This window comes from Passer montanus, unplaced genomic scaffold (genome assembly GCF_014805655.1).
Source record: "Passer montanus isolate IOZ18808 unplaced genomic scaffold, ASM1480565v1 scaffold97, whole genome shotgun sequence".
NCBI classification, from domain to species: domain Eukaryota; kingdom Metazoa; phylum Chordata; class Aves; order Passeriformes; family Passeridae; genus Passer; species Passer montanus.
The window spans coordinates 293,606-365,694 of NW_024375145.1; positions in this window are offsets into that span (position 1 = coordinate 293,606).

Sequence of the window (72,089 nt, forward strand, 5' to 3'; positions counted from 1 at the left end):
GTTGTTTACAAGCTGCACAAGTGGGCACAACAACAATTTGATAATAAGAAATAACTGGATTTTGTAATAATTGGATTTTTTAATTACCTGAAGCTGGTTATGTTTCAACCAAGGTAGTGGCACTTTATAATTGTCAATGAACTGAAGTCTGAAGACCACCAGAGCTTCAGGGAAAAGGTCACTGGAGCAAATAGTAGAGGAAGCTGCTCAAATGAGTGAGAGATGGTGACAGTTTTTGGTGTGACAAAGGCAGAAGGAAGCCAAGAAAGAGAGCATTGCTTTATGAAAAGAAAGCAGAATGACACACGTGCCTGTTGGAAATAACCTCTGAAAAGCAGAGAGGCTCTTTTTGGGCCCACGGGTGCAAACGAAAAACAAAACAAACATACCCCAAAAAATCCCCAAAAAAACCCACCACAAAACCAAAACCAAAACCAAAACAAAAAACCAAATCTCACAGCCAGCCAGCCAAGTCGTGTGTAGTTTCACTGAATCTGAGCACCATGACACCAAACTTAAGCAGCTGAGACACGGGGAGGACATTTCCCCAGCCCTCAAGGTGCTTTTACCTTCCTGGGTTTGACAATCCAAGTGTGAATCAGGGATTACTGAGTATTAGAAGGAAATCTACTTGAGCATGGCAACAGCGCTCGCAATTTCATAAATATTCTAGCCCAGCTTTGGTGGTGAAGAGTGTCTTTTTCAAGTATGTGCACGGCCTGTGAATTGATTATCTCCACCTAATGTTCCTCTTTAGGGCCTCTACTCAGCTGCAGAGTGGAGAGCAGTTGATCAGAATCAAGTATTTTAGAGCAGCTGAAAGCAGACGCCTGTCTGGGAGATCACGTGCATATAGATGTCAAATAAAACAACTAACAGGAATTTACCTGCTTTATCACAGAAATCCTTCCTTGCCCAAGAAGCAGGAAGGCGTTGGCTTTGCTGATTTGTCCAATTTTGAAAGAATTTTTAACAACAGCTTTGTCATCTAGTCCAGAACATACTGATACAGATTACCACATGGGGCTGAGATGACATTTTATTTTCTCCCCTCATCTTTAGCTTTTCTCTTCACATTCAGAGGGCAAAATATAATAATTTTAGAAGTGGACCTATTGTTACACAGCTGCATAATGGGTTGTTTACAAGCTGCACAAGTGGGCACAACAACAATTTGATAATAAGAAATAACTGGATTTTGTAATAATTGGATTTTTTAATTACCTGAAGCTGGTTATGTTTCAACCAAGGTAGTGGCACTTTATAATTGTCAATGAACTGAAGTCTGAAGACCACCACAAAATTCTGAAAATTCAGTCTGACATCATAGTGTTTGATACAAGAGGGGGCAGCCTGTGCACATTACAGGTCAAATTAAAGTATTTTCATAATTTCATCTCAATTTTTGCTATTTTTGAAATGTTAATGTTTGCTGTAAATTTGTTTTCTACAAGAACTTGAGGGGTACCAAAAGGATTTTTTTTCAAAAATCTCACAGGTTATATATAGTAGCCCATTAGGTTTATTCTGTTTCTTTTTTATAAATGTGTTTAGATCATCAAGGATTTTAAAGATCTGTAAATATTTGTTTTGTAAGATTTTTATTTATTTATTTATTTTAATTAAAGAATCACTGCTATGCAATCAGGAAGGCTATTTTGAGGAGGATAAATTAGAATGCATGGTACGGATGGAGACATTGCTGAAGTCTGAGAATATCCAAAACATTGAAAAATCATATAATCCTTAACTACTTGTCATTTTTCTGCATTTTAAGGTAATGAGCTTTAATCTGGAGTTACTTGGTGCAGAACAGTTTTCAACAATGCACTATAATGAACTAAATGTTTTGCTCCACAAATTCTTTTTAAACATTGATGCATGCAATATTGGTAGGCTAATTGCACATTTCTGGGAATTATTTTATTCTTCTGCCTTGAATGCTTCAAGGGTGACTTTGTCACATGGGACAGGAGTTGCACTGGGAGATCCTTGTGAGTCCCTTCCAGCTCCAGAGAGTCTAATGATTAATTCTATCCAACACTGGGGCTAAGCAACCATATTTTATTCTCCGTGTTCAGTGTTTTATCATCAGAGTCTGCAGGGTGTTTATGTATGTATCTTATTTGCATTTCCACCTTTCTTTTCTCCATCTTTCTCCCAGAGAGAATGGATTTTCCACCTTGACTGGACAATGGCAGTATCCTGATGTTTAATATTTATAAAACCTCTGTAGTTAGGGAGATCAGAGGTACAAAGGATTTTCAATATCATAAAATCATAGAACCAAATTACCCCAGAATGGTTTGGGTTGGGAAGGGCCTTAAATCCCATCCAGTGCCACCCCAGCCATGGCAGGGACACCTTCCCCTGTGCCAGGCTGCTCCAGCCCCAGTGTCCAGCCTGGCCTTGGGCACATTTGTGAATGTGTTTATACCAGGGACAGACCTCTGTACCTGGCTCGGATTTTCTGTTTGTTATTTTTGCCTTTTATTAAATCTTTTTTTGTTTCTAACACTGCAGCAGAAGTCATTCTGCTTATTATATGCCCCCAAAGTAATAGCTGTGCTGTCCTTTGGTGTGTTAGGTTTCCTTTCGAGGGCTTATGAGAACTGGCCCAAGAAAAAGAAACCAAACAGCATCACATATTATTATAATGGTAACAGGAAATAGATAATTTGAATGTAAGCAGGAATGTAATACACATATACCATCAATGACTCAAAAACAAAACAAAACTAAACGAAACGAAACAAAACAAAACAAAACAAATCCAACCAATAAAAACCATCAAGAAACCCCTTCAAAAAATTTAAGAACAGAAGAACCAAAACTGCCCTAGTGGTTTCATGTCCACATTAATAAAATTATTTCTGTCTCTTAAGTGCAGTTTCTAGTAAAGATTTGGTGACTAGCTGTGGATAGAATGTGCTGTTGATGCAATCTGATGGACAGCAGATCTGAATTTTAGTCCATAGGATGACAGAATATTTGGGGCTGGGAGAACTGGAGTTTGTGGAAAATATGTGAGCTTATATTAATTACAGAGGTTCTTCTCATAGAATCTTTGTTTATTCTTTAACTTACAAACAGTACTCTTCAGGTCAAACTTCTGACATCTGCAGGCAGACAGCATGATAACCCAGCCAAGATGTTATTTATTTTAGACTTCAGCCTTACATTAATTTTTATGCCAGCAGAGACCTTCAGTAGTAGGCTTCACTGAAGTCACTTCAATCCAATACATAATTCAGGAGAGGTTTTGCAGTTTTATATATGTGTTTACTTATACCTGTATGCTTTCCTTTTATATTTATACGTAGCTTATTCACTGCCAAAATACTTTTGCAAAACTTTATTCTGACGGTGTTTATTTGAAATGGTCAATAAATAATGTGTGAGTAAGTGTATGAAATTATTACACATCCCTGCTACAAAAATACATAAATTAGAATCACATAACAGATTTCAGAAAAATCTATACTGGAATGCAAAACAGTTTATTTTTGACAGGAGACACTTTTAGGCATTTAACACACTCATTTTTACATGTCAGCAAAATAATTCTTGGGGAAAAGAAGTTTTAAAGCAGCTGTCTGTTCTTTTCTTTCTGTAGGATTTCAAGATTTGCTTAATTTATCCAGGGGGAGACTCCAGGTAGACTCCTGATAGTAAGTAGAAGAGAATATGCATTATTCAAAAGATTGACCTATATGCAAATGAACAGAGCATAAACATTTTAATCTGAAAGTGACCTTCCCCTGTGCCAGGCTGCTCCAGCCCCAGTGTCCAGCCTGGCCTTGGGCACATTTGTGAATGTGTTTATACCAGGGACAGACCTCTGTACCTGGCTTGGATTTTCTGTTTGTTATTTTGCCTTTTATTAAATCTTTTTTGTTTCTAACACTGCAGCAGAAGTCATTCTGCTTATTATATGCCCCCAAAGTAATAGCTGTGCTGTCCTTTGGTGTGTTAGGTTTCCTTTCGAGGGCTTATGAGAACTGGCCCAAGAAAAAGAAACCAAACAGCATCACATATTATTATAATGGTAACAGGAAATAGATAATTTGAATGTAAGCAGGAATGTAATACACATATACCATCAATGACTCAAAAACAAAACAAAACTAAACGAAACGAAACAAAACAAAACAAAACAAATCCAACTAATAAAAACCATCAAGAAACCCCTTCAAAAAATTTAAGAACAGAAGAACCAAAACTGCCCTAGTGGTTTCATGTCCACATTAATAAAATTATTTCTGTCTCTTAAGTGCAGTTTCTAGTAAAGATTTGGTGACTAGCTGTGGATAGAATGTGCTGTTGATGCAATCTGATGGACAGCAGATCTGAATTTTAGTCCATAGGATGACAGAATATTTGGGGCTGGGAGAACTGGAGTTTGTGGAAAATATGTGAGCTTATATTAATTACAGAGGTTCTTCTCATAGAATCTTTGTTTATTCTTTAACTTACAAACAGTACTCTTCAGGTCAAACTTCTGACATCTGCAGGCAGACAGCATGATAACCCAGCCAAGATGTTATTTATTTTAGACTTCAGCCTTACATTAATTTTTATGCCAGCAGAGACCTTCAGTAGTAGGCTTCACTGAAGTCACTTCAATCCAATACATAATTCAGGAGAGGTTTTGCAGTTTTATATATGTGTTTACTTATACCTGTATGCTTTCCTTTTATATTTATACGTAGCTTATTCACTGCCAAAATACTTTTGCAAAACTTTATTCTGACGGTGTTTATTTGAAATGGTCAATAAATAATGTGTGAGTAAGTGTATGAAATTATTACACATCCCTGCTACAAAAATACATAAATTAGAATCACATAACAGATTTCAGAAAAATCTATACTGGAATGCAAAACAGTTTATTTTTGACAGGAGACACTTTTAGGCATTTAACACACTCATTTTTACATGTCAGCAAAATAATTCTTGGGGAAAAGAAGTTTTAAAGCAGCTGTCTGTTCTTTTCTTTCTGTAGGATTTCAAGATTTGCTTAATTTATCCAGGGGGAGACTCCAGGTAGACTCCTGATAGTAAGTAGAAGAGAATATGCATTATTCAAAAGATTGACCTATATGCAAATGAACAGAGCATAAACATTTTAATCTGAAAGTGCTTTTGCTTATATCATTGTGAAACCACCAAAACTGCACCTCTGAAGTTCAAAAAATAATATTGGCTTTAATGAATTGGTTCTGAGTGGTGATTTGAGACAACAGAGTCTGATGGATTGAGCTGTGGTCTGAGAGATGCAAACCCTGGGTTCCTACTCTTGGTCCTGGCTTTCTGCCAGAGGAAAATTTTGAGTTAAGGTTTCTTTTTCTTATTAAAACTGTAGATTGCATTATTGCAAAATATTTTTTTAAATTGTGACTAATGCACTTATGTTTAATTTACGTGTGTGAGCGATTACAGCACGTTTGTCTTCATACATGTGTCTGCTTTTGCCACGTAACACATTCATATTTCTGCAAAGAGATATCATTTCCTTGTAAAACAAATTGTATGTTTCCACTGTGAATGTCCTCTGGTGTGTTTTTGCAGATGTAAATTCATAGATTAAGCATTTTTGTGTTCTCAATCAGTGCAGAACCATATATGAATCAACTGTTTCCTTGAATAGTGGGATGAAAATAAGGACAAAAGATGAAATATTGTTTCTATTTAATTAAATATAAAAAAATAAGTGGTCCTCCCCAGAATTTGGCTGGGGCTGCATACAAAGAACCACTTTCCCTCCCCCCTCATTTCTTTAATAATTTCTGAATCTATGAACAGGAAACTATCTCATTTGTCCTCATTTTTGTAGCAACTTTATAGAGGAATTATATTATTTTTCTTAAGTAATTTTAGCATTCTTTCTTAATAGCTTGTGTAGAATTTTCTCTAACAAAGGACATATTTTAAAAGGTGACAAAATGACTTCTTTCTCACCATAACATCTTGAAAAATGCAGGTACTCACGTTGTACAACACTGAGCAGTCTAATATTCTGAAGGTCAGAGGATATATATGTATATATATACACACATATATATATACACACATATCTCCCTTGAACTTCAACAGAAAGTACATCTCTCCCCGTCACTTTCATCTCAATAAATCCCAGCCTACTAAAAAGCCAGAAGGTGATAGGCATCTGCAGAGATTGCCTGATCCCAGACCCTGATGAGTAGAAATACAAAAATAAGGAAATGCAAGAACCTAGAAATTTCAAATTACAGCCTTTGAAAAACATTGACACAGATTAGCAGGTTTAGTTTAGGGGCTATTTTTTCCCCCCTGTAACTATTACCTCCATATTGCTTCTATTGATATATTGAAATATTGCTCATCAAAAATTGCTGCTTTAAGAGGTCCACATTTAAAGCTGAAGAAAAAACATTAGGGACAAGCATCTCTTGTTTTTTTGTTCATTTGTGTGTGTGTTTGCCCTTTTTTTTTTGTTGGTTTGTTTGGGTTTTTGTTTGCTTGTTTGTCTTGGCTTTTTTTTTGTTTTTTTTGTTTTGTTTTTTCGTTCCTTGGGTTTTGGGGTTTTTTTGGTTTGGTGGTTTTTGGGGTTTTTTTGTTTGTTTGTTTTCTTCTGGTTTGGTTTGGTTTGGTTCTCTGGGCCTTTAAATCTCTGAGTGTTCATTTGCTCTGCTCAAGTGAAAGCAGACATTAACCTCTCAGACATTCTTTTTGTGACACATTGCCAGGGAATGTGTTTTTTATGACAGAAATGTAGATCCATACTGAGAAATAAACATGGACTAAAATGTCCCATAGGAAACAAAACTGAGGGGAAAGAGGAAAAGTACTTTCTCTAGGTCTTTTATTATATTCCTGGCAATTTGTCTTTCCTCATGTCTGTTTTTATGTTTTTTAGTCTCTATCATGGAGCCATGGGATGGTTTGGCTTGTAAGACACGTAAAAAAGCTCTTTTTAACATTTCAACCTTCCATAACATAACACAGCAACTCCTTTAAGATATTTTCCGGTAATTTCTTACTTCAATTTGTATACACAAATATGGACACACATTCCTAACCCAGCAAGCCAAATACCAAAAGAATTAAAGGAGAAAATCTCAATATATTGAAGTGCAGTGTTTACCCCAAATTGCAGTTGTTAATTTGCACTGGTTTAAAACCCTTACTCTGATTTTTTACTATTGCATGAGGTCTCAGTTGGTCACAAAATCAGTTTCATTTGGTATTTGATTCAACCTGCATGCCCAATTCAGAATACAGCATACAGCAATTGAAATATTTTGATGCAGAAACACTCCTTCATCTCTTTTTTTTTTTTTTTAAAGCTCTTCCATAGAGATTTTTAAAAAACAGCTCTAGACCACTGTAATTCCCATAAGAACCCTATTTAGGAGCCCATCTGGCCATGCCTGAAGTTTTCTGTGCCTGACATTCCTCCTGGCAATATATACACCACTACCTCTTATACTTAATAAATTATTGGTGTTTAAAGCAGCCATCAGGTTTCTGGTTTTCTGTTGTTGATGAAACACAAGACTGAACAAGCCAACTTGAGTTCCAGATTGCCTACACTTTATGGGATTTTATTGTAATTTTATAAAACTGAACTAAACATCTCTTCATATAAGAAGCAAAATCTGTAGCCTTGCTGCTCAGGGATATTAAATAATGAGTTTCTTATATAAGAAAGTAGAAGATTCAAGACTTAAAATGCCTCCAGAAGCTTCTGCTCTGCTTGCAGACTCGTCCCCCACGCAGCTGCTCTTTAATAAAAAATAATAAATTTTGTAGGCACCTCTTCCTCCAACAAAAATCCCCAATGGAAAAAGAAACAAATATCAACACAATCCTCCCTGCTGCCCGTTGTTGAGGTGAATACTCTCCACCTGGGGTGAAGCTCTCACAGATTTTTTAGCTTACACTGAAATAAACTATGTTTCTCCCTAAAGCTCCAAGCTACCAGCTTGTTCAAGTCTAAATCCCCAGGAAAAAAAAAAAAAAAAAAAAAAAGCTTTAAATTCATTCTGGACATTGCAGCTGCTCCTGTTTAACCCTACACCTAAAGGAAGCCCAGCGTGGTAATTTCTGCAGTTTCTCTCACAGAATTAGGTGTTCCCACTTTTCATTATGACCAGGGATGCCAGGCATGGTAATTGAATTCTATCCCACCTTTTGGTACCCCTAAAAGCTTTGCATCACTGAGGTGTTGGCTATTCCATGAGTAACAAGAGTCAAAAAAAAAAAAACCCACAGCTCATGAGCTGTGTATTTGTCATCCAACAGAAGAAACCCCTGAATACCAATCATACAAAGATAAATCTCTGAATATCAATAATACAAAAAGAATTTTCTGAATATTACAGCTTGGTTGTTTTCTGACACATTCTGTGTAATGACTGTACCTAACTGCAAATGCACCTTTTAAAGATAATTTTTAAAAAGAGATGTATTTTATGTAATTTCTAGAAGCCTAGAGGAACAGCAATTATATAACAGAAAAAGAATTAATTAATTCCTATCACAAAATTCCAACGTGGCTTATTAGAAATCTTGCTGAGGGAGGAATTTGAAGTACTGCAATTTTATTTCACACGGGAATACAAATTTCAGGTGCTTCCTCAAACAGTTGCTACATTCAGAAAGTCCAACTTGTCAAATAAATTTCCTGTGATGTCACATCTTGCCTGTAGTTGTTCAAAATCTGCAGCTGGAGTTCAAGAGAACACATGTGGGAAAGAGGTCATAGAGATGAAGGTTCCACCTCATGGAAAGTTGAATTTTAAGTCTTTGAGAAAATCTGGTGGGAGATTGGAGGTGATCTTTACAAATTCAAAGTAATTAAACTTCTGGAGGCTACTGTCAGACGAGTTTTCCCTCTCCATTCCCATACCACTTACATGCATTACTTTAGTTTGAAAAATAAATCAAAATCAGGATCTGTATGTTTTATCCCGACTTTCTGCCTTTCCCAGCCCAGAGGCTTATGTTCTATTCTTGTGGAAATCAGATCAAAAAGACGGGACAATGAGCATTGAGGATGTTTGTGAATACAGGAAATGCAGTGGTGTCCTGAGGATCCAGAAACTGAACAGGTCCCAAAGCTCTGGGACAGCTACTGCTGTGGAAATGCAGAAATCTGATATAATTCCACACAAAATCCACTGTCTTTCCCCATCTCTTTCCCTGTACTCCTTCCCAGCCTTCAACCATCCTGTTTTCATGTTTCTTTTAAAATGACTTTGTAGCTCTGGAACATGGGTTGGGCAATTATTTTGTCCATTTTGAATTTTATTTATGAAAACTGTGTGAACAGAAAGACAAATTTGTTTGAAAGCCTTGTGCTTTCAACAATAAAAGGTCAACCATTAAAAAAAAAGAAATTACAGTATTTCTATGAAAACACTGACATATCAAGCTCTCCTGATTTAGTTATTCAGATATTCTTGTGTTAGAGATGCAGGACTGGAGGAAGCATGAAAATAAATATTATCAAAAATAAATGTTACTGCCCAAAGTGTAAATATACTCAAGTCATAAATTTTACAATGTTGTATGCCTGTGTATGAGATACCACTAGACATTTCTATGTCTTTTTCTTTTTTTTAAATTTTATTTTTACTGTGTTAAACTTGAAACTTCTATAACAAGGTCTGCCACTTGTCAGTGGTTCCCACGTTCTCATCCATCAGTGAAGGAGCTCTGGGGTGATTTGGGATTTGTTTCTTCAGGCAGCATCAGGGCATTTATTCCACCAGAAGCTGTGGAAAATATTCAGTAAAGGCCACATGAGAAGGTACAGATTCAAACTGGGAGACACTGCTTTAAATTTATTTTTTTTTAAATAAATTGCAGCTTACATGTCTGGAATGATACCTCTTCCATGGCCTACACATATGTACAAAGCAGAACATTGATTATATTGGTGTGGGACAGTAAGAAATCTACAAAAAAGATGAAAAAACAAAGGAAGAAATCTATAATAAAATATTTTACTGGAGCTAGAAATTTGTACATCAGTTTTTAAATTTGTATGTAAATAGGGAGGGAACTAATTTATTCTTCAATTTCAGAAACAGTGAAATTTTTGCAGAGTATTGGTAACATATAGTCATGAGCAATATAAGGAGCAATAGGCTTTAAACAAACCCAAACAAACAGCAAAGCAGTACCTAAAGAGAAATGTTCCTTCTGCTTTCTGCCCTAGTTTTCTGTACAGGAAATTTCTGGTATTTCAGCAGCAGTGCTGAGGCAAGTACTGTTTATCTGCAGTTCTTGATACACACAGCATCTGGCTCTAAAAGGACTTAAAAGAACATTTTCTTAGCTAAGGAACTGATGGGAGAAGAGGATGGATTGCATGTGGGAAAGGGGTGAAAGAGAAGATAAGGGGAAGGGAAGGGAAGGAAGAAGAAGGCAAAGAGGGAAATAACAAATGACTTAATATATGTGATGAAAGGTGAAAATATAGGAAGAAATTCACAGAAGGATCTCAAAGCAGAGGGGTGCAGTGAGGGTGGCACTGCAGGGGAGTCAGCAGATACCTTCCCCTTCCCCATCAGAAAGAATCCACACAATGGCAGCCAGGATACATTCTACTGAATGATCTTCAGCTGTCATAACAAATTATCAACTTTGCCAGATTCCCGACTATGAGTTCTTAACAGTAAGCAGGGAAAAATCCTGCCTTTTTTTTTTTCCAGTGTAGGACTAGATGCTGAAGTGTTTTCAGAGCTTGCTTCAAGATACTCGCCCCAAGGCATCTGGCCATCACATCTGAGAAATTGTCTTTTCCTGCTTTGCACAGTCATGCTGCACAGGTCAGTCTACAGTGCCCTCTGAAAAAAGGTACCTCCTTTCTTCTTACTGTTTATATTAAAAAACCACAAACAAAAATGCAAGCTATTTAGATAATTTTGAGGAGAGGTTTTGAAGAGGAAACTCATTATTAGTTTGATCTCTAATGTTAACAACTGTTGGACGTGTGAAAGATTTTAGCAGAAGGGAGCTGAGTGCCTTGAGAGTTTTCCTAGCAGGGAGTTCACACCATTAGACTTAATTCATCCTATGGATGTATGAATTACATTTTTTTTTACTGCTAGTTGGATAAAAAGGCAATAAAGCTTTCTAAAGTGTTAATGTGTCAGATTGGAATGTGTCTCATCCTATGGATGTGTGAATTACATTTTTTTTACTGCTAGTTGGATAATAAGGCAATAAAGCTTTCTAAAGTGTTAATGTGTCAGATTGGAATGTGTTGAACTGGGTGATGAAGATGAGTTAAAAAGAGATTTTCCAGTAGTGAAGTTGGGCTGCTTGAAACCAGTGGTTTGAAAGCACAGTGAGGTAATGGATCATTAATGATGATGGAATGATTTAACTGAACTGATTGAATAGGGTTTTGTGAAAGATAGTAATATACTCTATAATTTGTACACATTATATTGTTTGAATTTTCAGACAATACTTTCCTTTTTAAAGAGAGGTCCTCATTAATTTTTTAAGATTTTCCTGTTTTCCATCTTTTTGTAAAATATCAAGACAGTACTCACAGCAAACTAGCAAAACATTCCTTTGACTAACTTAGAATTAATTCTAGTCACAAATTTATATTAACCGTGAGTACTGATTGCCATAGTTATAAGCCTAAACTTGTTTTCTAACTTCCTACAATTAGTCAAAATAACAAACATAAAGCAGACTGCATGAATATAATCTCTGTTCAATGCAACTGTCACTTGGTCACTGGAGCAACTATACTTTTGATTTAACAAGTTATTTTATTTTACTTCATTTCACTGTGTTACTCCCTTCAGCAATCATTTTCAACAGAAAAGGAACAACCCTGGAAAGTGCATATATATAAAAATTTATGTATATATCTATATCTATAGCAACATATATATATATATATTACATATATATCTCTATATATATTTTTATATATTATATGTATATCTCATATATATATATATATATATAAACCTGCACAGCAGTTATTTTTAATCCTATTTTTATGCAATTAATTAACATAATTTATGCAATTAATTAGTTTACCCAATTAAGAGGAAATGAAATATTACACTTATAAAGGTATGCCACAGGGAAAAAAACCACCAAACCAGCTTTAAAATGTGCTTTCTTTGATGTTTACCAACTTCTTTCCCCCTCCAGTGCAACTATATTTTCTAGAGAAAAAATAGAGAATAAATAGAGAGCCTTATGTACTCTTTTCTTTAACAGTATTAGGAGATTTGAAGCAGAACTGTCCTGCTGAAGAAATTCAGTCTGGCTCCAGGGGAACTGCCTGAGAGAAAGGGAATGGCTCTGGTGAGCCAGAAACTGTTGTAGTTTTTACAGGAACAAGAGCAACCAACCAACCAAACAGGTGGGGACAGAAGATAGGAAACAAAGCTGTCCCTGAGCCATGAATATCACCAGTGAGGTGTGAGACTCCAATTCTGCAGGAAATTCTATTTGCTTAATTCCCTTGCCATCGTGTCTATCATGTTTTACCAAACACAGGCTGATAACTAGAATAATAAAATAGTACCAACATCTAAAAAAAGCTCACTCAGAAGAGAGGGAATGACTAAGCCCAGGAAACTTAATGTGGTGTTTAAAGCCTCTCATGTGGGTGGAAAAAAACCCCAAGAACGTGGTGGTCCAGACACATAAATTTCAAACATAATGTGGTGTTTAAAGCCTCCCATGTGGGTGGAAAAAACCCCAAGAACGTGGTGGTCCAGACACATAAATTTCAAACATGAAACAGGACTTTAAATGTAATCTCCTTTGAGAAGGGTGTAGAAGTCAAGAGTGTTCATAGTATAACATCTAGGAAATTAGTCCTGAAAACAAACATTGGGATACAGAATCACAGAATCATGGAATGGGTTGGACTGGAAGGGACCTTAAAGCTCAGCTCTGTCAAACAAAGGCAGGAAGAAAGACCCTTAGACATTTAAGCAACAGCGGAAAAGTTACATTTGGAGTGTCAGTGCTGTGAGGATGCTTTTTGCTACGTGGAATATGTGAGGGAAGATATGTACAGCAAATTTAGCAAGTAACATATACACTTAGAGTCCTGAATTTGAGACCTTTGCATCCCAAAGGCTGCTCTGCCTTGGCAGCCATTGGATTGTGCTTTATTTTATCATATTAGAGGAAGGAGGAAAAACTCAACAATCAACAACGTGTACCTCAATCAAAAATATCACTTGTCTATTCCTGTAAAATCAGGGTAAACTGATCTCTTTTACAAAAAAAAACCCCACGAAACAAAAAGAAATAGCTGCCTCTCCTCCCCTTTTGAGTGCAGAAATGAGACTTCTCATGCTTTAGAACTTTCTGAGCAGCCACAAGAAGTCCATGGTGGGTTTCCAAGCCCGGCTTTACCAGAAGTCTTGAAAACATTTCCATCGCTGGGTGGATCAGAACTTGGAGAGTGGAAGAAATCAGACTGCAGATTTGAAAGAAAATCGCCTGTGGATTAATCACAAACAAATGTTGAATATTAGCTTCATGAAAAAAGAAATAACCTAAATTTTCTGATGAAAAAGAGTAAATATGTGTAAGCAATAGCAGAAATACAAATTCCACAGTGTATTTTGCACAGGGAATATCACGGTCACTAGAAATTTTATCAAGAATTAAAAAAAAAAAAAAAATTTCTATTTATTTACTACACAAAATGAAAATTAATATAGGCTTAACTATCAGATTATTCCTCTGACATTTGATGATTCTTTGGCATTCCCAGGCATTTTGAAAGAAAAGTCAGTAATACTAAGCTGTAATATCTGATAATATTAAAAAGTGAAGTAAAAGGACACAGATATAAAACCATAAGGGTCTTACAATAAATTCCAATCTTTAGGGATCACTGAAGCTGTGTGTTTACAAATGGTATGCTATATTAACAATCTGAATTAATTAGATAAAGACCACAAAACTACAAACTTCTGGGGCAATCTGAACATGTTGAAATAAACTAGCCAATCAAAAACGAAGTAACACTATGAAAACAGCAAACATATTTATAATGGCAGCTATAAGTGCAGAAATGGAGACTGGAGTGTTAATAACATAGCTAATAAAAGATAGACATGTTTATCTGAGCACTGATAATGCAGTTTATGATATACTTTTTCTGTTGGGCACAAAGTGTGAAATGCTGTGGGGGAGTTAATAGTATGAAACATGATTAATCAACACACAGCAAGAAAAGCATCTGCTGTATAAAAGAGTGTCCACTAAAACATTATATAAAGTGTGGTAAAAATTAAAATAAACAGAGCTGATAGTGAGATTGCTAGTGTATGGGAAGTTGAATAAAGATGAAGGAAAAGAAGGCTAATGAATATAGATCAAAGCAAAATTGCATATTTATTGATGAAAATAATCTTAGCAAGAAGCCCAAAGCCACTGTGACAGTGAAAACTGATATTTAGCATAACTGACAGTTTAACACTACTTTTCTATTGCTAGGATGTAATCCATGCACCCTACCAGAGAAAATCAATTACCACTAAACCATGTATTTGTGGCTCAGGAAAGGTGCTGCTTAAAAGAAAAATTGAGTAATCTGAATCCCTCTTACTTTATCATCTGTGCATGGCACAGCAGAAATATTCCACTGCACAACTAATCATATAAATAATCCCATTACATCAGCTGTGACTATACATAAGTTACATGTATATTATGGCCTATTTTAAAATATATCTACTCTTTGAAATAGGCTGTATGCATCAGAAATTCTGACAGGAATCAGACAGCCTGTTTCAGTGGTTCTGAGGGATGCAAGCAAATAAACACACAAACACTTGTTTTCATTCATCCTGCAGCTTTTAGTGAAATATTTTATGTACATAAATACATGCAAGCAATTGGTAATATATTTTAAATTTTATTTAACTGAAATCACAGCTTTTTAAAAAATAACTTGTATTTTTAATTTAATCACACCTCTTTTTAAAGTGTTTTTTTTTTAAGCAGGTTTTTTAATGACAGAGTAGTTCCTCTGCTTTCAGCAGGAGGGGATTCCAGAGTGTGCTTCCAAACGTGGAAGCTCAAGATTACACTTGGACAGAGAACAGTGCATGTGAGTTCTCCTCTGGAAATGTCAGGTCTCCCATTGGCAGTTGCTGAAGTCCAGGGAATTCATCAGTACTGAGTTCATCCCTGTGCAATTATCAACCTGATGGATGCCATATTATTTAATGAGAGATAACTTTAAAAGTGAGCTTTCAAAGTACCTTTCTGGAGACTTTCCTGGGAAGACCTGCAAGCCCTTAAACCTGGACAACTCAGCTCAGACTTGGAAGTGCTGCAGAGAAATTTGGTACCCAAAGTCTGGTGAAAACACCTGAGTTCAGCTTCTTGGTGGCTCTGTAATTAAAACAAACAAACAAACAAACTTTCCCAAAAACTTTTCCAAAAGGAGCTAAAGAAATTAAAATGATCATGTCAACCTACCCACCCAGCAGGGAAAATGATGCCAGTCATCACATCCTGGTGGTAGGTTTGAGGTTAGGAATCTCTAAAGCAGAAAGGAGGAGAAAGGTGAAGTTGCATTTACTCAGATATGGTCACATGAATCTCATTTTAAACAAGAGAATAAGAGCAATTCTATAATTCATGGAGGGAAAGGGGGTTTGGGAAGAAAGAAGCTGGCTGCAAACATCAAGAACTCTCCAGAAAGCAAAGGAGAGAGCAGCAGAACAGCTGTGCCTGTGCTCAGAAAGCACCAGGGATGGAAGATGCCACTGACCTGGATTTAAAGAAGCTGAAAAGTCACCAGGGTTAGGTTCACTTACACTTCCTGTAACCCTGCAGATGCAATAAGTTTACATCAAGTAATTAATAACACAGGGATAGAGCTTATGCAGTTGAGATTTATGTTTAGATAAGTAAATTTAGAATGACCCAATCCACACACCAGCACACCCAAAAAGGACAAGGACACAGCTCAGCTGCTGCTCTGCACTTGTGCTTTTTGACTCACCCTCCCAATAAGTTCCTGGGCACAGGAAAGTCCCATCAAATGGTATAAGCTCAGATAGATTTGGGGAGGAAGGAAATTTTAATTTCATGAATGAAACCTGTGCAGTTTGTCCATTCTGGACAGAATAAAAAGCCTTGATCTATTTTATTTATTGGCAAAGGTAGAGCCAGTAAATCCCTCTAAGAGAGAATTAATGTTCTATAAGAGCTGGGTATAATGAACCCAGCTTTCCTAAGGACAGAGCTACTGTTGGTGATTGATTTTCATGTCTACACAGTGGCTAAGAGCTGTTGAAGTTTTACTCTTGGGCTGTGCAATTATAAATTCTCCTTTTCTCTCCTTTCCAGCATTGCATGAGCTCAGCTTTCTTCACATCCAAGGTATTTGCAGTCCATCTCCTCTCATCTCATTCCTATTTCTGTAAATAATAAGAAACATAATAACATGTAAGACCTCTATTATCTGTGAAATTGGGAAGAATCAAAAGTTATTACTGAATGGGAGATGCTGATAAACAGACAGCGATTAATAATTATGAAGAAACCAATCCAAATATGAAAAGTAGAAATAAGAAAATAGGGGAGAATGTGGTATATATTGTTCTTTTGACAATATAATAACAGTATAATCTCTGCTTATCACCTCTCTGAAATCCACGTTGCTAAACTTATTTCACAATAGCTACTTTTTGTTTGCAAGTTATTATAGTTTCCAAATACCTCCAATCTCAATTTGAGAGCCTTAAGTAATTTTAACAGTAATAGAGTCTTGAATATTTCTGAAAAACAGTCAGAAGAATAATTTAAAAACAACAGCGAGGATGAACACTACAGTTAAATCCCATTTGTATGAATTTATTTGAATGCTAAATAACCATCCTTTGTATAAGGATATTTTAAGTACCTTTCAGGCTACATTCAATCATTTTTGCCAGTTACTCTGGAATACTCAAGGATTTGACTTCAGTGGATTTATATTTATTTTTAAATACACATATATATATATATATGAGAAGTGCCCTTCTGACTTTGCAGAAAGGACAAAAAGAGTGAAGGTATATATTTTTCCTAATGATTTTCATGAGCTCTCTAAAAAGTTGTTGAAACATTATTAGACAAGACTTTTAGAATAACATATTTTCCAAGAAAAGATGATCTTTTTTCTTTCTGTTTATTAAGTTGTTATACGGTTCATGCTACCTTTATTTCTAGAAAGTTGCTTTTATTTTAAGCATTATTAGACAAGACTTTTAGAATAATATATTATACATTCTTTCCCAAGCAAAGATGATCATTTTTCTTTCTGTTTATTAAGTTGTTATACGGTTCATGCTACCTTTATGTACTTCATATTAAGACTTCAATAAGTATGAAGGTAGGTCAGAAATAACGACATTTTTGTGCACTGACAGATTTTATTTGTTCATACAAGAACAGTGATGGTACGAAAACATGTGGATCTTCAAAACCACTCCATTTTACAGATTTTTTTTTTCCTTCAGGTGCTCTTTCAGGACTTTGTTCTTACAAGTCCTGTCCCTGTGACAGGAACTTTACCTTGATTTAAAAAAATCAACTTGATTTAAAAAAATTTAACTTGATTTTAAAAAATCAATACCAAGGCATGTTCCATGGATGTGCTCTCAGCTGGTGAGGTCCCCTGAGCAAGCACAACTTGAAGGTGACAAAAAAATGAAATGGAAGAGCTGGCATGGCAGGCTGGGTTCATCCCAGTGCAAAGTGCATTTGGAATATGACACAGTTCTTTTCCAATCTCCACTTTGATGCTATCCCAACAAGAGCTTCACAAAAGGGTTACTCTTTGCCCAAGTGTGTTGCCCTAATATTAAAAGAATGATGGGACAGAAATATGTTGTAGTTTAAAGCACAGGGAATAGTGTAATGTCTTACTAATCATTATTATTGCAATTCATTATTCTGTGCAGAAATTTTAGCTCTTGCTTCAAGATCTGAATAGTCACACCTTCTCTCAGAAGTGCTGCAGAAGGCCAGTTTTGGTGAAAAATGTGCCTGCACATTTCCATAGGGCTGCAAAATTCTACAGGAAGAACAATTAAAGTGAGCAGGCTTCATTAAATACAGAGGCTGACACTGCAGTCAAATGGCTGCATTTAGTGGCAAATTGTGCCTTAATTTTCCTCCTTCTCTTGCTTGTTGAAGACATAAAAGGAGATCTTGCTCTGGCAGAGTTTCTGTCTGAGAGACTCATTAAGCCTGTTTCTTACCTCTAAGAAAAAAATGGATTAGGCTTACCTCTTTCAGAGGCAATCATAATTTAATATATGTTGCTCTTTCCACTTTTTAAAAATTCTTTTTGTGTCAGCTGGGATCTTTGTTGGACCTCTCTGCTTGTTTCTCATTCAAAGAGTGTAGAGGACTTTGCATGAAGACTGCAGCTCTTTAAACTTGTGTAGGTCAAGACCTTTAGGATTAATAAGGGGATTTAAGGTCTACTCTTACTGTGATTATATCTTCCATTTCATTGTACAACATGAATGAAACATCATGACAGACAAGCTGTAAACTTGCCTCTATATTTAATATTCTGTGTTTTGTGGAGCTGGCTCTGAGATAGACCTGAACTGTGACCAGAGTTGCCAAGCTGTGAGCAGAGATGTGAGAAGAATTCTCATTTTCTCTAACCCTGAGCAAGAAATCATCACTCTTAAAGCTCTTGATGTGAGCTGTCAAGGGGTAGATGAAATAAAATAGAATATTATTTACATAAAATGCGAAATTTTAGAAATGTGATCTGTGCAGGAAAGCAGGTGCCTGAATCCACATATTATCAGTTCAGTTTCCACATGCATGAAATACATGAAGTCATGAGTAAATGTGCTAAATACTCAGGATATGAATAAAATGCTAAAACATACTGGGAGGAAATATTCCAATTCTTTATAAAAGTTATATTAAAGTAAAATATTTTCATCATCATCATCCTCATTATCATAATCATCATAATCATCCTTTCTTCTTCTTCTTCCTCTTATTCTCATCATCATCATCATCATCAAAACTGTAACACATAGATCATGAATACAACAAGAGTTAGGTGTAAGAAAATATTTTGTTTTCAGTGGCCAAAAGGGAATAGAAAATATAAATGAATAGCATGTTCAGTCTTGTTAATGAATGAACTGGAATGGATTCCTGTAAATGTAAGAAAAGTAACTAATCACTCTGTAAAATAAGCCTGTTAAAACACAATGTCATCATAGCAGAATGCATTTTAAAACTGTTTTGTAGATACACAGGATCCAATCAAAATAAAAAAATAAAAAATAGTCTAATTCTTTCAGTTTCACCTCTTTTTAAAAGTATTTATTGCATTTGAAAATTTCATTTTAGAGTTTTAATTTTTTTACATTTTAATTTTTGAAACATAACCTAAGGTGAAAGCACCAAAACCCAATATCTGATAAATTTATCATTTCATGACAAAAAAAAACCAAAAAAACCAGGAAAGTTGAAATACATAATTGTTTTTAAAAGAAAACTGTAGGAAAAAAAGTAGACATTTATTCATATTTTGATAATAATTTGATGATTTCACACTAAATATACATGCATCAAAACCTTTGCTTTTTGCCAGTTTTATTTTGAAGGACTGAACTTTTAAAACCCTTATCTTTCTGGCTGCCCATTTTGCAATTCTTTTGGATATTTGGACATCTAATAACTGAGGATATTATGCTGGGAAAGCCTACACAACCTGTGATCTCCTGGTGGCACAGGCTGGGATTGGTGCAAACTGATTTTATATATATATATATAAAATTTAGTTAGTGAAAAAGTCTGTAAATTCCAATCTGTTATGTTACTCTGAATTATGAAAACAGCCTTTTCATTACTCATATTCTTGTGAAATTTGCAGTTTAATTTTATGCTAACAAAATGGAATCTATTAATTTCTTCACACAGTGCTGCATTCTACTCCAGAAATGTTTTATTACAGTATTATTTCTTTTTCTCTTCACAAGATCTACAGTTGTTTGCCATGTAAAGTTAAATCTATTATTCTAGAAAATAATTTATTTAATGATTTTACAGTCTATTACATTTCTTCTTAAAAGACAAGACAGTCTTTTTTTTTCTTTCCTTTAAGCTGAAAATTATTTTACAGAGGAAATTATTTGTTGTTATTTAATAAAGAAGTTGAAACTTGGATCAGAAACAAAGAAATCTGATTTGGCTTCAGAACTCTTAATTCCCGTTTTGGCAACACTTAAAATGTGAAGGAATGGGAGGAAAAACCCCAAAACCTAGAATAAGAAATAATTTCTTATTGTGTCTTCATCAAAGTTATTCCCTATCACAGAGAGTGCTTTGAAGTATTATATACCTGTGACTGAGGATTTATCTGTGTTTTGAAGCTCATTTTCACCATGTTAACCTAGTCTAAAATATTAAAATATTCTCAGATTTACAGCTGTTTTGTTGAGAATTAATAGTAAATACAATGTAATTTCATTTGGCTCCACCAGTTTGTTTTTTTTTTTTTAACAATATGACAATTTCAATTTCATTTGGCTCTACCAGTTTTGTTTTTTTTTTTTTTTATAACAATATGACAATTTAAGAGCACTCTGGTTCATAATTTCAATTTTTATTTTAGTGAAAGTATTCCATAACCAATCTGTACTTTTAAGTCTTTCTGTTAAAAGTACAGCTTGACAACACTAACAAAATAAAGAATTGGTGGCTTTGGTTTTTGTTTTTTTTTTTTAACCATTGTGATAAATTTCTGGAATAAGAGCAAATTGGGAGCAAAGTAAAAATTCACTCTCTCTACCAGGGCACTGGGTTTGCCTTGCTACTTTTGCATGACATTTGGTTGAATTACCTGGTCGTGTTAGCAAATTGTTTTGCTGAACTTCTTATTAATAATCTGGGTGAGTTTATTGAATATTTATTCCTCTAAGGCATAATAATGAAATATATGATGAAGGCTCTTTTAAGATCAAGATGCTGTGGGGGATCTTTCAATATTGTGATTATAAATTCTCGCTCTAATTGTAACAAGAAATCAAACATTTTCATTTTTTTACCCTTTCTGGTAAAGGATTTTGCCATGGTTCTGATGTAAGAGATGAAGTTCACCTGAACATATGCAATTTCTTCCTTGTATGTCCCAAATCCCTAAGAAGTTATTGATCTGAAACCTGACAATGAAGTAAACTTAACATGGAAACAAAAACTAAATACACTTTCAGTAATTGAGAAGTTCTTCAACTGAAACATTTTATTGTGATTCATACATGTTACAACTACAAGATATCAAAATTAACTCTTGTACAACACCAGGCCTTTGTATTTTCCCAAACTGAAATAAAGTATTAGCTTTAGAAAGAAAAGACAATTCAATACATGTTTAAAAATATCCAACAAACCAGAATGCTCTGCAGTTTAGGTGTTCTGTTAAAATGTATAAAATACAAAAATTATTTCCAATCCATGTTATGTATATTCAACTCCTTTTCATCTGATATTTTTGTACTTAGAGGTGCATCATGGTATTATGGTTTTCCTAAGTATTTTTCAGAGAAAAGATTAAAAATTTACTACCCAGTTGTTTTGAACATTTTGACATTAAATAAAAATCACTTGAGGTTAAATGCTGAGACTTATCCTAGAAATGTTGAGACATTTGTAATGTAAATTTTAGGTAAGGAGAGAGAGTTTTTAAGAAATATTTCAGGATTTGGGGACAGTATAAATCTTGACATTTCTAAGTAATTTGTCTTTCATATATAATTACATCATCACAAAAAAATCTTCATTGCAAATCTTCAATTCATTTGCCAAAATCCTTTCATCAAACACTTGTTTGGTTGGCATTTGCCCTAAAAATTCCTTATATTGTTTATAAATTGTGCAAAAAATCAAAACACTAGTTTAAAAATATTGTCTCATCTCTCCCCCTTTGCTGGTAATGAGTCATGTATATCATAAATCAAAAAAATTGATTTCTGAATTGTCTATCTAATTCTCGCTTGTAATTTCAGGTTCACTCTTCAAAGTTATTTTCATCTGCCTGAGAGAAGAGGCAACAACATTCTTGTTTTTAGGAAATCTTTACAACAGGATATGAAAGAAAAAATTAACAAGAAATATTGAGGCCACCTCAACAACTCCAGACTTTATTTTTTTAATGGCAGCTTAACCATTAAGTGGCCATTATTCAGATAGATATATTTTCTAAAAAAGATAGATTTCTATATTTCTAGATTTCCAGATTTCTATAGATATTTCCTTTTTCAGGCCTTCTTGCATAAAAAGGACAATAAGCTGAAAACAAGGTGAAAGTACTTAGCACCACCTCAGACTGAGTGGAATAAGAAAAAACCTGCTGAGAAACCAGGAAAGAAGACTGTAAAAATATTCTGTAATACATATCAAAACCTGCACTGGCATGACAATCACAGGTCCACCACCTCAGGAAAATACCAGTGTACAATGAATAGGTAAAATAAAGTAATTTATGGCTGGGTTTGAAACAGCAAATATGTGCAAGAGAGTTTTTTTTTGTTTTGGGTTTTTTTTTTTTTGTTTTTTTGTTTTTGGTTTTTTTCTGGACATGAGGAAAAAACAATCTCCAAGCACGAGCACAAACTATGCCTCCTTATTCACCTCAGCACTCAAATTTTATTTCAATTAATTGATCAGGAGAAGAAAGGAATCAAGGAGGAAAATTAAAAGAAAATTACACTTCAGGGCCACTGCTTAGTGGTGGCATAAGGTTCCACACCACAGAAAATAAATGTCTCAGAAAAACAAACTTTGGTAAATGTGATTTTGACTTGTGTCAAAACTAGATAATGTACTGTATGATTTTCAGATATTCCCTATAATCAGTATAGCTATTGATGATGTAAAGAAGGCCAAGAAAATCTGGGAAAATCTGGGTTTTTTAAAGTTGATGTCCTGAATCTTTTAACTGAGCTGTTCTCAACCAAAATGTTCACTTGCCTTACAATTTGAGAGACTGAGACCCAGCAGATAAATATATAAATAAATCAATCTTTCTTATTTTGAAAATAAATATCTGTTATTTTTGTTCAGAAAAGGGCTTCCATTTCTCCAGTCCCATACTGACAGAAATGTTGAAATAGTGGCTCTAATGTTAGCAGTTTTTCATAGTCTTTACTTTACAAACCTTGTGTCCTGGTGTTTGAAAAGACTTCAATGCTTACTTGTAGGAGGATCCCAAAGGAAAAAAAACCCCATAAAATAAACCAAAAAACTCTACATCCCAAACCCCAAACCAACTAACCAACCAACCAACCAACCAAGAATCACAAATCCAAAAAGCACAGAACCAAAATAAAAAAAAAGTAGTTATTGATAAAATGGGAATTATTTTCCCTTCCAAGGAAATTATTCCTTTTGCTTATTTTAGTTGTTCAACTTCTTAAATGAAGATAAAAGGTGATTTGAGTGATTTGGGTAATGCCTAGGTCTTTCAGTACCTATTAAAATGCTGCTGACATTGTCTTTGTTTGGATAATTTCTCTGTGTAGCTGTCAGGACCTTAGAAACCATCACCTAAAAGACAACAGTCCATTACTCAAGACGAAAATTTCTGCAGACAGTAGAAGGAAACAATCCTGGAATAATTTAATCTAATATGAATTTTTTGTTTGTTTTGTTGTTTTGTTTTGTTTTTTTTTTTTTCCATAAATATGAAAAGAAAGAAAACAAACAAACTTTTCCACCCCAAAAACTGTGTAGTGAAGGTTGCTGCATCCTATCACATCATAAATCACAGAGGTTTAACAAACTTTTGGGTCATTTTTGTTTCAGAATTGGCTTTATCTTTTTTCCTAGGAAGTGTTTCATAATTTCCTGGCAAACAATGGACACATTGTTAATTATTTTTAAACTTTCATATAAATTAATACAGATACTTTACCTGCTCCCTTTTAAGGACCACCTGGACTGTATCTGATTAAATTGTCAGGCATATAATTCTTACAGTCTGCCCTAATTATACATCTAAATTTACATCAAATCTTTATGAACATTACTCTATTATGCTGCTACCCTATTTATAGAGTTATTACAGCTTAACCTTGGCCTACATTGCTAGCTGAAGATTTTATTCCAATAAATAACTCAAATGATTCTGCCACATCCATACCATTATTTTTGTAAGCTCATTATCAATTATGAGTAACAGATTACATAAAATAGCTGTAATTGGTCATTATTATATTGCTGTCAAATATATTTTTAACAGGCAGCTTTCTTAAGGTACAGTTTATTGATTTCTTAAGTTTTTCCTCTGAAAAATATAGGCAAGTCTTTAGAAATAAAATAAGGGTTCTGTAGCCTACACCTCAGCAAATTTTTTAGGAAACTGAGGAAAACAGAGCCTTCTGCTTGTATTAAGGTTAGAAATAGATAACCACAATCTTCTACAAGTTCCTTGTTACAGATGAGCAGAAGAAAAATTTATGTCATTACCTATAGTCTTGCTTATTGAAGAAATACAATGAAAATATATTGTCACAAGCCTTCGAGTCTTAGTTTCCTCCAATAAGTTCCCTTACTGAGGGAAAGATATTTATCTCTGCTATACCCTTAAAGCATTTTCTTTATGAAGAAAGGAAAGAAGAAAATAAAGCCACAAACGACCCCCCCACCATGTGAAATACATGAATTTATTAACTGCAGAGGAGTGTCTGAACTTCACTGGATAACTTCAGAAAAGTTAACTGAAACGTTTTGTAAAGAGTTATTTTAAATAAATACTGGTTCAGTGTTAGCTCCATTTTTAACTCTCAATAAAAAAGAAATTTCCCATCATGAGATCTCCCATAACTTAGGCAACAGTGATTCATTGGCTTCTTCATTAGAATGCTAGAGAAAACTGACCTAGCTTTTTTTCTTCTCCAGCACTGGTACCAGTTTCCATCCTTAATTTTATTAACTGTTTCTAGCTGAGAGGTTTTTGGTTTTTTTTTCATTCAAAATAATATAACCTCAATTTTAATTTCCCCAGTATTTATATTGATGCTATTCCTGCACAGTAAATATTACATTTTTTCTATAAAAGTTCACAAAGATTAGATCTATAGCACTGTGTCTAGGAAAAATTATTCCATTAGTCTAGTTTCATTTAGCTTTGGAGAACTCCTGTCTTATAAACTGGCATTTCATACCTGCTGCAGCATGAAATGAATTTTAATAGTTCCTCTAGTGATATTAGTCAAAAGTAATTGTTGAGGTAGAAGACAATTTTAGTTGAGTGGAAATGTGCATGAACTGTAACATAATTAATTTTTTTTAATTATTATCTACAAATTGATCATTTAAAAAAAAGGAAAAGAAAATTTTCTGGATGTGTCCTGTTTGTGGTACAAGCTTCCTCCACTTAAGTCCTGGGCCAGTTCGGGGTTAATTGGGTTAATTTGAAGTGTATTCTAGTAGAGTCAACCTCTTCATTCCTCCATCTCTGTTTCCTAGCTGCTGTTTGACCACATCCAGTTGTTGACTGCTGTTGAAGCTGCACAAGGGAATGCCAGAATTTACATAAAGTTTGTTAACCCATGTAGGATTACTGGAATGTTACTGTCTGTGGTCCACAAAGTGATGAAATTAAACAAATAATAGTAAGGGGCCTCCTAGCCACTTTTAAACATTTTTATATTTTCAGGCACTTTTTTTTCTTTTTTTAATCTAACATTCTAAGCTGCAAGTGTTCAATAATGGAGTGAAGAGGACTTAAGTGGTTGTAAAAAGCTTTCACCCTGTACCTCAGATTACACATATTTGATACCAGCCCAGCCCAAATTTGGTTGTTCTTTACCTTAATAGTTCATAAATTACAGAAAGATGAAAACTGCATTACTCAGGCTGCACATTTAAAATATACATTCCACCACATGAAATGCAATTTAAAAAAAAAAAAAAAGGAAAAAAGAAAAAAGGATTAAATATATCAGTTGAAACATGAGACAGAATGTAATTTTTGCTAGGCTGCAATGGAGTATAAGAAAACAAACAATGAAGGAAAAAAACAATGACAAAATTCAGCTTGGATGAAGAGGAAAGGGAATGCTGTTGGATCCTCTACTGTGCAGTTTCTAGATATGCCTGATGTCACAATACATTCCCCACCATAAAGGGCTGGGAGGGTTTCTTGAAACAGAACACGCAGCAAGGAAAATGCATGGTAATTTTTTTCCAGGTTCATTATCTTTGGGAAACAGCTATGGACTCACATCTCTTTGTGGAGTGTATGAAAGACAATTCACTGTTTTTGTTTCACCTTATTTGACTGTAGGGAATCTATGTGAGTGCAGTATAACAGACAGAAGTACAAAATCACAGAAATTAGAGATTCCTATGATGCAGATTCATGAGATAGCAATTTCCTTTTTTTTTTTTTTTTCCCTGAGGGAATTTTCCTTAAGATTTACATAAATTCCATGTGTTGAGATGTTTGCCTTGCTTCATAGGCTGAGATTGCTCTGCAGTCTAACAGAATGCTCAGTTAGTCACCTTTTCAAATGCAGACAGGGTGTTTTCCTTGATGCATTTTGCCCCAAATGTACAAACATGTAGGACTAGTTGAATAGACACTTGGCTGTGTTTGAGGAGCACTTGAAATTCCTCTCATGATTTCTGAATTGTACCTTTTGTTGTTTAAACACCAACAAACCAGAACAATAAAACAAGCTACTAATATCAAAACCATAATTTGCCTCCAAATTCCTTAATTAGAATGAATAAGTAGTGTTTAAAGGATATATAATTATTGCTGGAAAACATTTCTTTTTAACCTTGACAGAAGACACTTTTCATGCAAAAGAAAACTTTACTATCAATCAGAATCTGGATGACTGAGAATTTATTTTGAGTAGACCCAATGTATATTCTTAAATGAATGTATGAAAGTAACAAGGATTTTTTTAAACTTCACTAAACAAATAGCATTGGACTTATTATAGTGAGGTTTAGGCAAACCACTAATGTCTTCTGCCTTTACATTTGAAAATCTGATTATTTTTTCCTACTTCCAGACAATTCTCAATCTGTCACCTTTTGTTTGTCCTGTACTTGCCTTTCAATTTTTATTTTTTAAGAGTAATTGAGAGAAAAAACATTCTGTTATTCTGGGAAAATTCTAAGAGTATACATGATAAACATTTTGCCTAATGGATGGTGCTAAATTACACTTACATTTTGCTCACCATTATTTGGTACCCTTACTGGATGTTATGAAAAGAATATTTAAAGCGTTTTCAAAGGTTTTCCTGTGGTTTCTCCTGTCCAATTTTATCCCACCATTAGGATGTAACATTATTCAAATATTTTCTGCTGAAATAACTTTTAAAAAAGCTTGAAAAAGACACGACATGTATAAATGGTTTTATTTTATAGTGCCTCTGATTTCTCCTGCTGCGCTTTTCAGCCACATCCAGAACATCTCTGAAACATTAATTCTGTTTGATCTCAGAGGTAGTTTCAGAGAATTACAGAAGCATTTAGGTTGGAAAAGACCTCTGAAATCATCAAGCTCAATGCTTGACTTATCACCCCCTTGTCAACTAGACCATGGCACTGTATTTCCAGTAATTTTTTGAACTTTGACCTGGACTTTCCAGAGTAATTTCTTCTGGTTCTGTAATTTTCTCTGGTCCCATCACCTTCCTTTCTTTCTCTCTATTCTATAACAGAATGTTTACTAACCCCATTTAACCTTTTGGCTGTCCTACTGCATGTGTACCTGAATTTACTTAAGAGGGAGGAAAATACAGGTGCAGACTTGCCTCTAGCTGGTTGCACTTTTCTCAGGATGCTCATGAATTCTTATTTAAATTGGGAAACAGATCAAAACCACAAGTTGTTTGTGACGCAGTGTTTGCTTTCTAAAAATTAGGAGCCTCCTGCAAAATTAGTGAAATTTAATATGAACAGGACATAAATTGTGCAAAGGTCACTAAATATTTTAAGAAAGGTTCTGTAGTCTCACTGGTTCCAACTGTATCATTAGGTCTGTGCTTGGTTTTTCTTCTATCTTTTGAATGGTTACTATTTTTGGTACAGCAAATAGCTGGTGCACATGCATAATTCCTTTTATATAGGTTCTCAATAAAGATTTAAATCAGAAATATTTGTTTAATGCGCTTAAATATCAAACGTTAAAAAAATAAAAGAAACAAAACCAAACAAAGCACAAAAACTCACACAAAGAACCTTAAAGCTCTTTGCTTTAAATAGAAATTGAACTTTGAATACTGTAGGCCATAATCAAAAGCATCCATCTGCAAGACCAACTTGAGCATTTTAGTTATAATTTACAGGTCATTGGCTCCTTCATTACAGGCAGCCCTTGGCAAAAGCAGTTTCTGATACAAAGGCACCTACAGTAACCAAGATGCAGCAGTTCCCCTCTGACTGCAGAGCTGGAATATGTACTTAATAAACATTTACATTCCAACTTGATCTTGCTAAGAAAAATCAGCTTCTGCTGGGAAAAGGAAGTGAAGGAAGGGACAAATAAAACCAGGCAACGGCCTCAGTGCATTTCAAAGAACCATATTTTGCAACATTAAGCTTTAGTGCCACTGGAGACCCATAGTGTTTTTATGAGCAGAATACTTTTTTGGAACACCAAATGTATGGAATGGGAAAATTTTCACAGCACCTGATTTCTGAGAGAGTAAGATAAGCAATGTACTTCATGCTCAGTAATTACTTGCATTGATGTAATTCTTTTTACAGTTTCACTGAAAATTCTGAGTATTTTTAGAGGTTTTTTTTCTTTTTTTTTTTTCACCTAGCAAAGTCTGCAACTTAAGGCAGCATAAAAATAAAAGCAAATTACTGCGCATTGGAGAGACAATATTTTATGCAGCTTGAAAACAACTTCACCTGCATATGCTCTGTTCTACAGCTTCAGGAAGTAACAGATGTGAAAGGCAAGCAAAGCCACAGTCCTGGTGAGGATGCTCTGTGAGAGGAAGGCAATGATACATCATCAAAAAAAAATCCCTCTGTATTATACAGCACATTCCAGAGGTCACAGTACTTATGTTACCACTATGGGGATTAAATTTTAGACAGCAACCAGAGTTTAAGTAATTTTTAACTCTGATTCTTAATTCTCTATTAAATTTCCTGTTTTTGCATGTGTATGTGAAGACTCTGTATAAAAATGTGGTTTCGTTTTCCTTTTTTTTTTTTTTTTTTTTTTTTTTTTTTTTAAGCTAGATCACCCTGGGTCAGGCATATCAGATATTCTATCACATAAACTTACAAACAAGAAGAAAAGTTCTGTGACTCACACAGACCTGTCCACAATATTTCATGTTTATGGAGTGCCAGACATGACCACAGGGTTGGACATAAATGATAAATGAGATTTTTAGTCTCCTTTACTTCATGACTCTTTTTAATTATTAGTGAAATAATACACAAACATCTACTAATACAATTTTTTATCTAAATTTTTGCTACATAGACAGAAATCACCACTTTACCTTACATTTAGAAACAAACTTCAGAATGTGATTATTATGCAGAATAGAAATTATTTTTTTTAAAGATGTTAGATTGTTTCCTTCTAAAATTTACAAATTCCATTGAAATTCAAACAGGAACCAAACTATGAGAAACTTCTTCACAAATTAAAAATTAAAGCTTTCAGCTCCAAAAATATTCTTGTATTGCAGACTCTGTTCCAACAAATATGTTGGATTTTTAGACATTCTTTATCTCATGATGAGTAATACAGATCTGAAAAGTGCATTCAAAATACTCAACTTCATAGCCATAATTCATCTGAGACAGATTCAAGTAAAGTCATAAATTGAAAAAAAGATATTTTAAAAACCTAAATATCTCTTTGTGAAACTTACATTGCAGTGTATAAAAATAGAAAACATGTGCCAAAGATCTTAAATATCTTTAAGTTTGGTTCTTCAATTCACTACACTAGGATTAAAAACATTCCACTCATTTTGTGCCTCAGTGTATTCACCACATTTTAATACATCTGTTTGTGTGTTAACTTTGCACTTTAAATTAAAAGTATTTGCAAAATTTTATTACTTGTTTCTGTAAACATTGCATCTGTCTCTACTCAGCCTTTGGGTGCCTCTGAAGTGCATTTTTTCTTTTTTGTTTTTCTTTAATTGTAACATCCATATATACACTTTTCACAGTGTTTTAAATAGCTTCCTTCTGAAGTCCTCCTTCAAGACATGAAGGAGGCGACCACCCAAGATTTTCCCCTCTGCAGATCACCTTGTCTTCTGACAGCACCCTGGAAAATCTCCTTACATGGCCAATTACCCAAACTTTCCTTTTTTCATCACCTCAAGGCATGCAGCAAATACTGCCAGCATCGTATTGTAAGTCACTCATGAAACAGAATTAATTCTTGCAGGCTCTTTGCCCTAAAGAGGGAAAGTAGCAGGTATCAGGTGAGGCCTAGGTCAAGCATTATTCAATGCAGAAAATGGTAGATGATGTGGACTAGCTGAGGGTAATTTTTTTCAGACAATCAAGACCCCCTTGCAGCTTCAGGTTTTTCAGACAGAAGAGAACACTTTGCATCTTCAGAATTTTACTCAAGACCATTTTTCGCTGCTCTGGCAAACATGGCTGTGGGGCAGTGAATTGCCCAAGTGTAAAAGCTGCGGCCTCAGCACCCATCCCCACCCTGCTGGTCAGGGTTGTGAATGTCTCCAGCTGAACATTTCCTTTTTTTTCGAGAAACCAACTAAAAACCTACCAGGAAGCATGAAAATTTAAAATATTAAAGCTGTTGTTCTGGGAGGAAACGGGATGGGGAGTGCTGGGTCAGCTGAGGGCAAGGTAGACCAGGGCCTGGTGGCATCCAGCCCTGCATGCTCCAGCATGGAGGCCAGAAATTTGTCCTTTGTAGGAAAATTCCAGCTTCTCCCATCTGCTTCAGCTGATCTAATTTCTGGCATGAAGGAATAAGGCTTTTTGTAAGGTGTGACCTGCACCTAGTGAAAAAAGGGATCAGTGTCACCGTGACAATGTCTCTTCCTGAAAGGTGGCTGTGCTCAGGGGGGGTTGGGCTCTCCAGGCAGCACTGTCAAAACCAGAGGACACAGTCTCAAGCAGCACCAAGGGAAATATAGGTTGGATATCAGGAAAAACGTTTTTACAGAAAGAGTGATGAAGCACTAGATTGGCCTGCACAGGGAGGTGGTGGAGTCATCACCCCTGGGTGGGTTTGAAAAAAGCTTGGATGTGGCACTGGGTGCCGTGGTTTGGTTCAGGTGTTGGGGCTGGGTTGGACTGCATGATCTTGAAGGTCTCTGCCAACCCAGTGATTCTGTGAATTCTTTTCTGCCAGGTATTAAGATGTCACTCCTATGTATTCATAGGAAGGGCTGCATTTTTTTGAAGCAATCATGGCAGGCTTTAATTTTCTTCTATGAGTTCAGGAATTCCGGTACATTCCTGTGCTGCTTTGACCTTTCCTTAAGGATAAGCAACTTGACAACCAAAAGGAAGCAACAACTCAAAAATACCCCAAAAACAAACAAACAAACAAAACCACCCAAACAGACAAAAACATACAAAAAAATCCCAAGCCATCAAACAAAGAGAAAAAACATCCAACAAAAAAACCCAAACTAACCCTAAACTAAACAAATAGGCAAAGACCCCCAAACAGATCTCTTGGCAAAGGTGACATTTTCTGGAATGATCTTCAGCTGATTGAGCAGCAAAGATGAACTGACCATACTAACTGAGGAAGTTTGTGGGCTAGCGAATAGACTTCAAAAATTATTTTTGTCAGCATCAATAGTGCTGTCCCTCAGCTAACTACATGATAAGCCTCAAGCTGTGTAATTCAACTTTTTTTTTTTCTTTTTTTTTTTTTTTTTGCAGATGCTGGCCAACTTAGTCATAAAAGAAATGTCTTTAAACTTCACAGTCTGCTGACATTCTTATTTCCCAGAGCTTATATTTTCCACGCTTCCAAAATGAAAAAAATCAATTATACTCAGTAACAACAGGATTCTTAATTGATTAGGACCCCAAAACTTCTCACAGACTTTCTTGAACCTTCAGAAACTGAAGTGTTTGGATATTAAATGATGAATCTGGACCAGATACAGTGTGTTTCTTGCATGAGGGGATTTGTGCATGTTTGCAAATTGGGATGCCTCAGTATGAAATACAACAGTGAAATATCCTTGTCAGTTTACAGCCAAGTGTTTGACAGAGTATGGAAGTGAATCATCCAGGAAAAACTAAGTCATTGCCATTTCCAACTGAGCTGTTATCTACAAACTTTTTCTATATATTTGGTATGCAACTGGGAAAAAAGTAATTGACAGAATTACCTAGGTTTACCTATAAAACCTGGTCTCCAATCAAACACATTGGGTTACTATTGATAATACTTTTGGAAGGTGAGACCTACACCTAGTGAAAAAAGAGATCAAAAAAATCATCCCAGTTTGCTTTGTCAATCTTTTGTGTTTTCTGTTGGTTTTAGGTTTTTTCCTAATTATTTTTACATTCATTTTAAAAAATGCAGTTTAAAACACCATCACGAAAAACAAAATACATCTTGTAAAATGCACAGCTTTAAAAACCCTTTAAGTTTTGATCTGTCAGATTATGAAAGTTTTACTTCAAGATTCTGGTTTAAATAGGTTGTTACAGAGGAAGAAGTGGAGAACAGTATGGAGAACATAAGAAAATCTAAGTATAGAACTGACAACTACTTTCATAGCTGGAATGGTTCTGATTAGAGATAACCAGAAGTCGTAGATAGATACGATTTGCTACATTATGTGATGCAGAGTAAGGTTTAACTTTTTTGAGGCAGAGCACCGTATAAATTTACTCTATGTTCAGGAAAATTAATACAAACTTTTTTTTTTTTAACTTCCATTGCAGATTATAGGCATATATATGACGGACATATAAAAAATCCAACAAAAACCCAATCCAAACCAAAACCACAACCCCCAAAAAAACTAACCCCCTTAATAAGCAAAAAAAAGCACACCAAAAACAAACAAAAACCGCGCTTAGCAAACAACTTCTCTGCCCACAGCACCTCCCCTACCAAACAACAAAATGAGCAAACAAACAAAAAAATGAAAGACCACCAAATAACCCCACCAAAAAAAGTACCACACATTGGGAACAGATTGAATTCTGTAGCATAAAGAAGCACTAAAACAAAGTTCAGTTGAAGCCTCCTTGATTAAAAAGAACCCCCAATCAGATGTGAACTTATATAATTTTTCTGCAAAGACCTTTTCTTCTCATAATGTAGTAGAGGAATTCACATGAAGACTCATCAGTGTTAATTCAAGCAGTTCTTAAAAAAAAAATCTGTGATATTTCAGCTCCTCTATAAAACACAGAAAATTAAAAATTTTATAAAGTTTGGTGTTTTCAGTAAATATTTAGTCCAGTGCAATTATTCCCACGGTTAAATAGTCTTGTATATGTTCAATAAAATGACTGCAAATCTCTTAATATGTTCAGCTTGAACCTCAACCTAACATTTTTGTTTGGATTAAATGACTTGGACAGTTTCTAAAACACAGGATATGAAAGCAGAGGTTACAAAAGAGGAATGAGAAACACCAAGACACCAGCTGAAGATGTAATCTTCAGTGACAATGAAGACTCAGGATGGTGACATTCAGCTGTGACTGATCACAACACATTTCAGAGATGGCTGAAATATAAGTTGTAATTCTCATCATCATGAATACAAGAGGGAAATATATTTGGTAGGCAGCATGAACGCTTACAGGAAATATACCTTGAACATCACTGATAATGTGGTAGGTGAAATCTTCCAGGAGTTATAAAAGCTGTTGTGGCTGGGGAAAAAAAAAATAAAAAGGTTAAACATTTTTGAATTAGTCCTTTTAGAACAAGAACATGATGATGGTGGGAAATGCTACCAAGTGGCACCTAGTCCTCTGAGGCACATTTATTTCCACCCTGGAACAGCATTATTGTGCCAGAATTAGATGACATGTTAAGAAAACTTTGAGACTACTTTAGAACTATAAATATTTCCAGGTACAAATCTGAATCCTATTGTGGATACGAGCCCTAATGTTCGTACTTTAGCCTTTGGGGCTTAATAAACTTCAGGAGCAACATAAACACGTCTCAAAATTTCTATCCAGCCTCCCTCGTGACAATGAAGTTCTGATGGTTCCACTTGTATTTGGCTTCTTTTGGGGTTGTAGACTTAAAGAATTGTGCATTGAGGAGGGAGAAAAGTACAGGAAAAGAGCTGACAGCAGCACATACACCAAAGCACAGGCAAAATTTTGGATGGATTCTTCTTGCTGACAGAGCTATGAACAGACTTAAAAAGTGTAGCACTCTGTAGAATGAAAGTAGAGGAACCACGATGTGCACAAATACTAGGAGATAGTCCAGCAACACCCAAGACTTTGATTTGTGGTCTGCTTTCACATTTTTCTTGCTAGTTTCCTGTCTTTCAGCCTGTGACATGTTACTTACAGCTCACTTACAGTGACTTACTGTGTGAAGTGAGGTCACTGGAACCAGTGATAAAACCTAAATTTATTACCTGAAATAGATATATCCACTTTATGCCAAGGCAAATGACTTTTATTTTGTTTGATATCAAGCTCAAGAAACAGTTTATTGCCACAGGAGATTTCTGTTGTTTTAAAATGGCATTGTATTTTAAAAATAATCAGAATTAAGGAAATTTGAAGAAAACATAACATGGTCTTCATCTTGATGACAGCTATTTGGTCCTTAATTTATGCACACAGGTTATTAGATCCATAGTGATCATGATCAAAACCCAACAGCTGAAAATGTGTGCTTGTGAAATTGTACCAGAGTGTGCAAGAACTGAGATAAGTTATAGCTGACCAAATTAGACCATATTTTTTCACAGAGATAACAGATGGCTTCCCAGCACAAAACCAACATGTTGGAAAATATTCAGTGCCTCATGTGAAAACTCAGAATTTTACAAAATCAAACATAAGAGAATGGTTAGAAATTATATATCAGTTGCTCCATTCTGTGTTTTTTAGATATAGCTGAATGAATCACATTCTAAAATAGTTAGCTCTTGTTATTTGTGTTTATATCATTCAGTACATGTTTAGCATGAACAATCCCTGCTCAACTGAAACTTAGCAAGTTTCTGAAGAAATGGAATAGTATCTTTTAAAAGAAATAAGAACAATGGAAGCTGGTATCGGCAGTGTAGCATCTAAGTTAGAAGAAGAATTAACTCCCACACACAATAAGATGGGATTTATGTTGGTCTGTGGCTTCATTTCAGAGTTGTCTCAAAAATATTTTAGGTTTTCTAATGCAGATGTCCAAAACAGAAGAAGAATATTTCACTTCAAAGGAGTTAGGATGCAGATGTTACATTCAGTGGAAGTGTAACATATGTGTATATTTCTCCATATAATATAAAGTCCCATGTAATATAAAACTGTGACTTATGCAATTCTCAGATAAATATAATATATGCTGTATATGGACATATTCCTTTAGGACCATGGTCTCCTTTCAGAACACTGCACCATAAATGAGTATTGCCTGCTCAGCACATGCTCTGCCAGAAATTAACTGTGATAAATGTCCACAAGTAAAAGGAGTCATACTCTGAGAAAGAGAAATGTAGCACTGATTAAAGACAAATGCTCAGAGAGGTGCCTGCATGTGCAAGGAAATGTTTCAATGCTTGGCTTGTTCTATAAATTGACCATCACATTTGACCATTTCGAATGTCCTGACCAAAACAAGACCCTAAACCACACTGCTTCAAGAACAATAGTCAATTGTAAATTAAAGCCTAATTAGTGATCTCAAAGAAAAAACTATTACGTAAACTACCGCAGTCTAATCATAACTTCTTCTTTATTGGAAATCTCACAGAAAGATATGAAGAAAAAAATATGTCTTTATTTGCAAGATTTATAATTTTTCTCATGAGAGGAACAGATTTTTTTATTTATTATTTTATTTGCAGGTGATTAAAATTCTTTTAAAAAATGAAAGATAAAGGAGAGCAGCAAGAATGAAATTTCACATTCTGACCTAGCTCTGTAAATTCAAAGAAACTTCTTTGTTCAGAAAAACATCAAGTAGAGAAGGGACAATGGATTTCTTTTCTCCAGCAAAAAGATTTTTCTTGACTCAAACTTATTAAATATCTGCATTCTTGATTTATTAGCTTCCTTTAGAATGGATAATAATACTGAGCAGATACATCATTCAATCAGTCTCTGACTAGCTGAGTGCATGAATTTTCTGTGTTTTAAGTCTTTGCAAACACAGTAGGGTAAGGTAAGGAATATGGTAAATTCAGAAAACCCAACAGGATGTCAGAATAGCTGTCTCATTGGTTGGAATTCCAGCTGAGGGTAACATTGTGCAACAGCCTCTGAAATCATTGTGTGTGTTGGCTGAGAAATGTAAAAAACTGCAGCACTTTCCCCAGAAACTAGAGTTTTGGGCTTCTGGGTAAAATAATCCAGTGAGTGAGGGAACCATTAATTAATTGAGAACCCAGTACCTACAGGCTAACCAATTCATTAGAAATAAATTAGTCCTTCTGGAAGATTAATCTTGGACTGTTGATTTCTGAGCTGAAATCATTCAAGTCCCAGCATAAAAGAAGAGTAAAAATAATATTTCCTTTCTGTTTAATACAGTAGTGGGTGAGCAGAGGTCGTGAGGAGTCAGAGAGAAACCTTGATATCCATGACCATGGCTGGAGCAGTTTTCCAGGACAGTAATGGAATTATATCTCTGCTCTGCCTGACTTCTAAAACCATCTCAGAGTGTTGTGATGGTTCATTGGGATTCAGCTGTAGTTTGTTAAAATTACATCAACATCAGCTGTTTACCTTTACCAAGGTCATAATCTGTTTAAGAGAAAAAAATTCTGCAGGGCTACAGATCAGATCAGAAAGCTGTGGAGTGATCTTTGTGAAATGAACTGGGAATTTTAATTCTTGCTTAAAGTTTAAAAAAAAATTACTGGGAAATAAATAATACCATGAATTTACTATAGTTAAATAATTAGCACTTGAATTGAAAAGACTGCCCATACTCCCTTACAATTAACTTTCTGTCACATCTGCTTAACAAGATGCAATTTTCACCCACACATATATTTTACTTTCAGTCTGTGACTTTTGCTGCACAGACTTTGAAAATAAGGCAGTATGAGATGCAATACTGCATTCAAGAACGCTTAGAAATGACACAGTGACAAAGTCACTTGACAAGAGATTGTAAAAAAGTGTTTCAAACCAAGATATTCCCTTTTATAACTTAATTTTGCATCTTTGAGTTACACAACATTTAAATTGCATTGGCTGTCCTCACACACAACTCCTCAATTTAAGCACTGCTTGAGTTTAATGTTCTGCTTTTCATTTTGAGAACTATGAAAGAAAAGGGATAAAGTCTTGTTGAAAAAGAGAATGAAATATATGCATTCAAAGTGTTATTTCCTCTATGATATAATACACTTGCAAGCAATGTACTGAGTACAGTTATTCTGATTTTTTAACATGACTGATTCTATAAAGCCTCAAAAGAATTTGTCAGACTACATTCTAAAGGACTCTGGGAATCTAAGTATGTTGTAAATCTAGTAATTTTCTATTTCCTAAATCCTGAACATTATAATGAGAGGTGAGAGACTATTTTCAGGTGACTTAGCTTATTAAAATATAATTTCTTGGACTTAAGACTTCTTGCTAAGCATGTTAATAGTTTCTCATAAGAGACACTAGCAATGCTTTCTGGTATCAAAGTAGGAAAAGAAAATTTGAAATGTAATTAAATTAGACTGGATAAGTGTATTATAAGATTATTTAAAAGGAAAAAAAAAGTAATATCATGTCATCATGACATGAAATGATAACCAGTAATTGAAATATAAAGATGTAGGTATTGGGAAAAAGAAGATGAAAAGGCTTTTGTGGTTAATTGAAAAGCATAGACAATTTCATGGCAAAGATAGGAAAGAAAAAAAATGTAATGATTGGAAGAAACAATCTTTGTTGAGTTTTATCAGGGAGACACTGACTTTATAGGAATCTTTACTGATTATGATAGGAATTAAATCTAGTTCTTTAAGAGCAGTAGCTTAGCTAGAAGAGGTGAAAGTAATGACCAAAAAGTAGAAACACAGAAAGAAGGAAAGCATAGCTATAGACATTAATAAATTATATATACTTTCACAGTAGAGAACCTGCAGTACAACCTTGCATGAACAAAAAGAAAAATAATAAAGAGGAGATGAAGGATGACATAGGAAAGCAGTTGAAGAAATGTTTATAACCAAACAAAACTCCAAAATGTGTGCAACTTTTAACTTATTCTTCCACTTAGCTCTATCAGAGATGTATTGTGTTAAAATAACTCAGATTTATCATAGCCCAAAGCTACAATAAAAAAAAGTTACTACCAATAATTCCCATCATGAGCTAATGCATTGACTGAGGTTGTATCCTAGCTGTGGAAACCATATCTTCATCATTTTTTGCCATTTTTGCTCCTGAGGAGACCTGTTAATTGCACATATATTATGCTGGAGTATTGATTGTTCTATTCTGTGAGCACAGGAGAAGAAATCAAGATCAACTGGGGCCTCTGGGAACAGGTAATGAGGCTTGACTTTTCAGAGTTGTGTTCCTGCTGCAGTCATCAATATGCACACAAGGCACAGGATACTCTGCCTCTGCTCTGCTGGGAGAACAGGAAAAAAGGCATGGCAAAAATATTATTTATCAGCATTCAAGAGTTAATTTTCATGTGGACAACATAGATCAAAGCTGTAAATCAGTGAAAAGATATTAACTCCTTCTTATGTTCAAACTGACAGGTACTTTAGATTTGGTGTTAGGGGGAAATTTTTCCCTGTCAGAGTGGAGAAGGAGCTGGAATGGAATTCCCAGAGAAGCTGTCCCCTGGGTCCTTGGAAGTGTCCAAGGCCAGGTTAGATGGGGCTTGGAGCACCCTGGAGTATTGGAAAATGTCCCTGTCCAAGTCAGGGGGTGGAATTAGATGAGCTGTAAGGTCCTTTTCAACCCAAACCATTCTGTGGCTCCATGATTTTAACCATATAAAACATGGTATGGAATGCTCTAATGCCTGGAAATGCTGACCAGAGAACCATTTAACCAGAGCCTACTCTAAAGACTACACCCAAAAAGAGATAAAATTTATAGAAGTATAGAATAAATGTTCTTAACACAATGGTTTGCACGTCCTGACAACCATAACACTTTCCACTTTGTGTTTTTAACACTTTCCACTTTCCACTTTGTGAGGAAAGGTGAGCTCAGGCAACTGCTTTGTTTTGAAGACCCTGTTTTCTGACAACCACACTTTTCACTTTAGGTTGCAGGCACACCTCCAAACCCGTCTTATTTTATCAACACTTCTTCAATGTGAAGTGTCATGACCTTCATGACCCTTTTTAAGATATTATCTTTGAGTTGTTGAAATCAATTTATTGTTTTCTCTCATTTTACCACATGCTGTTTCTCTCATTCAGTGTTGGGAGATGCATCACGATTACCAATATGAATAGTGAAGAAAAAATTATTACGTTTTTTGAATAATAGAATTTTTAGCTCTTCAGATGGAGGACCTCAGCAGCTGCTGCCCAAAACTAGCAATTTAAAATACATAAAGGCAACCCAAGAGTCAGAAATAAACAGAGAACAGAACAAATTTAAAGGCATTTCTTACAGGGTTAGGTTAGCACTGCAATCTTTTAAAATCAGAACTTTGCCATTAATGCTGCCAACTAATTAGTAACCAGTCATCCAAAGTCAGTCTTACTATAATTCTCTTAAGGGCAATAAAAATGCACCAGATATTAATTTGTCTCATTATGTTCTCCTTTGGGATCATCTGAGGTCTCACATTTTTATTGCAATACATGAAATTTTAACAAGTGTAGCCTTAGAAAGCTACTATGACCTTTCTAGCCTACTTTTGAGTATTTAAAACTCAAAAGTATTGTTTTTGCATTTGATTTTTCAGAGACTGAATTGGGAAAGGAATGTATCAGTGGCTATGTTGTTCTTCCTAATTTTGATTGGACAAGCTGATCTAGAAATATGCCCAATTTCCAAATGAAGAAGGGGTTTTTAAGTATTTTATATTCTTCAGGGCTTTTTTCTTGTCAGCACTATCAGTCTCTTGCACAGGCACCTTCTGAGTGCTCCACGTTGGAAGGGGAAATAAAAAACAGAAATGGGAACAGGGGAATCAACAGTTCTGCAGAAAACGTTCTGAAGCTCAAAGTGGGTGATGAATGACATTTAAAAAGTCAAGAGGGTGACATTTTAAGTGAGTAAAAGTTATGTTGGTGCACTGAAAGATAAGGTTTCATATAACAGGAGTATTCATCTCTGCTCCACTCTGGACTCATCTGGGATGGAATTTTACCTTTGTAAACTCCATTATAAGACAGATGTGCTCAAATTGAAGATAATCCATAGCACTGCAACTGCAGTGCTAAAAGATTTCACTATCCAACACATGGGGGAAGCTGAAGCAGCTGCCCTGTTGTAATCTAAAGAAAAGAAAACTCAACTGTGGGGGGAACATTACAGTTTTTGTAGTAGCTCTTGATTTATTATAAGAAAACATTAATCAGCACTTTTTTTTCATGTGGAGATTTTTAAACATCAGGAAGAGTTTCTTCAGAAAAGCTCTGCATTTTTTGGGGATTACTTCCAGAAATTTAGAGTTCTTGCTTCTCTCACTCAGTGGAATAATTTTCAGTGAAATTTTACTTCATGCAATTACATACCTACTGTTAGAAAAATAAGCTGAAATTAAACGATGGAGCATAATACATCCTTCAAAGACTGATTTGTATTGGCAAATATGCACTTAATGGAAGTTTCAAAAACATTTACAAACATTTAAAATTGTATGGAAAGCAGTTCTGATAGCCTTTTACATAAAAAGAAATAAATATGAACATATATTTAGGGTTAGGCATTCTACAGTGTTCTGTTCTATTCTGACCTTGTTATTCTTAACAAAAATATTAGAGAAATCAAACTAAACTAAAGGAAACAAGAAATCTCAAAAACTTTTTTCCTTTTTTTTTTTCCTTTCACCTTTTTTTTCCCTGGTCAAAATTCTTCTACCTGTCCAGTTATCTGTCTCTGTGCCAAATTTATTCATATGCACATCAGGCAGGACGAATATTTACTGTTTAGGGGACATGAATTTCATTTTAATGTTTGTTTCTATGCATTGCTTCAAAGGCCCATGCCTTTGAGAATTTGGATCAAGGAATAATATCTGAATCACTGATGAGTTAGCACGCTCTGCTGTGTGTAATTTCATTCATACTCAGTTTGATTCCCTAAATCCCACTGTGTGAGGGTATGTAAGTGCCTTCTTTCCCAGATGACAAATTATCATCTCACTATAAAAACATATGATGCCTGAAATTCAAAGGAGCAGCCAAGACTTACTTTAATCATACAAGCACCATGACTTGCCTGGAATAAAAAGCAGAGCTGACTAAACTCTGAGTTACAATTTCCTGTCAATCCATCACCTGGGATTAGTAAACTCATAGCAGTGTAAAGATTGTCTTGTAGGAAACACATTTCTGAGGGATGAGATGCTCTGAAAATGCAGTGGTTGTCAGAAAAAAAAATTTAATTTATGATGACAGCTTTCTTTAGAACAGGTAACCTTCAAACCAGCAGAGATATTCACCCAAGATAGAATTTCTTTTAGAAATTCTGCCTCAAACCTACAATGATAGGTGTTGTTTTTGGTGGGGTTTTTGTTGTTGTTGTTGCTTGTTTGTTTTTTAAATGTTTTTTGGTAGTTAAAGAATTTGCTGTCAATTCAACCAATATTGTCAGGATGAAGAACATCTCTCAGGAGCATCTCCATTCTAATCATACTTTTAGTGCAATTTTTGTTTTAATTTCTGTCTTGTATTAGTCATGCATATTTTGAGGACTGACCCAACAGAGGTTACAAGTGAAAGCTCAGCCTAGTGCTTTGTTCAATCACGTAAATATTGCAACAATTTTTGAGATTCTTAGAGCTGCAGACAGCACAGGGATACTTTTTATGATATTCTTATGCGTCTCACATTCCATGGTTGTCCATCTGTACAGAAATTGCTACAACTTCTGCCAAATGTTATACTGTTCCATCATCTGCCTTGCTGCTATAATAACCAACTGAGTGTTTAAATCAAAGAACAACTGAAGGGTAATATTTCTTTGGGCATGTCCAATGTGCCTCAGTCTCTTTAATGCCAAAGAAGTGGTGTATGACAGCAGAGAATTCCCCAAAACCCAGCACCTTTACAGGCCATAATTCCAGCTACTCCCTTAGCCAGCCCTGTAAAAGCTCTCTGGACCTGAGGAGAGATGTGAAAATCCATTGCATTTAGGATGTGGAAAACCAAACCATTAAAGGGCATTTCCACAATATGTAGGTTGTCTGTTTCGTTTGTTTGTTTATTTTCATTCTTTATATTTCATTACACCTCTTTATAGTCTCTTTTTCCTTCTCAGCATTGTTCATGATTTTTTCCATGACGTTTATGTCATACCTCCAATATAAAAATTAAAGCAACCCGCAAGGAGAAAAATATATTAATATATTTATATATGTACACTTATTTGTCAGTATTTCTTCAATACTCAAATAAAAAAGAAGAAAAAGACAAATTTTAAAAAAGACACAAACAAGTTAACTCTAACAACTTGGAGACATCCCTGTAAAATACCACCTTGACTCAGATAATGATTCACTGTCTCACTGCCTTATTGTTGAACACCACATGTTACTGCAGCCATGAGACTGCATTGAATCAATAAAGAAATTATTCCACTGTTTTCACCTTATAATGTGCAATATTTATCCAAGTACAGCTTGTAGTCTGATCTAACTTATTCCGGCCTAGATGAACAGATTTTATTTTTAAGTTGCTGCAACTATGCAGATTTTGAACTATCTGATCTGGTTTCATCTGATCTAAAAAAATCCAGCTCAATTTTTCATTACTGAGAAGCATCTAAACACAACTATAAATCTAAGCAGAAAAGGTCATTCTTAACATGTTTCCTGATTTAAACATCCAGTGGATTAAAGAAGCAGATGGGCAGACTGAAAATGTTTGTTGATATGCCAGAACAAAATGGATGCCACCTGAGCTCTAAAATAAATCTACTGCTATTCCCAAGATCAGTTCCCTCTGGCCTCAAAAATGTAAAAGCTAAAAAGATCAATATCAAATTTTCAGTGATGTAGTTTTTCATATTGAAGAACATGCTCCATCTGTTGGAATCTAATTTTCAAGGGACTGGAAAAGACTGGCAGAAATTCAGCTTCCTTTAAAGAGCCCTATGTCAGTGCATTAAGAACAGGTAAATCAGGCATGGAGTTCCCTTAAATACATGAAATTGCTAATCTCCTGCTTTGTGTCTTCCCTTGGTAGCTAGATTTCCTCCTTGGAGGTGCTCGGATGTCCCAGCAACATTCATCACAGTGATGCCTTTTTAAGTGTATATCCATCACCTTAAAATTAAAATGACAAATGGTATTTAGTTGCTGCCTTAGGATTTTAAATTGGTTTAGCAAATTAGCAGTGGAGATGGAGAGGATGCTTCTTACAGAGATTTATCTGGTACAGTTTGAGAGAAAGTAATTTCTCCTGCTCACTCAGTCAAAATACTCAAAGATGAAATCATTACACTGCATTTAGCATGCGGCCCAAAGTTTTAATTGGACTTTTATCATTGCCTTGGAACAGAAAACAGAAGGGAGAGCAAAGAGGCTCCACATCACCAAGGTCCCACAGTCAACCCGCCACAGACATGATGGACATGACGCCTAAAGTTTTTGTAGCTTTTTAATATATTTTTTCATGTATTTGTAGCCTGGTAGACCGTTAATACATAGTTATAACTTCCAGTGTTTTTCCTGCCCTTTCCCATAGTTTAACAAACTTAATAATACAAGCTTGAAATTGTGCTTAGTCTTGCTTTTAGACTAACAAGGACACTTGGTTTTGCATCATATATCAAAGTCACAATAAACTGCAGAGCTCAAAGACTGGGGGGGACTCCAGTGGTGCAGAACATGGGTAGAAATTACCAAACCAACTGCTCTTCTAATAGGACAATATTTGTTAGATATACTAATTAAGTAACCTTATAAAAATTGTAGAAATACTGTATCACGTGTGCATATCCCCATATGGTGCACTTGCAAACTTTCAAATAAAAATTTGCATTTATATTACGATTTTCACACTGTTTGGAAAAGTTTTGTTCTTTATCCCAGGCAACAGATGCCTGGCCTAAGAGAAGCCTGATAGGAAAAGATCCTGTTTAAGATTTTCTGGAGAAATGAAAATTAAGAAAAAAAACCACAAACAAAAAAACCACAAACAAAAAATATCAACCAAAAAACTCCAGAAAAGTAAAAGAGAACTAGTTAGAGTTTAAAGGAGAAGTTCTGGAATCTGGAGTTTAAAATATACCTTAGCCTTGCCTTGCCTTGATTTGCCTACACTCTAATTTTTTTTGCAGCTTGTGATGCTTGTGCATATTTCCCCCAGGGTCTTTCTCCCTCCGAGGAAAGGCTTTTGTCCCCATCAGGAGCTGTGAATGTGCTGCCCACCTTGTTGTCTGACCTGAGGAAGCATGCTGAAATAGGGTCCAGTCGAAAAAAACCACCTGAATTCACACCAAGTGCTATCAGATCCTCCTCTAGGTTGAGGGATTTTCTCTGGAAATGTGTCCCTTGCCTTCATGGAGGGAGTGGGCAAATGGAGCTTTGATCTTACTAGAAGGATTTCTTTGATCTCTACAAAAAAACTACTTAAGACTTATCTAATAAAATCAGCAATATATTAAAATACATTAAAAAGATGAGGTTAGCAGCATGGAGACAAGTGCTTGGAATAAGATCATGATAATTTCTTTGCACTATGTCTTGAATCACTGTTTTTGGTGATAGAAACACAGCTGATATCTCTGCTTTTTTTTTTCTTTCCCCAGTATTTTCCTACCCTGGCACAACTGTTAGAAATTCACTGTGAATATTTTCATGAAATTTGATCTTCAAGGGCAGTTTTCATGTTGTGTTGCCCCACAGCTTTGACAGAAAATGGAATGCCTCACAGAATGAATTTTCTCAAGAATGAACAGATGTGGTATATTTTCTACATTTTTTTAATCTCTGTCATAAGCATACTTATGAGTAATTTAGTATTTAGTGGCATTTTCTAAAAAACAAGGATGGGATGTAACCTAAATCAGTTTGGGCTCAAGGGTCTGAAAGGTACTTAAATCTGAATAAAATAATTTAGTCTACCTAAACTTTTCAAGGAAATATCCTATATGTAGTGAGGTAGAGAGTCTTACCCATTTCTAAAGGAATAATATAGGTAACAATAACCATAAATAAAATTCCTAATTCTGGAAGAGAGGAGGGGGGAGAGAGAGAGATGCATTTCAATACAACATTTCAGTTTCTTATTCGATTAATAATTTTTATTTTAGTAATGATTGAAATATTCAACGTAGAATAAAACAAATTATATCACATTGAACTCTTTCCGCTTTTAAGCCAATTATCATTTTCAATGAGTTCTGATTGTGGCCAGCTTTCCAAAGAAAAGTTGCTATTAACTTCTATTTATAATAGGTAAAAGAATCTTTAAGAAAGGTGTGTAGCCTTCTTTTCTTTTGAAAATTCTGAAAGTTACTGAAAGTAACTTAATAACTTTACTTTCTAAATGTCTTTAGAAATTTTCTAAGTTTCTAATATTTTGTTAGAAATTTTTTTTTTAAATTCTCACAATTCTAATCCTTGCATGGAACAGCAAACTCAATAATTGCAGTTCTGTAAAGATAAAGCACAGGTCTTTCAGACCTTGGAAAATAAATGTGTTTTTACTTCTCCCCCCCCCCCCCCCCCCCCCCCCGCAATGTGACCTTCTGAGCTTCTTTACAAATTATTTGAAAAACAGAAAGTTTTCTTAATTTTTATGACAAGTTGAGAGCAAGGGTCACAAAGCCAGATTGAAAACAGTATTTCAGGTAGCATACTAGTCAATAGAAGTTGTTTTATATGGAAAAATTTCTGTGAGAATAAGAATTTCAATAGGTGATGGCATTAGTGAAAACAGATAATTTATAGTAAATTAAATATGAGGCTATCTGTGAGGTAATAGCAAAGAAAAAAAAATCAAAACCAAAATAAACACAAAAAGAGTAACTGAAAGTAGATCAATTGTTCAGGCATGGTTATGCTAATCCATAATTCATTATTATCTCAGTTTATGTAAAAAAACCTTTTCTATAGATGATGTGACTGTCATGACACAGAAGAAGGAAAAACTGTGGGAGATTCAATTGAAATGGTGGAATTCTGGTGAGAGGAGGGGAAAGAGGAAAGTAGGGTTTGCTGTGAAACACACCCCAGGTTAGGACAATGGTGAATATCCATGTGTGAGAAAAATTATTTTGGGGCAAGATGGAATGAAAGGAAAGGGAAAAGGTTGGAGAAGCAACAGTCAAGGTGTGGAGTTTGGCAGATTGGACAGGAAACCCTTAGGGATGTTTATTTGAGTCTCAGTTGTTTCACATCAGGAAACAGCTGTGAAACTTGCAGCTCTGTCCCCTGCTCACCTGGTTCCCAGGGTTGGGCCATTAAAAATAGGTAATTTACAATTGGAGGTTTATGCAATGAGGTAAAACGTTTCGCTCTCATTGGCAGGTTATTCATGTGGACACACTTTTTGCTGTAGTTGCTGTAGATATAATTAATTTGTTTTATAACATCTACAAACTATATGCAAAAAACTAAAATCAGCCCCATTCCAAAACGATGGAATTTTTATTCCATTCTTTTTAAAATGGACATTTTTGGGGGAGCAATCTCAGCTTTATCCTTCTATTGACATGCTTTATGAGAGAGTGTATGATCACAAAGTCATACAAATAACTTTTTTCACACATGACATTCTGATAAAATAACCTGACACTGGAATGAACCTGGGTCATCCACTTACAGACATTGCTGCCTGTAAATTCACTGCAGATAAAAGAAGAAACAGAATGATTGAAGGACATTTCTATAAAGAGAGGAGTGAAAAAATAATGTTTGACTATGGCAGAATGAAGTTTTCTTAGGTGCATGTATGATTCTTTCTCTACAGGTCCCATGAGAGACTAGGTAACCTGTATAAATTAACTTTGTTTTCTGAAAATTTGTTTTATTCCTGGTGAAAATATTTGGATGGAGAACAGATTTGTACAACACAAGGATTTTAAATAATTTTTGTGACCATTAATTCCAAAAGCATCTCATGGCACATTAACAAAAAAAACCAAACAAACAAACAAACAAAAAAAAAAAAAAAAACACCAACAAAAAATCAAAACAAAAACACCAAAAAACCCCAAAAACAAACAAACAAAAAACAATGACAACAAAAAAAACAAACAAAAAACAAAACAAAACAAAGAACCAAACCACACCAAAACAAAACAAAAAAACAACAAAAACCCCCCCACAAAACCAAAAAACCCAACAGGACAAAACAGAAAAGCCATTATTTCTCTGTGTGCAACTACTACACTGTCACTGAAATCTACAACAAATTTGTGTCTCTTGCTTGCAGTGCAAGCAAGCTCCACATGTATTTGACAGAAAGAATAGATATTTGACAGGGCCAGGAGGTAATTCTGAGTGAAATGTTGAGGTACATAGTCCCAGAGGTCTTCTTATGAAATTAGTTACATGGGAAATCAAAATGAAACTAAATGAGACATGGAAAGTGAACAAAACCCAGGGGACAGTGGAGATGCTGTTGCTGGCTTTTGCTACTTATCCCTTACTTCCCTCTTGGGGAAAATCAGGTTACAACCTGATGATACCCAAGTTCTAAAAGGAGATTCACCACAATAATCAGGTGTACCCTTCCCTGTGTGTTTGTGGGTGCACATTCACAAGCACTCATCATTTTAGGGATATAAATTGGGGGCAGGAATGAGGAATCAGGGATATTTGTTCAGTGGTGGCATTTCCCCAAGCATGATGGGGCCTGGGGATGGCCTGCCCATGGGAAGTAGAGAAAGGATTTATTGTACTTGCAGGGACCCTCGTGGCAGGAAGGAATGATGAATCTGACTCCATGTTCTCACAAGGCTAATTTATTATTTTATGATACCCTGTTATATTAAAGAATACTATACCAAACTATACTAAGGAATACAGAAAGGATACTTACAGAAGGCTAAAAAGATAATGAAAACTCATGACTCTCTCCAGAGTCAGCTTGACCTCAGCTGGCCAAAGAGTCAAAACAACTCACACCAGAATCCAATGACACAATCACCTGTGGGTAAACAATCTCTGAACACATTCCAAAGGAGCAAAACACAGGAGAAGCAAATGACGTAAAAATTGTTTCCCTTTTTCTCTGAGGCTTCTCAGCTTCCCAGGAGAAAAATCCTGGGTGAAGGGATTTTTCAGAAAATGTGAACGTTACGTGTATTCCTTGTTTTGCTTGTAGACACAGCTTTTGGTTAATCTATTAAACTGTTTTTAGCTCAAGCCACAAGCTTTTGTGATTCTGATTCTGATCAACCCACTGAGGAACAGTGACCAAGCTGCTTTCTGGTGGTTATCAGCCTACTGGGGTTAAAACATGAAAATTCAAATAATAGCAGAATTACAGAAGGAAAGGACAAGAGAATTGGAATTGTTCAGCCCAGAGAGGAGAAGCTTTGGGCTGAGCTCAGGGCGGCCTTGCAGGGCCTGCAGGTAAGATGGACACAGACAATTGCCAAGGGCTGCAGGGACAGCACCCAGGGAATGGATGCCAGGGCCAGAGGGCAGGGCTGGCTGGGATCTTGGCAATGGCAATTGTTCCCTGGCAGGGTGGGCAGGGCTGGCACAGGGTGCCCAGAGCAGCTGGGGCTGCCCCTGGATCCCTGGCAGTGCCCAAGGCCAGGCTGGACACTGGGGCTGGAGCAGCCTGGCACAGGGGAAGGTGTCCCTGACATGGCTGGGGTGGCACTGGGTGGGCTTTGGGGTCCCATCTGGCCTTAAATCACCTTTCTGCTATTCTGTGATTCTTTGATTTACTGTGCCTTAACATGGATTTTGAATATATTCCTATCATAATGCACTTCTACATAACTGTTCTGATCAGTCTTGAGTAGAAACTATGACAAACAAGAGGTTTTAGATATCCTCTCTGAAAGCAATTTAAAGACAAATGGAGGAAGAGTTGAGATTTTTAAAAGATTGTTATTTGCATCCGAGAAGTAAAACTGCTGTCTCAGAAGGAATCTTCCTCCATGGGCCTGGTAAAGGGATTTAATACATTATGATCACAGAATAATCTCTCTGTATAAGATCAGTGGTATCTGAGTGGAAAAAAAAATTTTTTGAGTGTTTAGCACACTGTACTTAAAGATAATATGAATTATTGTCATGCCTCCATTAGTATTGATTTGTAGTCCACTAATGTCTAAACCAGAATGGAGGATCTTCAAAGGGCAATAAAATCTAAAAAGCTTTCAGCATGAGGTGCAAAGTCATTAAGTGATTCAAAGGGCAATACAGATCATTTATCATTTCACTTACCTGTGCAACTATGATACTGTCCTAATTTAGAGTGTAATTCATTATCCTGAAGCATGGGGATATTATCATTGCATAACTTATTTAAGATTTGAGGGTTTAGGTAAAGATTTTAAAATATTTTCAGTCTGTCATGCATATGAATATGGTAACAGAGGATCTTATCCATTTTTGTCCTGTAGCATTGTGGGGAATATTATTGTAATCCTGTATCAGTTTCAGTACAGGGAGAAGTATTTAAGCACCATCAAAACGCAGGATTTTTATTTATTCCATTTGCAAGACTGTAAGTATCCCTTTGGGCTGGTTTTCTCTCTTTAATATAAATAAATATAAAAATATATATATAAATATATATATGTAAACACCAGGAAAAAAGTGTGTTTAAAAGGACAATACTTTAAGAAGTATTTCAAATATATAGAAAGTACAGGAAAGTTGATAAGGTTATTTGGTTATTTTTTTCTTCCTTATGGCATACCTTAATTAATGATTGATAAGATTTATTATTTCCTTTACAGGCTTTGGATTAAAGCTTCAAAGAGTGAATACAGGGCACAAGCTTTATTGAATAGTCATTATTTGTTGCTGATTTAGTTTGGTTTCGTTTGGTTTGGGTTTTTTTGAGTTATTTGTTATTGAAAGCAATAGCATTTTCCCAGATGCCTGTACCATGAACTAATTAAGTCTGATATTTTATTTTACAGAGAACACCACAAACTATTAAGACATCTCCATCTGTAAAGAGGGCTAAGTGAAACAGCCTGGAACACCTTTACAGAAAAACATTATCTTGCATTATTCTGAATATAAAGTAATAAAATTCAGTCAGGCTTTTATCCTGTCTTCTGCACCATGAGGAGCCAGTGTCTTCATCAAGGTAGCAGATCATTATGAAATATATTAAAAGAGAAAACTTATGGGATCAAATGTATCTGATAGCTCATTTTGTGATCCTACCCTGAGTTTTTTGCTATTGTTCATCATTGGGTTTTTAAGAAAACTATTCAAGTAAAAAAAAAAAAAAAATCATTAGGTCCTTGCCACAAAGCAAAAGGAAACTGGAACATAAAACACAAGGCAGAAAAGTTTCCCTCTTTAACTTCATAGAAAGGAAATAATTTTGGTAAAATTCTGGCAAAATTTTTTTTGGCAAAATTTTCTCCAACTTCCAGTAGTCTTTACACTAAATAAAAGTTTCAAGGACTATTGTTGCACAATATGATTCTAGCATGAATTATTGTCCAACTTGTCTTTTTAAGTTCTTTAAAAGGGTCTCAAAGAATTTTATGTCGTTAGTGCTTTCCCCCCTTCCCCAAATATTGTCCCTCTGGAATTAATGACTGGTATAGATTCCTCTTGGTGTTTTTTGTTTGTTTGTTTCTTTGTTTGTTTGGTTTGGTTTGGTTTTGTTTGTTTGTTTATTTGTTTGTTTGTTTGGGTTTTTCTGGTTTTTTTTTGTTTGTTTGTTTGTAGGGGTTTTTTTTGGTTTTGTTTTGGTTTGGTTTGGTTTGGGTTTTTTTTTGTTGTTGTTGGTTTGTTTGTTTGTAGGGGTTTTTTTGGTTTGGTTTTGTTTTGTTTTGTTTTGGGGTTTTTTTCCCTGGTTTTTGGGGGGTTTTGGGTTTTGGTTTGGTTTGGTTTTTTAGGTGTGTGTTTTTCTTGTTTGTTTTGTTTTCTTTTTCATCCTTTTTTATCACTCCTTTTCAGGATGGTAATGGAACTGAAGAAAAAACACCCCTTTGAATACATAATGAAAATTCCTAACAGTCTTATGGTGATGCAAAAAGCAATTTTGATCTAGATTATTCTGCAGTACAATTGAAAATATGGTCCTTCTATGTATCAACATTGTTTTTATATGCTTTTATGCCATGTATATTTTCAAGTATCATATTATTCCCCCTTCAAACTGAAATACTGGAGGCTAAATATTTCTATGTTCCAGACTGAAGAAGTAAGAAAAAATATTTCTACTAGACCTGCTTTTCTGCTTCTATAAGATTCCTGGCTCACTTCTTTTATTAGGAAATATGTATAGAGATTTAAAGAGTTTAAAGAGGGTTTCAGCTAAATGGAACCACTGCAGTGTAAATTATGTTCAAAATGAGGAAATCCATACTCCTTCCCAAAGTTTCTTTGAAAGATTTTGAGCCATGGAGAGGAAATGACTGAATGAACACTGTGGCAGTTTCAAATCATTCCTTTGTTCATGGGAAATATTCTGCCTTGAAAAATAGATGGGAAATTGAAAGAATATAAACACACACAATTGAGACAAAGCTGTGGAAATGACTGCATTCTCAGCTTGCTAAATAATAGCAAAACTCACTTTAGACCTAATAATAGAAGAACTCACTTTAGACCTAAAAAATTACATTATGTACTTTTCTCAGCAAAATCAAATACTGAAACAAATTAACCTCAATTAGATTTTATTTCAAAAAACACCTCTGTTTACAATTAATTTCTACACTGATAAAACTTCCCAGAAATGGAAAAAAAAGATAGTAAGTTAGCTTTCCTCAGTTTAAAAGAGGATTTTCTTATAGCCCCATATAAGTCCATGTTTTCATTACAGAATATGATAAAAGTCTTTTATCTGAAATCCTTATTTATTAGTAGCTGTACTGAAGTGTAGTGAAAAGTGTGGTGGACAAAAAAAAGCCCTGAACAGTGGGAGTTCAGGGGTTTGGAGGATATTAATAGATAGCAGGCTCAGATCTAGACTTCTTTCTCCTGGCATAGAGGTGAGGAAAGATCATGGAGACATTTTTGTCAACAGTTGTGTGCAGTACAGCATAATAATTAGATTACTCAGTGCTTAACCTTTCTATTTTAAAATAACTGCTCTCTAATAGCTGGAGAGACAGCAGAAACCTGTCCTGAAAACCCCTTTTCAGCATCCTCCTCCTCACAGTAAACCAGATTTCTTCATCTCTCCTCAGTTAAAGAATATTGCCTGTGTCTTTCATTGCAGTCCTTGTCATGTACTTTTCAATTAATACCTTGCCCAGCTGTCATTTAAATGCAATGCTACAAACTTTGTCTTATTTTTTCAGGCAGATTGACACACACACGCACACATATTAAGAGATCATACTCTTCTACTCACTACTGCTAAAAAAAAATTTCACTCTATTTTCTTTTTTGTTGTGCTTAGGGAGATTACAGGTTGAAAAATCTCATGGTGTCTTCCTTGATTTCTGATTATTAAGGCCATAAAATTTAATTTTAATTGGTGCTTGTAAAAATTCAGAATCAAAAAAGTGTCCCTTAAAATTCCTTATCCTATGTAAATGCAAAGATGCTAATTAGCTTACTTTATATGAAGTTTCCATATCTCTATCACCTTCCCCTTTTCAAGAACATGGATTGAATTATGACCATGATATTAATGATGCCTGATTAGCATTGAATTTTAGTGGCTCTGCCTTGTTGTCCTCATACACTCTGTGGCAGAATTCAAGGAGAATCACTTAGAAAAACTGCATGCTGTTTTGTTTGGATTTTTTTTAAAGTGACTCAAGGCAAGAATATTAAAAATCATTCATTAGCATTGTCCTTTTTATATTTGTGAAGAATACCTTGAAATGAAATCTTTCTGTGAGATCTGCCAGTGACATTTTAAACCTGGCAGGCTTTGGCTTCTTTGGCTTTGAATCTGGAGGCTGCTCTCAGTGCTGCTGGACACAGTTTTTCACCTCCCATTCTACTTTAATTTTCTGCAACAACCTGACTGAATTTGGAGGGGCTTCTGACAAAAACTTACAAAAATTCTACTCATTATGATACTCTCTAAAGATTGAAATTTGAAATATTGAATATTGACAGACAATATGCTTTTGGTGGCTACCAACATGTTTGTTTGTTTGTTTTTAAATTAAGCTTTCATCTCTTGTTAGTTCTAATTCCATTCTACGGATTGATACCCATGGAGATATATAGATCAAAAGAGTAAAAATGGAAGTCACAAGCCAAAACTAAATAAGAAATCATGAAAATTCCACTTCTCTGTTTTTCTTTTGGTTTTTGGAAAGTTAATAGGATTAGAATGCTGATTTAGCACCTTGTTGCATTTTGATTCTGCTATTCCCCTGCTTAATATCAGTCAGAATTTTGAAAAGTAACATTAAGTGTATTGAAAGATCATCTTGATTTCTCAATCAGAGGTATATTTCTGAAGAGAGCAAATGAGATAGAATCTGATCATTCCTGAAGATAAGGTTAATCAAGGAAACTGTCATCAATACAGTAAAAATTACCTCTGTAATTTTTTTTAACTCCTGTAAGAAAAAGAAAACAATGGCAGAAGCATTTTGTTTATATTATTTTATTAGTCAAATTACTTTTCCATTTGAATTTTGCTAAAACACAGTCTTTCTCAGAGGACAGAAGTTATGTTTTGTGTCACTGAGGTCAGAGGTGGTGTGACAAAAACCATGAATATTCTGATCAGTGTGACGTGTTTCCCAGAGAGATGTGGATCCTCCACCCTTGAAGTTATCCCTACAAGTCTTGGGATATGGTCCTGGTCAGAGCCTGGCCTGCTACAGGTCTCCAGCAAGATGGTTGGACAAAATGTCTTCCAGAGGGACTTTCAATTCCCAAGCATTCTGTGATTTTTAGTGTATTAGGGGCTAAAATTTAATGTTTCTCTAGTTCAGCGTATTTTGGTTTAATGGCGCTTAGTTATCAGAACTCCTCTCCCTTGGTAAATCACCTAGATGTGATTAATCTCAATAATTTAATTTTTCAGAACCTGAGCTACTAATTCAGTTTATTTTCAAAGTTCTTTCAGTCCTAATGTCACAAAAAAGTGATTGATGAGGTCCTACCCACGCTGTTGTTTTGCTGTCTGATCACAACACCTTTACCATGGAATTATGATCTGAACACGGTGTAACTGCCCACGACACAGTGTCAGAGCCAGGACGTGGGATATTTTATCAAAAAGTGGCTCAAAGAAGCCTTTTGTGAGAAAGTTTTCCTGGAATAAAAGGCAATTTTGCAGATTTCAAGACTCCCTTCTGTTAATACGGTCTGCTGCCCCAGTTTTGGATGTTGGCATGGGTCACTGAGGGAGGTGCACACCTTACACTCCTCCCCAGGTGAAACATTCACTGTCCAGGTGAAATCTGTCTGCTCAAAAGTGGGAATTTCCAGCCCTTTAGGCCTAGCTCTCAGATTTTGCAGTGAATAAAGGAAAAATAATATTTAACGGTGTGGTTTTGTGGCACAGCAGAGAATAAAATGAGTTTAGATTAAAAATTAGGAAGATGTTCTTCCCTGTGAGGGTTGTGCGGATGTGGAATGGGTGAATATTCACATTATTTATATCGGAATTAAAAACATAGACAGCAGTCTTTGAAGAGTAGCTATTTATAAATTAATTTAATTAGGGACAAAAAATAGTACCTTCCTCCAAAAATGTTTTTAAGCTTAATTGCTAAGTGGCTGACCTTTTATTTTGTATGAGATTCTGCTTCAAGTCAATTAGCAATAATGGCCAGTTGTACTTAAAGTGAGGAATATGACATTTAGCTTGAATGTGCATTTTTAAGTGTTAATAATTGCAGGCAACAAGATGCTTTAGAAAGTATAATTTTACTGTAGTGACAAAAATATATGATTATACTTTTCAAAAAGCAAGGTCCCTGGTTAGAGAGGAGAGTACAAGAGAATTTGAATTACAACTTACAAAGCTGCAGCACTCTTTTTAATATACTGTTCTCAACTCTAGAGTTATATTGCTGCAGTGCAGACACACAAACCCTTGCTTACAGTTACAGCCTCACTGAACTCAGAGGTGTTAGATATTCCTTCATTATAGTCATAATTTCTTTACCATTTTCAGGGTTTTTAAAAAATATATTATTTAGATTTTTATTATTCTATTTTTTCTGTTATTGCCAGCCAAAAAACTGCATCCAGCCTCATAATGTGCCATTTGAACAGCAAATGTTTGCTTTATAATTTATAATAAGTAAGCACATGCTGATGAAAAAAAAAACCAAAACCTGATGGAAAATACAATTTCAGGCCCTCTGAGCATTATACAGTTAAGAGATATGTGCACACTTTTTCTAAATCTGTATTTAAGTGTTCAGATGTCAACAGACTTAGGAATGAGATGTCATGTTGTTCAACTTTAGCACCTTACACATAAAATCTTAAATATCCCTACAGTCCGTCAACAGACTTCTTAGGAATGAGATGTCATGGTGTTCAACTTTAGCACCTTACACATAAAATCTTAAATATCCCTACAGTCATTGGCAGTATTCTCAGATAGCATCATATTGTAACACACTTTAGACACCTGGGGATTTATATCTCAGTAATAAGACCACTGTCCATGAAGTCTATTTTTATTTATTTTTATTGTATCTTAGGAAAAAAAAAAATCTGCAATTCACTCTGAAAAAAACCTTTGACCATGACAAAAATATTCCTAATTTAAATAAATGCATTGTGCCCATGCAGCAGGAATGCATCTGGATGCCGCTGAACTTTTGGTGAGAATTAGCTGTTTGTCTTCATTTCAAAAAATTGATGTTCCCACAATGCTAAAAAAGGAAAAGAGAAAAATAATTGGCTTTTTTTTTTTCCATGGAAATCACAAGATTTTATGTGGGTCATATATATTGTCTTGTAAGTTAAATTTAGAGGACATTTAGAAATATTTTTTCTCTTCCCTAGAGCTGGAGATCACCTGCTGAAATCTCCTTATTGCTCATAATTAGTAACAATACTCATGATTAGTAATAACCAATAATAGATAATTGTTATTTATCATTAGTTCTTTGCCATTAGTGACAGTGACATCAGTTCCTTTAGTTCAGTTTACCTTCCTCAGTTTGGAGCTTCTCTTTTCCTTATTTCTCCCTCTCTCTCCCCAAAAGCTACTTCAAAACTTCAGCCATTGCTAAAGAGAAAGAAAAATAATTAAGAAAACACATGAAAGAGAAATAACTAAGTAAACATTTTAATGACCACTCCTGTGCCTTGATATTTGTAGTTATTTATATAATAAATATAACTATAATTTATAGTTATTTATAGTTGTAATTATAGTTATAGTTACAATTACAGCTCCATTTATATTATTGATATTTGTATTTTCATGCAGTTTCTTCCACTGCTGTATTGCCATTGACATATGCAAATCCAGAATAATATGCAAGAAAGAAACAGAAATGCATGTTTATGGAGTTCTAGTGAACTTCATGGTTGTTTTTTTTTTTTAATTAAAGAGTTTGCTTTCTCCAGCCAAAGAGGAAGAAATGAGCACAACAGTTGCAGGCTGTGAGGGAGTATCCAGAACAACAGAAAAAAAGCTGCATTGGCTAAAAAATTTCCATTTTCTCCAGGCTTATGACTAAATTACAGCAAAACACACATTGCTTGGATATGTCCCAGTGTAAGTGGCCAAAATAAATCCTTTTAAACGCCCAGTTCAGAGTCTCTCAGCCAAACTGATGCTCTACATGCTCAGTAAAGGACTATTTTTTGGCTCTGCAATATGGGGGAATGTCTTAAAGTCTGATTCTTGAGAAATAACTGGCAATTCTAACTGTTTTATTCAAACATCTGCAACTTATGCCTTTGTTTTTCCCAGAGTTTTTGTTTTAGAGATTTTTTTTAAGGGTTTTGTGACATTTCCAATGTACAGCAGATGCAAAGTGTAGAGATGAAAAAGGCTACAAATTCCAAACAACAACAACAGAAAAAACCCCTTGGCATGTGGAAAGTAAATCCATGTAAATAATAGATAGAAATGCATAAATAAAACTTAGCATCGATTTCAAGCAACTGCTTTGCCATGCTCATCTTCTCCAAATTAGGAAAAATTTATGTTTTACAATAAAATTGTTGGAATTGTTGGAATTCATAGTCCGTGGCAGTTTAGATTTCCACATACTCTTAGTGGCTAACCTGAATTAGTATATGTGTGCTTGTTTTTCATTGATTCATGTGGACTGAATGAAATACAAAAACTGTAAAGAGAGGAAAAAAATAAAAAAAGAAGACATTTAGAAAATCTTTATTATCACAGATATTTGAGCTATTGTAAAAGCACTACTTAATTCTACTTGTAAAGATATGATATCCCATTGAAGGTTTATTGTTATAAATGTATGTGATAACTGAATTTCAAGCAGCACTGTTGGAGTTAGTCACATTCTAGGATTAAATTGACATTATCAGTCAAATGAACAGAATTTGTACTAACAATTTGTTTTATGCTGTTGTTTAGATATAGCCAGAATACAAAAACATAAAGGGACCCAGCCAAATAATGTTCTGTGCAACTGAAGTGAAGGAAATTAAACTGAGGTTAGGTAAATTAAACTGAGTCATTGATGTTTGAGTTTTTTGATAGTTTTCAGAGAGAAATCACTGAGTGAGTCAGGGAGCTTAGCCGTGTGTCAGGTGCCAAGCTTTCATCAAAGAAGAGGGATCTACCAGAAAGGTCATCAGCTAAATTGAGTCTTTGGGTTGTGGGCTGCTTTGCTGTTGCTCTTTGCAGCCTGAACTTTGTAGATCTTGCCTTGAGCAGCAGTTTGAAATTCCTGTAAACCGTTTATGAGCGTGCTTAAATGTCAGCCTTCCTGGGAAACTGCGTGGGCATGCATGGGTGAGAGAGGGGAGGCATGGAAACAAAATCCCTGCGCCGACAAGAGGGGCTTTGGTCAACAGTTTCCATCAGATTCTGTGTTTTCACTGAGTTGTTTTTATGGAGAAGCAGTCTGTTTAACTTTCTCAGTGCCTCATTTCGAAGAAGGACATCTCTGCACTCACAGAGCATCAAGGCAGAAGAGGTGAGCTCTCAGGAAATGGGGGTGTGCTCTGTGCTGCTCTGCAACAGCTTCCTTCCAAATTGTGGCTGTGTGTTCCTGAGAAGCTGCTACTCCTTTCACTATTCACTTCTTAGGAATCTAATTATTTGATCCTTTTAAAAAATCCAGATATTAATTCCTGGGTAACTGAGTCCCAAAAAAAAAATGCAAAGCGAAAACCACAAAACGAGTCAAAAAACCTTCACAGATTTACCCACAAAGGTTCCACCTCCTACCCCTTCCAAAAAGGTGAAACAATCCACGCATAACTCAGAACCAATTTTGACAGAGAAGCTGCCTTTCCACACAGCTACTCCTGAAGAAACTGGGAGTTAACTGGGAGCTCCATCCAAAGCTTGTGCACAGGGAGTACAATGCTGCAGAGGTTGCTGCCACCCTGCTGTGTGAGGACAGACAAAGCACAACACAAACAACACAATTCCAGCCCCACAGCACTCACCTGCAGCCCTCCAGGTCCCATAAAAAAACTGCAGAAGGGAAGCCCTCAATGAAAGGACAGAAAAAGGGACAAAAAAAAAAAAAAAAAAAAAGAGAAGGAAAAAAAAAAAAAAATTTTCCTTTTCCTCCCCCAGGTCCCATAAAAAAACAGCAGAAGGGAAGCCCTCAATAAAAGGACAGAAAAAGGGAAAAAGGGATCAAAAAAAAAAAAAAAAAAAAAAAGGGAAAAAAAAAAAAAAAAAAAAAGAGAGAAGGAAAAAAAAAATCAAATTTTCCTCTTCTTCCCTAGCACAACACAGAACTGAAAGCCAGGTTCACTCTGTGAAATATACGAGTAATGCCACACAAAACAACCCTTGCAAAGAATGGGAAATTGAAACATCATATCACAGATTTAATCACTGAATTCTAGAAATTATTTGAATACTTCATTCTCTGCAAGACTCTGTCCCTGATTGTTATCCCAACAATAGATGATGTGGAAAACTTATTTCCTCAGTACCAAAAGCAAGAGGTTCCTTAACCTGAAACTACTTTTCTGCACTTAGCTGGAGTATGATTAAATCTTTATGCTCTGTTAAACAGTGAACAAATCTCTTCATGTCTTTTAAGGAATCTCTACAACTGAAAAGGTATCAAAGAGATGGGGCAGCATATTTGAGAAGAGTCATTAAAATATGAATATGTCTTTCTGGTGTATTAAAATATTGTAATTTAAATAATAAATTGCATTATATTACATAAACTATTAAAACTATGTCTATATTTAATGTGTGAGAATGTTATCAAATTTGTGCATAAATCCCTTTTTTTTGTATATGATTTTGCATATAAAAACCAGTAGCTCATGTAAACAGGTGGTTTTGTGCTAATTCTGGTTGATGGCATAATTTCAGTTTCCCTTATCTCAGTCAAGCCAAATTTGATACAGAAACTATTGACAGAAGAAATTGTTTATTATCAAGATGCTACTTCAAATTAAAAGCACACCATGAAGAAGTGCTACTATCATCTACTCAACTCATTTTGTAATACAAATTTAATCCTTCCAGAAAGCTGACAAAAGGTGACATTAGCAGTTTAGGATGGTGGATATTTGTTAAAATCTGAGAGTGATATGTTTTTATAATTGTTATTTATGAATCATTTATAATTAATTCTCTCCAACATTTATGACAGAAAAAGTAACTGTTTCTCCTTTCTTTATGAGAAGCCATTCCTGCAGGATATCTGAGGATATATTTTTCAGCAAAATTCTTATGCTTTTAGGTAATAATCTTAAAAAGCAGATATGATACATGTTTTTACTAACACTGCAAATCCAATCATATTTCTAAGGCCAAACCCTACACTCACACTAAATATGGACAGACATTCCTGTGTAGGCTAATTGCTTCCATTATTCCATTGCTTGCTTTATGTTCACAAAAAACCACAAGACTGCTAACAAATATGCCTTGTTCATGAGGCTGGGAAGTGAAAAGAGCAAGAAGTAGCTGTGACAGAAGTAATTAATTGATTCCTGGAGATGACAGTCTCACACCAAGTGTTTGGACACATGCAAAGTGCCTGGACGTTTCACTGAATTTCTCCTGAGGCTGCTCTTGTGGTGTCACTGAAAACCCAAAAATTGTCCTATTTTCGCAACGCTTTCTCTGCAAAATCCAGCTGAATAAACTGGGGTATTTTGAGTACCATCCCAGGTGTTGGGACTATTACAGAATCACTGAGGTTGGTTTTATTTTTTTTTTATTTTTTTTTACTGAAGAAGATTCTCAATAAACAGTTTTCCAGAGCAAAAGATGTTTATGTAGTAAGGAATATGTGGGATAGATGTTCTCACTGAACCCCTAATCAGGACATAATGTTCAGTAAGAAGAAAATAATTTATCGTATTTTAATTTTAATAGCCATTTAACATTATGTTAAAAAATTATATGATCAGGAGTGTTGTTGAAGTACAAATATGCTGCAATTTTTTAAACACAGACACAAAAAAAAATCAGCTTTTTAATTTTCCTAGTTTCCTACAATCTGCTGTGAGTTTTAGTAGCCTCTAAACTTCTGCAGACTCAAGGAAAATAAAATCTCATACTAGTTGTTTTGTCAGACACAGCTGATCATACGTAGTCATTGCTTGAACTGCTATTCTTTGTTTTGGAACTGCTATTCTCCATTTTTACACAGAGAAATTAAAATCTTATAATATCACTTTTCGTTTCACATGCAAATAGAGGTACTGAGTCTTTCAGGAGAAGAAAAACCCCCAGAAAAAATCAGCAGGTTTTTGGTTAACCAAAGAACATATTTCTGCCTCTAATAATGAAATTTCATTTTTAAAGTGCGTATTTCACATATCAGAAGTAGATATAAATATGCTAATAGTTCTTCTTAATGCCATGTTCACAGGAGCTTTTACATTGTGAAATCAGTTAAATATGTGAGATTCTAACACCTAACACTTAAATCCTATTTCTTTTCAATAGTTATAGCAACCTGATTTATATCAAAATTAATATTCAAATAGGGTTAAATGCTGGGATTTTTTTTCCTTTTTTTTAAGAGTTCTTCACAGCTTTAATTTTAGAAATATTGAATCAGTAAACAGACACATTGATAAAAAATCCAATTTTTTATAATTTGGAACTTAAGGCAGCAGCACAGAAGAACAGGCATAAAGAGATGAGTTCAAAGTAAATCCACAGCAATTTCAGATTTTAGACATCTAAGCAGAACAAATTAGAAAGTGCAAACAAAAATCTTCCACAAAGCTATTTATTTTCTCCAAGTACAGAATTTCCCTCACCCCTCCTCCTCTGCAGACTAAAATCAGAGAGGCTGAAAAAACATAGAGAAACACCTCTCTTTTGAATTGGTTAAAATATTAAAATCCAGTTTTTCTGTAGCTGTTCCTCATGTAAAAGTACTTAATAAACTTAATCTTTTTTTTAAATGCTTTTCAAAACCAAATTTAGTTCTCCGCAAAGTTGTGAGAATGTTCACTAGCAATTGTTCCATTTTTGTTTTAATTGCCTTAACTTTATAACTTGTTTTTTAGTAATGGACCACAAACACAGTGTTTGGGGCTTGCATATTTTCATTGGTTGCTCTTAGCTTATTTTTATTTTTGATATTAAAAAAAAATCTGACTTTAAATCCTAGAGATTCTTCAGACAGTATGAGAGAGAAACCAGTGAGTTACAGCGAAGGCAAATTACCTTTTATATTTATTTGTTGAACCCATCAGACTCCGAAACAATTTTCCAGTTGTCCTAATGGGATTGGAATAATAGATTTGTGTGGTGAGGATGAAAAGTTTGGACTTCTAAATACATTTTATCAGGAAAAATAAAAATAGGAACAAAATTAATGGGATTGGAATAATAGATTGGAATAATATTGTGGTGAGGATAAAAAGTTTGGACTTCTAAATGCATTTTATCAGGAAAAATAAAAATAGGAACAAAAAAAGATAAAAAACATCCTTAAATATAAGAAATCAAATATTTCTATGACTTAGGATACCTCTGTAAGTGCCAGGATCAAGTCTTCTGGGCTCTAGCAGCCCCACTGTGCTCCTAAAAGCACTCAAAAAGAGCTGAGGCCCACAAAACATGACAATGTTCCTAATCTTGAAATAGAAAAGCCAAGGTGTTATATGCCAACCTGTTCTACCCAGCTGAAATGCAAGGAATTTTAATAAATATCACCACATGATCACCTCAGCCCTGAGCAAGGACAGAGGGAATGTCAGGTGCACGGGAGTGTGTTCACACATCCCGCTCCGAGTGCATTTTTTAATCTTAACTCGTGCTCACAGGACCATTTAGGTTGGAAAAGACCTCCAAGGTCATCCAGTCCAACCTCTTAGTAAGGGTTTATGCAGGTGTGAAGGACCAGGCTCAGCTGGAAGAAACTGGAAAGCTGATGGCTACAGAGAAAATACCAATTTACACCTTCCTCATCACCTTCACTTTTCTCCTCATTGCTTGACCATCAGAATAGCCCAAGCATTAAAATCAAAGAATCACAAAATCGTTGTGGTTGGAAAAGACCTCCAAGACCTCCCTGTGCCCAATGCCCACCTTGTCCCCAGCCCAGGGCTCTGAGTGCCACCTCCAGGTGACACCTGCAGGGATGGGCACTCCAGACCCCCCTGGGCAGTGCCAGGGCAGTTCCTGAGCCCCCTTTCCACGGGGAAATTCCTGCTCTGCCCACCGTGAGCCTGCCCTGGCCCAGCCTGAGGCCGTTCCCTCTGCTCCTGTCCCTGTTCCTGGGAGCACAGCCCGACCCCCCGGCTGTCCCCTCCTGGCAGGAGCTGTGCAGAGCCACAAGGGCCCCCCTGAGCCTCCTTTGCTCCAGGCTCAGCCCCTTCCCAGCTCCGTTCCCTTCCCTGGACACACTCCAGCCCCCCAGTCTCCTGTCAGGAGGGGCCTTTCCCAGCTTTCCAGCCCCTTTATCCCAGCCTGTGTGTTCTCATCACTGTCCTCTTCCAAAAGAAACCATTTCATCGGCTCATGTGGTGTTTGCTGCTTGTGCAACAACTCTACCACCTCTGCAGCCAGTTGTGGAACACAAGAAATGGCAAGGAACACAAAACGTGGCCAAACTATCTTGAACCATTTTAATCTCAACCTAAAGATGAGCACATGATCCAAGCCAGGTATTCAACACTCATGGCAGGCTGTCACTATATGATTTTGGATTTATTTTTGTTTTCTGGGTTGAGTTTTTTTGTTGACTTGTTTTTTTTTTTTTTTTTTGGTTTGTTGTGGTTGTTGTGTTCTGGGTTGAGTTTTTTGTTGACTTGGTTTTTTTTGTGGTTTGTTGTTGTTGTTGAGGAGTTTGTTGCTTTTGTTTTGTTTTGTTTCATTTTGTTTTGTTTAACAGGACAAATGTAATTTTGAAGTGAAATTCTTTTATAGAGACCATAGCCATACCAGTAGAAAGGATTATTATTATTATTGTTTTGTTACATTCAAAATCACAGGTTATGCTGTTTCTCAAACCATTTCCACTGTCATACCTACTGTCCAGAAATTAAAAACACATGGAAAGAACTTGTATCAAAAAAGACACCAATCAGAATGAAAATCTTCTAGTAAAGAAGTTCCAAAGCTCTTTCACGTGACAATAGGAGTCACCTACTAGTGAAATAAATAAATAAAATCTGAGCTTAACTTTCAGATCCTTTTGGTTGATATAGAAAACAGAGAGCTGCTGCCAGAAAGGAGGAGAAATCCTGCATAATGTGCAATTCTGACCTTCAGTTATTTGGAGACAATAAATGTGGACCCCCACTGTGATGTTTTTAGGGAGATGCATCCTTTGGACAGAAAAAAAAAATCTTTAAGAAGCACCTTTGAGTGATATAACTAATCATGTTAGATTGAGCTGAGTTTTGAGTGCTGTGCTGGCAGCTCTCTGATTGCATTGCTTCTGCTCTTACCTACCCAACAGATGTAATTTTATGTCAGCAGGAGACTTTTCCACCTCCTCTGGCCAATTTACTGGTACCAATTCACAGTTGCCACTGGGCAAGGCAATTTGCAAACATTTGGTGAGCTTTCATTGATGAGCTCCTGAAGCTCTGTATTCTCAGTCACTAAAGCTTCATATTGGTTCAGCTGGGACCTGGTCAGATGTGTAATGGCTACAAAACAACTAATTTTCAAAATAAAAGCATTAAAAGCAGTCAGGAAAGGGGAAGTCTGAATGCCTCCAAGTTTTTGTTTCCCTGTTGAGTTACATTGTTCTGACTAGAAAATTAATACTTATTGCTTTTGGTGTGTTCTGGGAATATGAATGTCAGCATGCATTCAGGAGGCAATATTATTAATATTTCTTTTATGCTCACACAAAATGTTGTTATAATTTCTCAGGAAGTGAATCATTTGATGTGTGACTCTTCTGGTGGGCCACCGACTACAGCAATGCTTTGTGGAGACATTAAAATTTTCTCTGTTCATCCAATGCTCAGCTCCTCAACTATTGGCAAAACCTGAACTAAATAGCCCCAAACTCCTGTAATCCCTCTTCTCTGGCTGTCAGTTTATCACAGGATGGATTTTTCCTGCAGGCACCTCTCCTCAGTGGCATTGTGCTGAGTTGTGAGCACGAGGGTTGCACTGGATCCTCTTCTTAGGGACCAAAAAAAAACTGAGGCTGCACTCACAGTGAGACACTTCAGCAGGAAATGTTTTTTTCATTTCTGGGCTGATTTGGTTTCGTGTGACAAGCGCCATGGATTGACTTGCTTTAATTGTTTATTGTGCAATCCTTACCAAAGTCATTCCACTGGGAAACCTTTCAGACATATAAATAAATAAATGATCCCTTTCCCAATCGCCTCTGAAGCACACACCTTCTATTGACATTTTCTTGGTTTCTTTTAAATGCTTCCTAATATTTGGGTCTTCAGGGACCCCCTGAACCTTTCAGTCTGTCACGACATCCTTCTTTAGTCCCTGACCCATATGCAGCTCATGCTCTAAGGGCTGTATTCAACACCTCCTTTTCTTGTCCCCTCTCCTTTCTGCAGAGTTTTATCCTTTCCAGTTTTTTACAGGGATGTTTTTGCATTGAGTACAACCATGAAATATTAATTAAACACTAATTACAAATCTTTTATGCTTTGAAATTATTTAAACAGGTATTAAGAAGCCTAGAAAAGTCATGGTTGTTGCAATGTCTCCTCCCTCCTCCATCTCATATTGTGGAGCTGTTCATAACATGTCTGTAACAGTATAAATCACAAAATAAGAGTAATGTGCAATGGAGAATTTGAAAAAACAGCAAGAGACCTGAGTTTCAGGGCTCTGTTAGTTTTTTGTGGGTTTTTTGGGTTTTTTTTGTTTGTTTGTTTGGGGGTTTTTTTTGTTTTGCTGGGGGCTTTTTTGTGGTTACTTTTGGGTTTTTTACTTTTTAGTTTTGTTTTGTTGGTGTTTTGGTGATCGTGGTATTTTTTTGTTGGTTTTGGTTGGGGTTTTTTGTTGTTTGCTTTGCCATTTGTGTGAGTTTTTGTTGTTTGGTGTGCTTAGGCTTTTTTCGGGGGGAGGGTTTGCGTTTTTTTTGGTTGGTTGGTTGCTTTGTTGGTGTTTTTTGGGTTTTTGTTCGTTGGTTGTCTCATTGGTTGTTTTGGGGGTGTTATTTTGTTTAGTTTGCAGTCCCTGGCTCAATTTCTGAGGATATACATCACAGGAAGATTGTACAGTTCAGTGAGATATTCCTTACTTACAGCTGTAGTTTGATCAACATAGTTAGGAAGGAGAAACAGTATTAGAGAAATCTGGCCTAAAATGATCAGTTACAAGTCTAACTTTTTGTCCTGGTTCTGTTCAGAGTTACAAACTTCAATATTTAGAATTTCCTGACATCTGAGTGATTGTTCTGTACACTGGTGGAGGCACAGGCAAACCTGTCTGTATTTGGTTGTATAATTTTCAAATTATCTATTTTATAAATTATTTGGCTACTGCAGTGCACTCTGGTTTCCACTTAAGTTTTCAACCACTCAAAAAAAAAAAAAAAATCAAATATGATTCTTTAAAATTACATTTATTCCCACTGACAGAATTTTTTGTTCTCCATTACTGTCTTCTGACTTTCTTGGTCTACAAAAGCAACTATATGTCTTCAATATTTTTGAGATACTTGCCATATTTTCTTCCAAGATTTTAGTCAGGTTATGTGATAATGCTCATTTGCCTACATCCAAAGAGAAGCGTTGTTAGGAGAAGCTCACATTCACCAGATCCTTGTTGGATTGATATATTTTGATATATTTTCCTCTAACCATTTTAGTAAATGCTTTTGAGAAAGCTTGTAAACAACTAAATCTCATAATACTCAGATCTGACCAAACAGATCTTCAAGATTTTTTTTCCTCTACCCAGGAGAAGAAGCGCACATTCACCAGATCCTTGTTGGATTGATATATTTTCCTCTAACTATTTTAGGAAATGCTTTTGAGAAAGCTAGTAAGTAAACAACTCTTGTCCAAATCTCGTAATACTCAGATCTGACCAAACAGATCTTCAAGATTTTTTTTCCGCTACCCAATTCTGGAAACAACGAATGATTTCTAGACAATTTCCCAAAATCAGCAAAATCTTTGGAAAGACACAACTTCCAGTGAATTTTAAAATTTCAAACTTGTTTGAATAAAATAGAATATAATTCCATTTACTTATCATGAAGACATTAATATTTTTTAATCCGTTTCATAACAAAAAAAAAAAGAAACATTATGCATTTTTGAGTATCTTAAAGTAAAAAAAAAAATCTTTCCAGTGATACTATATTTTTACTATATCCCTGGTTTTTTTTCTACTTTCATTATAGAAGCATGCAACTTTGAACCCTCAGGAAAAAAACAACCCCTTGACTACACTCAGGTTAAGTTTTTATATTAAAAAGTGTTCTGACTGTTCATTCTGAATATTCTTCTCATTGTAAATTATGTGACAGCATTTCTCAAACTCAAGAAATTTTGATACTTTAGAAGGTTTAGAAGAATTTATCATGTTATCACTTTGCTTATTGTACATTCCTGAATCATAGTTAGGCTTGTGAGAAGGGTGAGGAAAAGGTTGTGAAGACTGTGACAAAAGGACAAGAAGTTCTCAATAAAATGTGAGAAACAAAATGTTAATATTATTAAAATAAGATCCTTGACCCACTGGACTTACAATGAAAGATGAACAGCTTTGTTAATTTACAGACTTGTTCAAATTTTAAATCACATGTGGTAAACCCAGAAATTTAATTCCTTTCATTAATATTCCATTAAAAATTAAATGCAGTAAAGACATTTAGATATTTGGATATTTGTAATGACATTTTAAAATAAACATTGTCATTCCCTACACCAACATATCTAAAATTAAATGCCTACTGCCACATACTGTCACTGTTACATAAATCGTAATGCTGCACTCTATATAAAGCTATTTACAGTAGTGGTTTATTAATGATCTATTAAATATTTCCACCTAAGTAAGTGTTGGAAACATACTTAAGATGGCACATGAAATACCACTACACAGTTAATTAATGAGCATTTATACTCATATGATTTAATACAATGCAGTTAAAACCAGCTGTTTTACTAAACCTTTTGTGATCACTGTTTGCAGGTGATGACACACATTCTCTTCTCCTAAACACTTGAAATATGTAAGATAAGACTGTGTAGAATTTCATAGTCTAAATTGCAATATATAAACTATTTATGCCCTCAAGTCAATGTGACATGAGCATTAGTTAGAGAAACAATGATTTGCATCTGCTTTGGCATTTTGAAGTATTTAAAAACTCACAGAACAACTGTATTTTGTACCATCACCAATTATTTTTATAATACAGTAAATACTGCCTGAAAATTTCAGTTTTGTTCCACGACAAGAAATTGGAAAAGTTAAAAGTATAAAACATAGGTCATATTGTCGAGTTCTTCCTTGTTCACTCTTTTAATCATTCTCTGTTGCAGATAGGCCGCAGCTGTGTCTGCTTGTTGAATGATTTGCAGCTGTGAACCCCTCGTCTTTTCCTCCTCTCTGAGAAATCCACAGCAACATTAACCAAAGCTCCATTCAAAATAAACTGCTTCTGCAGGGGAATATCATCATGAGAAGTTGTTGTGACACCCCTGAGGGATGGGATGGCATCCAGAGGGACCTGGACACCCCCAGGGGATCCCATGGGGATCTCAGGAGGTGGAACCAGGCCAGGGCTGGTGCTGGCCCCAGGTCAGGGCAGCCTTGGGATGGATCCAGGCTGGGCTGAGCAGAGGGAGCAGCCCTGGAGGAGCCCTGGGGGTGCTGGGGGTCTGGGCTGGGACCCCAAAGCTGGGCTGGGACCCCAAAGCTGGGCTGGGCTGGGACCCCAAAGCTGGGCTGGGCTGGGCTAGGAGCCCAAAGCTGCGCTGGCCGAGCCCAGAGCCCAGAGCCCTGTGCTGGGCCCAGCCCCGCGGGGGCAGCAGGGCAGGGGGGATTCTGCCCCTCTCCCCTCAGCCAGAGCCCACCTGCAGAGCTGCCCCAGCCCTGGGCCAGCCCAGCAAGGAGCTGGAGCTGCTGCAGCCAGGCCGGAGGAGGCTCCAGGCTGGGCAGAGCACGGAGCAGCTCTGCTGGCAGCAAAGGCTGCCACAGCTGCCATTGCTCAGCCGGGCAGGAGAAGCTTTGGGCTGAGCTCAGGGCGGCCTTGCAGGGCCTGCAGGGGCTGCAGGGAACATGGACACAGACAATTGCCAAGGGCTGCAGGGACAGCACCCAGGGAATGGCTGCCAGGGCCAGAGGGCAGGGCTGGCTGGGATCTTGGCAATGGCAATTGTTCCCTGGCAGGGTGGGCAGGGCTGTCACAGGGTGCCCAGAGCAGCTGGGGCTGCCCCTGGATCCCTGGCAGTGCCTGACACCAGGCTTGGAACAGCCTGGGACAGAAGAAGGTGTCCCTGCCATGGCTGGGGAGGAATGAGATGAGCTTCAAAGTCTTTTTGAACATAAACCCTTCTATGGCTCTGTGATTTCATTGTCTTTATTAATGGATACCTAATAAAGCCTAATATGCCTAGTAGCTCTTTCCCCTTTAATCATGCTTTAGCAACAGCAGAGTTCCTTTTTGCAAGTACCTGGAGCAGCTGCTGTGTCCTCTACCACTTTCCAAGTGTTTGAGAAAGTGACTCTATTAACCAGCCAAAGCACACTGCAGCAAGGCTTAATGCTTCTTCCAAATGAATAATTTTCCTCTTTTAAAGATAATGAAAATATCTATTTTCTATTAGGATCTATTAGGAGACTTGTAAATTGTACATGTTTAAATATGGAGCTATACAGAATGCCTGCTTTTGTTCTCCTGTGAGACATCTGAAATAGTTACACATACATTTATTCATACTTATGACATATGTTTCCAAATGTAATCCATAATATTTATTTTGAAATAAATTTGATATCAGACACCTAGATATAAGCTAGCACACACAGACAAACACCTGCACACCAGCATAAAATAATTTTATTTGAAGCAATGTGAGGACCTTTTGCTTGGGATGTTTGTTTGTTTGAATAATTGGCAGAGCTACATGTGACAAGCTTTGCATTCAGGACATCAAAGTGCATGTTTCAATCAGTTCAAGCTGCAGAAAGCAAGGATAAATGACATGAAAAACATGGCTTCCAAAGTGCTTTTAATTGTCAGGAAAAGGACAGGCACACATGAGTCTCTGGGGGCTAAACACTTTCTTCTGGATTGTTGAAGCATGCAAATAAATAGATGTAATTTTTTGTTCTTTCTTTCTTAAAGAAGATATAAAGAAATAAAAAGTTATATTGAATGCCCCTTGCCAAAACCATAACAGACATGAGAAATAGGAGGACACTTTCAAAGCAGTGTTCAAGTCTATCAGTGCAAAGCACTAGTCTCAGTCTCCACACACAACTTTGAAATATTTCCCAGAGGTTTTGTCTGGTGTTCTGTCATTCCTAAAAAAAAACCAAAAAAAAACAAAAAAAAAACCAAAAAACCCCCAAAAAAAAAAAAACAAGAAAAAAATCCAAAACAACAAAACAAAACAAAAAAACCCCCAACAAAACATTTCATGGCAAAAATGAAAGAAAAAACATCAAAGGCTGAAAGAAAATGGTCTGTGCAAAACAAGACATTGAGCAAAGTAGCTCTGGCTGGACAAACAGATTTTGGTGCAGTAAAGAAAAAAAAAATACACCTTATAAATATTTCGTTTCTGAGAGTAACCTGACCTCATTCTACTCCAAGGTGAGTGCATGAGGGAGAAGCTGTGGATGATGTCTTTCTGACCTTGAGGACTTCAGGAATTACTTGGTCACTGTATCCCACAGTTTTTTCCTGGAAAAACCATGAGAGGGGTTTTCCTCTCATGCCTTGGACAGCTGTGCTGTTCCCTGTTTAAAACACTGCCTGGATGGATGGTCCTAATGACCAGTTGCAAGTGGAATTCACTAGTGGTAGTCCCCAGTACAGGGCCCTGTGGTATTTAACATCTTTATTTATGATCTGGGCAGGCTGCATGGATGGGCTGGGGCCAATGGGGTGAGGTAAAAGCAGGCCAAATGCCAGGTCCTGCCTTGTGTCACACCAACCCCATGGAGCACTCCAGGCTGGGTAGAGGGGCTGGGAAGCTGGGACAGGCCCTGGGGGCTGTGGCAGCAGCCGGACAGAGCCCAGGGGTGCCCAGGCGGCCAAGAGCCGATGGCCCCTGGGCTGTGCCAGCCGTGGGTGGCGGCGGGAGCGGGGCAGTGCCCGGCCCTGTGCTGGCCCTGCTGAGGCCACAGCTCCAGTGCTGGGTCACCTCTGGGCCCTCACACGGGGAATGGAGGGGCTGGAGCGGGGCCAGGGAAGGGAACGGGGCTGGGAAGGGAATGGAGCCCCAGGAGAGGCTGAGGGAGCTGGGAAGGGAATGGAGCCCCAGGAGAGGCTGAGGGAGCTGGGAAGGGGCTGAGCCTGGAGCAAAGGAGGCTCAGGGGGGCCCTTGTGGCTCTGCACAGCTCCTGCCAGGAGGGGACAGCCGGGGGGTCGGGCTGTGCTCCCAGGAACAGGGACAGGAGCAGAGGGAACGGCCTCAGGCTGGGCCAGGGCAGGTTTAGGTTGGAATCAGGAAAAATTCCTTCAGTCCCATTCCTTCCTCCTGTCTAGCCTGGGAGGTTTGGAGTGCCCATCCATAGATGGATTTCCTCCATGAAGATAAGCTACTTGGGGACAAGGGTTGGTGGCAGTGGTGGATTAATCGTTGGCCTCAATCGTCTTAGAGATAATTTCCAACTTAAACAATTTTATGGTTCCATGATTAGCTGAAAAATTTTGAAGCCAGTCTGTCATGAACAGCTGCTCCAGAAGTTCCCGTGCTCTGCAGACAGGGGACAATTTTACAAGAAATGAGTGCTAGGAGGGGTTTTCCTCTCATAACTGCTGAGCACATCCTTCAAGACGCAAATACAAGCTCAAGGACTCCGGGAAGACCTATCCACAATGCGGAGGACTTCCACATCTCACAGAATATTCCATCCTGTAAGTCAGCAGCTCAGAAATTTCTCAGCAACACAAACATTATTGGTTTGTTTGGCA